This window comes from Ochotona curzoniae, unplaced genomic scaffold (assembly GCF_017591425.1).
Source record: "Ochotona curzoniae isolate NIBS_2020 unplaced genomic scaffold, NIBS_Ocur_1.0 contig_605, whole genome shotgun sequence".
Taxonomy (NCBI): domain Eukaryota; kingdom Metazoa; phylum Chordata; class Mammalia; order Lagomorpha; family Ochotonidae; genus Ochotona; species Ochotona curzoniae.
In genome coordinates, this window is record NW_024466491.1 from 3,025,426 (window position 1) to 3,092,652 (window position 67,227).

The 67,227-nt window shown below is 60.1% G+C and overlaps 4 protein-coding genes across 4 annotated transcripts; 1 reads left to right on the forward strand and 3 right to left on the reverse strand.

Moving 5' to 3' along the window:
- Positions 1-2,663: 2,663 nt before the first annotated feature.
- Positions 2,664-9,404, reverse strand: TICAM1 (toll like receptor adaptor molecule 1). Its single transcript, XM_040990663.1, has 2 exons — positions 9,322-9,404; positions 2,664-5,153 (listed from the first exon to the last, which is right to left on the reverse strand). The coding sequence occupies exon 2, from the start codon at positions 5,010-5,012 to the stop codon at positions 2,883-2,885; it is 2,130 nt and encodes a 709-aa protein (XP_040846597.1). The 5' UTR covers positions 5,013-5,153; positions 9,322-9,404; the 3' UTR covers positions 2,664-2,882.
- Positions 9,405-14,710: 5,306 nt separating this feature from the next.
- Positions 14,711-23,636, reverse strand: PLIN3 (perilipin 3). Its single transcript, XM_040990664.1, has 8 exons — positions 23,582-23,636; positions 21,807-21,895; positions 20,323-20,521; positions 20,100-20,182; positions 18,621-18,873; positions 16,455-16,654; positions 15,718-15,837; positions 14,711-15,519 (listed from the first exon to the last, which is right to left on the reverse strand). Exons 2-8 carry the CDS (start codon positions 21,876-21,878, stop codon positions 15,175-15,177), a joined length of 1,272 nt encoding a protein of 423 aa, XP_040846598.1. The 5' UTR covers positions 21,879-21,895; positions 23,582-23,636; the 3' UTR covers positions 14,711-15,174.
- Positions 23,637-29,110: 5,474 nt separating this feature from the next.
- On the reverse strand, positions 29,111-34,738 carry ARRDC5 (arrestin domain containing 5). Its single transcript, XM_040990220.1, has 3 exons — positions 34,474-34,738; positions 32,691-32,896; positions 29,111-29,653 (listed from the first exon to the last, which is right to left on the reverse strand). The coding sequence occupies exons 1-3, from the start codon at positions 34,724-34,726 to the stop codon at positions 29,111-29,113; spliced, it is 1,002 nt and encodes a 333-aa protein (XP_040846154.1). The 5' UTR covers positions 34,727-34,738.
- A 3,183-nt stretch (positions 34,739-37,921) lies between these two features.
- UHRF1 (ubiquitin like with PHD and ring finger domains 1) lies at positions 37,922-56,409 on the forward strand. Its single transcript, XM_040990332.1, has 17 exons — positions 37,922-37,951; positions 38,681-38,852; positions 45,672-45,926; positions 46,133-46,293; positions 46,630-46,845; positions 49,608-49,708; positions 49,848-50,034; positions 50,591-50,714; positions 50,998-51,105; positions 51,728-51,832; positions 52,401-52,507; positions 52,771-52,933; positions 53,023-53,160; positions 53,933-54,161; positions 54,294-54,442; positions 54,620-54,718; positions 56,263-56,409. Exons 2-17 carry the CDS (start codon positions 38,700-38,702, stop codon positions 56,407-56,409), a joined length of 2,442 nt encoding a protein of 813 aa, XP_040846266.1. The 5' UTR covers positions 37,922-37,951; positions 38,681-38,699.
- The last annotated feature ends 10,818 nt before the right edge of the window (positions 56,410-67,227 follow it).

Consider the following 67,227-nt stretch of genomic DNA (forward strand, 5'->3'; position numbering starts at 1 on the left):
AGCTCCTGGTTCCTGGATGTGGATCAGCTCAACTCCGACTGTTGTGGCCACCTGGGGAATAAATCATTGGACAGAAGATTTTTCTGTCTCTCGTTCTCTCTATATATCTGACTTTCCAATTAAAAAATATATATTTATAAAGCTTCATAAAAGATTCCTGGGGCACCTTACCTCGGCTTCTCTCAGTGGGGTCTGTATTGGTATGTTAATTCTATTTAATACATGTCAGCCTGTCATTTTCCAAGTCTGTTCATCAGGAAACATTGAACACCCCCAGTGGGCTATGGCCCCCGGCTGGGGTGGGGGGACCCGGGTGCCCTGTGCATGGATGGCTTGGGTGGGGGAGGCGAAGGGCTGAGGCCCTTAGGGCAGGCCGAGGACAGCCAGCAGTGGGTCAGGCAGTGAGCGGGCACTCCCCGGAGCTGCTGCCACCCACACGGAGGAGGGTAGGGGCACCTGACCCCGTGGGCGTGGTCGCTGCTGTGGGTGTTGTGTGTGGCTGGTGGGATGGGCATGGCCAGGACCTGGTGGGGATGGGCGGTGCTTGGGGCAGCGTGCTGGGCGCTCTGGATCCCCCAACCTTCTGGAATTCCAGGATTCTGGCACCTCTTGAACTGGACTCCAGTCTCCTGCCTTCCAGAACATTCTTTGTTTCGGACAGACAGAACCTTCCTCGGGGGAGGGAAGGGGTGCGCGCGAGAGAGACAAGCTCCGTTAGCGGCACCTTGGGAATTGGGTTCTCGCTAACCTTCAGGGGTCTTTCTGTGAGGTGGTCGACCACCGCCTGCAAAGCCTGTGTCCCCTAAGCGTGCCAGTTCGTGTCCCGGTTGCTCCACTTGCCATCTAGCTCTCTAATGATCCTGGAAAAGCAGCAGAGGATGGCTCAAGGGCTTGGGGTCCCTGCACCCACGTGGGAGACCCTGATGAAACGCCTGGCTGGCTGTTGATGGTGACTGGGGAGGGAGCTGGCGGCTGGAAGATTTCTCTCTCTGTTGGACAGGGGGTACGGGCGCAGGTATCTGTGGATTTGGCAGTCTGCAGCACGTCTCCTGGCCCACGCCACGGCCATATCTGTGGATTTGGCAGGCACCAGTCTACAGCACGGCTCCTGGCCCACGCCACGGCCACGTGGACCCTCTTCTGTCCTGTGATCTGTGGCCCTGACCATGGCTGCCCCTTTGTCCCTTCCACGTGGGCCCTGCAGCTCCCGCCAGAGGGCGCCGCAGCCGCGGGAATGGGTCCAGCCTGGACGCCTCTCTGAGCTAACCCATCTTTTTGGGGTCCTCTCCCGGCACGTTGACCCCTGGCTCCCGCCTCGTGGCACCTCTTGTATTTCCTCCTTGCTGTTTCAAACAGCTGTATTTTCGTTGTATTTGAAAAGCAGCAGGGAGCAAAAAAAAAAAAAAAACCAAACAAAAAAAGAGAGATCCCTGGGCTCGATTACACCCCCAAATGGCTGCAACCACCAACTGGGACTGGGCTGGGCTGGGCTGGGCCAAAGCTGGGGGAGCCAGGAGCTCTGTGGGGGTCTCCCACGTGGGTGGGTGACGAGGGACCCCGGGACTTGGGCCAACCCCTGCTTAGTCACTTCCCCCCCGGGGTGTCAAGGCAGCGACCATTGGCCCCGGGTGCCTGCCCACAGCAGGGGGTTACTCATGGCATGCGGTTGACCACGCACCACGTGCCCTGCCCCATTTTAAGTCCTGGGGTTCCCGTCCCTTCTAGCCCGGAGCAGCTGCTGGTGGGAATCTCAGATCCGAGTTCCTGCCAAGGTCTCGGGGAAGGTGGGAGCCGCCACCTGGCTTGCTCGCTCTCTCGGCCGCATGGCTGACCTGGGACGGCCAGAGGCTGACGGTCACCTCATGGACCTTCGACCCAGGCACGCTCACTGCTGTCCACTGCATGGCGCCCATGGTCGATGCTCCCCGTGGCCCGAGGAGGCCCTGCGACTCAGCGCTCGCCCTGCTGCCCCAGGGTGTTAGCCATTGCTCTGTAAGCTGAGCTCCACCTTAGCAGCTCTGCCTGCCAGGTCCCGGGCAGCCCTCTCCACCAGCCACCTGCCCTGGTGAGTCAGCACCCGCCCCGGCCAGGCCGGTGCTACGTGACTGCCTGGAGTTAGTCAGCCATAGCCCAGACATGGGCGGGGCGATGGACGTGTCCTCAATTTCCCCCTTCATTCCATCCCTGGGAACGCCAGCTTCCTCACGGGGTCCTGAGTGACCCTGGAAGTCGGAAGTTACATCTCTTGGCCTCAGTTTAACCCCTCTGTGCAATGGGCCCACTATAGCATCTCCCTAGCCCACAGCACCCTTCCATCAGCTGAGGGTGGAAATGCAATGATGACCTTAAAATCTTGAGAATCAGTTCAAGCCGACCCCATAAAACAAGGGCCTTCTTCCCTGCCTCCTGCTCCCGCGTTCTCTACTACTGTTAGAATCGAGACTTAGCTGGCCCAGTGTAGTGGCAGCCCTCAGAAGACTACATTTCCCAGCGGTCCTTGCAGCCAGAGCTGACAGCACGTGTCCCTAGGCCAGCCAATGGGATGAAAGTACATGTGCACTACCTCCGGCTCCTCCCCTTCAATGGGAGACATTCTCTTCCCTCCCCCAGGGCGGTCAGGCCACGTGGTTCTTATGGAATGGCCCGAGATGGACGCTGGAGAATTACATAATAAATATTTATTATCCTTCCAAAGGCCATCACTCCAGGACTCTGGCCCCGGGAGTCCAGTGTGTTCCATCTCCAGAACAATCCATTGCCTAGGCAGTGTCCCTGTGGGAGCACAGGTCCCTAGCTCCAAGCCCCGATCCTCCACTGCCCACCAGACAGGGCAAATCCAAGGCCCCGGGCCCGAGGTCCAGGGGGCGGCCACTGCTGTCCGGTCACTCCATCTGCTGCGTCGTCGTGTCCTCGGGTCCCTGGGCTTCTCGCTGGCCCCACATGTGATTGTTCATTCCCAGCTGGACCATCTGAGCGTGGTGGATGATGAGTGGTTGCAGCCCGAGGCTTGGAGGAGGGGGTGCCGGTGGCGCCGGGGTGGGGGGCGGCGGGAAGCCCACCTGCCCCAGGTACTGGGGCAGCAGGGGTGGAGGTGGTGGTGGTGGCTGCACAAGTGGAGAGAAGGCAGCAGGCCACGTGGGGAAGGGAGGCAGGGGTCCCATGGGTCCCTGAGCCCCGCCGGCAGGTGCACCCGCGCCCAAGGACATGTGACTTGCAAAAGCGGCATGCAGCTTTTCTATTTGTGCCTGCAAGGACATGTAATTCTGGATGTAGGCGGAGTAGCTGCTGGTCATGGCGGCCACGCTCTGCCGCTGGGCCTCCAGCTGCTGGTTCTGCTCCTGCAAGGCCCGGGAGTCTTGGTCTCTTCTCCACAGATCCTTACGCTCCTGGAGCGTCTTGGTGCTGAAGGTGTTGGCCACAATCTTGGCGAAGATCTTGGAGTCCTCCCTTAGCCACACCACACTGGACAGTATGCTGACCGTGTGAGGGGCCAGCTGGGCCTGGGAGATGCCCTGGGGCAGGAAGGGAATGACACAGTTCTCCCAGCCTCGTCGTGTGAAGGAGTTCATGAGGGCCTGGCCCACCTGGTGCAGGCCCTGCTGGCAGTCGAAGTTTGGGGTCAGGAGGAAAATGACGAAGGCAGAGTGGTCGATGGCGTTCTGCACGCAGCTCAGCTCACCGTGCCCGGGCACTTGAAAATTCTCACAGAAGGTGGCACCGTCGGGCACGCCCAGGGACTCCAGCTTGTCCCGGACGCGCACGGCGATGTCTTCGTCGGCTTTGGCGTGCAGCACCACGAAGCTGTAGAATTTCTGCTCTGGTTTACGTGGGGCTGGAGAAGGGGGCGTGGTTGTGGAAGAGGAGGAGGAGGAGGAGGAGGTGGAGGAGGAGGAGGAGGAGGAGGAGGGAGGAGGGAAGGATGTTTCGGGGTTACAGGAAGCAGCTGGGCATGGCTCAGTGTCCTGGGACTTGGAATGTCCCACAGGCTCCTGGAGCGGCCCCTCCTGTTCTCTGGGGGAGCTGATAATTTGGGGGGGCTCCAGGCTTTGCAACGGGATGGAGCATGGAGTTGCAGGTGAGACCTCGGTGCATTCTACAGGGTAACTGGTGCTAGCTTCCGGAGCCGGGGAGGTGTTCGAGGCCGGCTCCAGGGACGGCTCAGAGAGACCCACATCCCGACCCTGTGGTCCCTCCTGGGGGTTGGCGGGCTCCACCGAGGGTGGCCAGCTCATCTCCTCCGGCTCCTGGCGGCCCACGGGTGGTGCCTGATCAGCCAGGGGCTCGGCACCCAGGCTGCCAGGCGGCCCACGGGGCCCACGCCGCAGGCTGGACAGGTGCACGGTGGGTGACCGGCTGATTTCCAAGTGGCTGCCCAAGGAGCTGGGGGTACCAGCGCAGCCGGGAGTGCCCGTGGAACGCAGGGAGCAGCCTCGACTCCAGCCGGATGGGTTCTGGACGGGGCATGGTAGACTCCGGGAGCTGGGAGGGAAGCAGCTACGATCGGAACGCAGGGGAGCAAAGCTACCAGGGTCCTCAAGCATGTCCCACCCACACTGGTGCCTGGCTTCTTCTCGGAGCTGCCCCAGCCGGGGATCGTCCCTGGAGGCCAGAATCTGAAGAGCAGCCTGGTACGCCACATCCCGCGTGGAGCTGGGACACAGCTTCTCCGCAGCCAGCAGGTGGTACAGACGGGCCACTGTCCAGGACACATCCGCCAGCAGCTCTTCCTCCTCCTCCTGCTGCTCATCCCCAGCCTTCACAGCGTCCACCTCCACGCCAGCCCAGCGACGGGCCACTAGCCGGGCCACCACATCGTCCTTGAGGGCGTCCAGGGAGAGCCTGGCCTCTGTCTCCTGACCCAGCTGCAGGAGCACCATGGCGTGCAGGAGGTCAGCCCCCCGACAGCTGGGCCGCAGGATCTTCAATTTGTGCTTCAGGAACAAGAGCTTGTCCTGACCCGCAGCCCGGAGGATGTCGAAGGCCCCAGGGAGCGATGGGACCGAGCAGGCCATGGGCACCGGAGGGCGCGGCCTCGGGCGGCGGGAGAAGCTGGGGATGGGGGAGGCATGATCTATTGTGCCCCCCCGCTGCTCGCCTGGCGATCCCCCCTAAGCATTCATAGTGCCAGCTCCTGGCGGGGAGGCGGGATGGATCTGTGGAGAAAGCATGGGACAGGCGGTGACCTGTCAGACAGATGGACACAGAGAGATGGCGTTTTCCACCCGCTGGTTCTCCTCCATTTTCCACCCGACCGGGCCGGGCTGAAACCAGAAGCTGTCTCGGGGTCTCCCACGTGGGTGACAGGAGCCCAAGGATTTGGGTCACCTGCTGTTTCCCAGGGTGGCCAGGAGCGATGCGGACCAGGATGATGGCAGAGGCCAAGGGCAACATCCAACACGACCTGAATCACGACCCCAGGCGGTCCACAGGCGGGGGCGGGGGTGGAGGGCGAGGGGGGCTCCCTGACCTAAACCAGACACTGACTCATTCGTCGCTCACGTCTGTTCTGACACAGTCCAGATTCTGTGTGCATGATAATTCAGGATTTTCAGAAAATACCAACCCCTTCTGGGTGAGCTCACTGGACCCGGCCAGCTAACCCAGTGAGGCCTGCCTGCAGGGCGGAGGGGGCATGGCCGGAGGTGGCCAGTCAGGAGCTGGGGCGAAGGAGGAGCACCCCGCCAGCCCCGGGGCGGAACGGGCTGAATGCCCAGGAATGAGGTTGATATGTCAGACTAGCTCTGCCTGCTTTTGTTTAAACGCAGCGCTGGGAGTGCGCAGTTTCGATTCTCCGCTCCAACCCATGATTCTAGGCCCCTCCTTGCTGCTCACCCGGGGCAGGCAGTAAGTGTTGGCTCCAGGAGGGTTTGGGCCCCCCAAGTGAGAAAGGCCCGCCCCCCTGTTCCCCCCAGATGAAACTCCCTGCTTGTAGAGTCAGCCTAGCCCAGCCCTGACTGTGGCAGACATTTGGGGAAGTGAACCAGGGTCCTGGGCTCTGTCTGCCTGCCTTGCAAATACATTAAAAATAAACATGATTAGGGGCATGGCTGGGCCTACCAGGAACATGGAGATGGCCCCACCTCCCGGGAGCCACCAGTCTGGAAGCGATGCTAATGAGATGTAGTATGCAAACCGGGACACACCTGCTATAGGCTGTGGTCCTCCCCGGCACAGCCGGGCCTCAGGGCCTTTGCACCTCTCTGTCCCTTCCCCAGAGCACTTCCCCTCAGATATCTCAGTGTCTCCCTCCAGGCATGTGGCCCAGCCCTGTCCCAATCAGCCTAGAACAAAAGCGACCCAACCAAGTTTCTCCACAGGGCTCATTGGTAGATATTATCTGTGGCTTTCTTTTGGACTCTGCCATTGAAAGACAGAGAGAGAGATCTTCCATCTGCTGTTTCATTCCCAGGGCCCATCTCCAACGGCCAGAGCCGCCGGCGGCCAGGCTGAGGCCAGGAGCCAGGAGCTCCACTTGGCTCTCCCCTGTGGGTGAAGTCCACTGCCTGGCACGTGAGCAGGGAGCAGGGCGGGAAGGGCAGCAGCCAGGATGCCACACTTGGATTTAGGTTGTAGGTGACACAAGACGTTGCTTAACCTGCCATGCCATGATAGTAGCCTCTTAGAATCTTTAAAAACAATTTTTTTTTTTCAGGCCTGGCAGGGTAAGCAGAGTGGCTAAAGTCTTTGCTTTGCATGTTGCAGGGTCCTATCTGGGCGCTCCGCTTCCCATCGGCTCCCTGTCTTGGATTTTATTACTCATCGCACACGCCCGCCCGTAGGCAGGTCTTGCACCCTGTCCCTCTGTCCACTGGATCCGCCCTGCCTGGACCTCAAGCCACCCCGTCACCCCACCCTCTCCTTCTCCACGCGTCTGCCCCTTGCACACCTCCAGGACAAGGTCCGCTCCTGGCACTGAGGGACAGGGTGCCCAGTTCTGCTACTTGGTGGCCCAGCTCATGGGGTCCGGCTTGGGCCACCGGGGGGCAAACCAGCAGACGGAAGACAACTCTTTCGCCTTCTCGAAAGAAAGAAAGAAATGTAGGGGGGAAAAAACATAGAAACATGCGCTGAGGGCCCTGTCGCATGATGGCGATTAGACGTAGGGTCCCTGGTGGGGTGTCTAGGTTAGGTCTTGGCGTGCGGGGCTGGGGAGGGCCCCAGTCCTTGGGCTGGGCCTCTGACACCTCAGCCTTCTTTGCGGGCTACTTGGCTCACTTTGAATATTACCTGGTGGCCATGGAAACATGGCTACCACTTAGGGTTCGAGTCCCGGCCACAGCAGTTCCTGGCTTCTACACTGGAAGGGCAGCAGGAGGTGGCCCAAGCCCAGAAGTTCTGGCTACCAATGTAAGGAGACCCGGATGGAGCTCCGGGCTTCCTCCCGGCCTAATCCCAACTCTTTTTCTTTCTTTTTATTCGAAAGGCATAATCATATAGAGAAAAAGTGGTCCACTGGTTGACTCCCTAACTGGTCAAAGCGGCAGGGGCCGAGCCAACCCAAAGCCAGGAACTTCTTCCAGGTCTCCCACGCGGGTGCAGGGTCCCAAGGCTTTGGGCCGTCCTCCACTGCTTTCCCAGGCCACAAGCAGGGAGCTGGATGGAAAGTGGAGAAGTCGGGACACGAACCAGCACTTATAGGGATCCCGGCAGGTGCAAGGTGAGGGTTGAGCCGTCACGCCAGGTCTGCTAATCCAGGTTCTTAGAGTCACGTGGGGAATAAACCAGTGGGTGGGAGATCTTTCCCTCCTTCTGTCACTCTGCCTTTCAAATCCATAAACAGGGCCCTATGCAGTAGCCTAGTGGCTAAAGTCCTTGCTTTGTATGCTCTGGGATCCCATATGGGCACTGGTTCATATCCAGGCTGCTCTACTTCCCATCCAGCTCCCTGCCTGTGGCCTGGGAAAGCAGTGGAGGACGGCCCAAAGCCTTGGGACCCTGCACCCGCGTGGGAGACCAGGAAGAGGCTCCCGGCTCCTGGCTTTGGATCAACTCAGCTACAGCCGTTGTGGCCACTTGGGGAGTGAAGCAGTAGATGGAAGATCTTCCTCTCTGTATATCTTCCTTTCCAATCAAAATAAATAAATCTTTCAAAGGAAAAAAAAAATCCGTGAGTCCTTCAGAACCAATAACACCGTGGGTCAAGCAGACAAGCCCAGGGACGTGCCGAGTCACTGCGGGCAATCAGCAAACACTTAGTCAGCATCTTAGCAGCGAGTCCTCCGCAAGTCTTTCCAGGAAACGGAATGAAATCTGTGTTTATTTGGTGCAAAATAACCTCTCACTCTCTTCCCATGCAGTTTCTTCATACCACATTTGCATAGAGAGACTTTTGAGAGATCACTTCATACACAGGGATTTCCAAAGTCTCAGGCACCACAATCAAAGTGTCTTTCAAAAACAAACAACAGTGGGCCTGGTGCTGTAGTGTAGTGGCTGGAGTCCTCGCCTTGCATCCGCCAGAATCCCATAGGGTCACCGGTTCGTGTCCCGGCTGCTCCACTTCCCATCCAGCTCCCTGCCTGTGGCCTGGGAAAGCAGTGGAGGATGGCCCAGAGCCTTGGGACCCTGCACCTGCGTGGGAGACCTGGAGGAAGCTCCTGGCTCCTAGCTTCGGATTAGCTCAGTTCTGGCCGCTATGGTCACTTGGGGAGTGAACCAGCAGGTAGAAGATCTTTCTCTGTCTCTCCTCCTCTCTGTGTATCTGCCTTTCCAATAAAAATAAATAATCTAATAAAAAAAAAAATTGAAGGCAAAGAGAGAGCTTGCACTGGCCTGGGCTGGGCCAGGAGCCAGGATCTCCTCTGGGTCTCCCACATGGGTGGCTGGCAGGGACCACAGCACTTGAGCAGTCACTGCCACCTGCCCAGACGCCATCCTCTGAGAGCTGGACCAACCGGGGAAGGCCCAGGACACAAAGCAGCACTCGGGACACAGGATGTGGCGTTGTGGTCAGAGACCTCCCAGCTGTCTGTGAGCCCCACATGTGCCGTGCAAGCAACAACCCCGTTTTTGCAGACCCCAGATGCAACGCCTGCTGCCCGTTTGAGTGAGTGAACGGGCCTCTTGAGGCAGGTGGAGGGAAGCTGGCTCCATCCGCCACAGTGTCCCTTAGTCCAACCCCCTTGCTCCCATCCGCCGCGTTAAGGGGGGCTGTTTGCTCTGTCTAGCGGTGGAAACAAACCCTGGGCGGCACTGGACAGGTGGTGGGGATTGGGGAAGGGGGAACCCGACTCTCAGCATGCCACTGCCTGGCCAGCAAGCAGCCCAGGGGGAAGCCAGGACGCGCTGGGAATGAGCACCGGATGTCCCTTCTCCACTTACCCTGGCTGTCCGTCCACCCCGGCGCTGCTCCCCTGAGCTCGGTGTGTCCCTGCTGGGGTCCAAAGGTTCCCGCGCGCGCTGCTGGGCTGCTGGCGCAGACAGGCAGAGGAACGGCGCCTCCTCTTCCGTATCCTGCGGGGCACCTTGCGTGCCCAGGACGGGCGGGTCCACTGGTGAGGTCACCCTCCTTCCGGGGCCTGCCCAGCCCGGCTCAAGGGGAAACTCCCCGACGAGGCCCGAGACACCCCCTGACCCAAGCCCAGGGTCGCCTCCGCATGCTCGGGGTCCGCGCCGCAAGTTGGGGCACGCACTGTTTGCTGCGCGTGGAAGTTAGCAAGAGGAACAAACTTGGCGGGTGGGTGGGGGTGGGGCTACAAGTTCACAATGAGGTTAGGAATTGAAAAGAGAGAGAGAGAAAGCAAGAAAGCAAGCAAGAAAGAGCAAGACAGACCAGGGAAGGTGCTGCGTGGGGTGCCAAGTCCAGCCCATCCTGGGTGGGCGAGAGGGGCTGCAGGGATTAGAAATTTTGGTGATTTTTAAATTTGGGGAGGGAGCCACAAACTATATGAGCTTGCAGCCAGAAGCCAATCCAGACAGCAATAGCAGGTGCATGCAGTCAGATGCAGGGGTGGCTGAGCAACCCCGGATGTGGGACACGCATCTTGCTCTCGCCAAGTCTGCGAATCCATCTTGAAAAACAGGTGTGTGTGTGGGGGGGCGGTTCTGGCACCTGCTATAAGGACGACAACCTGCAGGAGCTGCTTCTAGGAGGTCCTGGCACACAGCATACACTTACACACACATATGTATTTAAGATGTACTTATTTTTATTGGAAAGGCAAATTTACAGAGAGCAAGAGAGACAGAAGGAAATATCTTCCATCTGCTGGTTCATTCCCCAAGTGGCCACAATGTCTGGAGCTGAGTCAATCTGAAACCAGGAGCGTAACCAGGCGCTCCTCTGGGTCTCCCACACAGGTGCAGGGTCCCAAGGCTTTGGGCCGTCCTCCACTGCTTTCCCAGGCCACAGGCAGGGAGCTGGATGGGAAGCAGAGCAGCTAGGATCCAAACCAGTGTTCCTATGGGATACTGGCACATGCAAAGCAAGGACTCTAGCCACTGGATTATCGTGCTGGGCCGTTTTTCCTTCTTTTTTTTCTAATGGCAACTTAAAGCACCCCTATGACAACAACTTGGAAAATACTCCATAGACGCATCTCCCAGGTAGCCATCGGTGGAGATTTTAGAAAATAATGCCAGAATAGTTATCCCGCAGCTGGCCCCGCAGCCCCAGGGTCGGTCCCTGCTCACTAGCAACAGTCTGACTCCAGGTGGCTTGCCCCTGACACCCCTCGCTTAGGACCTGCTAACCCTGGTTGGGGAGGAAGTGCAAGGCACAGACACCTATTCTGGTCCCTCCTCCCTTCCCCCTTTGGAATTCAAGGTCCTGAATTGCCCCCTTTGCATTAAGCCAAGGCTGATGGTCACCCAGCCTCTGCTGGGGCACAGCTGGTTCAGCCACCACCTGTGGCCCCTACGTCCCACCCACTTCAAAGCCTCGGTGTCAGTCCTGGTCGCTCCACTTCGGGTCCAGCTCCCTGCTAATGCTCCTGGGAAGCAGCAGAAGGCAACTCCGGTGCCTGGGCCCAGCCACCCACCGGGGAGAGCCAGATGCCGCTCCCAGAGGGTCTTACTCAAGTGGTTTTGATAATTCAACAGTTCTGAATCACTGCCAATCTCGCCATTCCAAGCACGATGAAGTCGTTGCCGAACCCACTGGTTGGCATGGTCCACCTTAGAGTCTCCGTTTGCCCAGTTTTTCACTGCCAACATATGGCTGGGGTAGTTGATCGATTTGTTCTGGACCAATAGCCGAAATTTATTCGGGGCATCAGACTTTATAGGCTGAGGTCATACGGGATAAGGGAGGAGGTATTGAGCTCATCAACAAAGCCCATCAACCATTTCTATGCTTTTGTTTGGAACTCCTTTTGTCTTGCATATTCCATCAAGTGTTGTCACACACCTGCTTTCCACTCAACTGTTCTTACACAAATAATAGCCCATCAGGTATACAAAAGGCACCCATTCAGTTGTTTCCATACAAATATTGTCCAATGCGTGTGCTCGCTGACCTTCTAGGGTCACAGTGTCCTCCTTCATGTCCTCTGTCGTGGTACCAGGTGTCCTCTGCAGGTTCCGATGGACTGCCCTGTCCTCCATGAGCGCCTGGTTATGCTGTCCACTGCCCCGTCTGAGCCTCTCGGGAGGCTCGGCTCTGGCACTTGCACTCCATGGCAGACCATGGAACCTGCGCTTCTCCTCATGGTTGAGGTTCTGAGTCCGGCAGTTCGACTGGGGAGATCCCCAAAGAAACCTTGAGGTGTTCCCAGACCAGATTCTTGTGTGTACTTGTAAGTACAGGGCCGGGTACAGTCCATCGCCCCAATCAGTTGATGGTTGCCATTGCTGGGTCGGTTCTGTTTCCAGCCCTGTCTTCCACTGGAACCAATGGGTGTTGCAGTCCAGCCTGATTTTGCCCAGCACACACTTGGCCTTCACATAAACCAGTGGGAGCTGCAGCCTAGTCAGAGTGACCCACAATAACCCCCACCAGGCCTGCCCCCTGCCCTGGTTCCCGTGCTTGCCAGTATGTGCAGCAGACTGGTCCAGTCTGTCCCCCATCCCATTCAGCTCTCATACATGTCAATGGGCATTGAAGCCTAGTTCAACCCAACCAGCCCGACTATCCAGCCCACACACATGCCACCATGAGTGCCTGTCTGTCTAGCCACCCCTGCCCCTGTCCTGGTTTTTGTGCTCTCCAGTGGGAGTGGTAACCCAAGAGGCAGGAGCCCACTATTTCCCTCCTAGGACACTCCCACTCCCAGATTATGCACTCTCCAGGTAGCTCTGGAATTTAACTTGACAGATTCAGCCCCCAGTGCCAGCCTCTGCCAGCTGATGCTGCGGCAAAGCCCAACCAACCCTCACCCACTCTAATTTGTGCGTGCACCAGTTGGAACAGTCAGCCCAACCTGGCTTTTCCCTGATCCAGCTCACATGAGGCACACAGGTGTTGTAGCCCTGCCTGGCCTGGTCTGCCCCCATCCCAACCCACACTCTCCAGAGCCCACATTGCCCCTGCCGGCTCCGCCCCCTCCCTCCCTGGTGTGCTGTTCATGGCGGCTGGAATCAGGGCTCTGAGCATGGAGACTAACCTGGCCTTGGACCTGCCAGCAGCCAACCCAAATGATCTTTTGAAACTGAATTCTTGGGTTCAGAGCAATAGTTCAATTGACTAATCCACCCCCTGCAATCATTAGGAACCCATAGGGGCGCTAGTTCATGTCCCAGCTACTCTACTTCCCATCTTGCTTGTGGTCTGGGAAAGCAGAGGAGGACGGCCCAAAGCTTTGGGACCCTGCTCCCTGTGTGGGAGACCCAGAAGAAGCTCCTGGCTCCTGGCTTCGGATCAACTCAGCTCCAGACATTGTAGCCACTTAGGGAGTGAACTAGTAGATGGAAGCTCTTTCTGACTCTCCTTTTTTCTGTAAATCTGCCTTTCCAATGGAAAGAAAAAAGTTCTGGGTCCACATGGTAGCCTAGCAGCTAAAGTCCATGCCTTGCATGTGTTGGGATTCCATAGGGGCGCTGGTTCTAATCCCGGCAGCCCCACTTCCCATCCAGCTCCCTGCCTGTGGCCTGGGAAAGCAGTCAAGGACGGCCCACAGCCTTGGGACCCTGCAGCTGCAGGGGAGACCTGAAAGAGACTCTGGGCTCCTGGTTTTGGATTGGCTCAGCTCCGGCCGTTGTGGTCGCATGTGGAGTGAATCATTGGACAGAAGATCTTTCTGTCTCTCCTTTTCTCTGTATATCTGACTTTCCAATATAAATGAATAAATAATAAAAAAGTCCTTAGGGTTGGGCTAGGTCTGTGCCAAGCACCCCAGTTCTCTTTACTTAGTTCCTCTCCTCTCCCAGGTGCCCACTGTATGCCATGCATATCTGGCGTTCAAGTATTTGTCATCAGGGATGGTGGTTCCTGGCTGCAGGAAGCTTCGGGCTGACACCCGGTGATACCCGGTTTATACATGGGAACTCTGAGGCTCAGCAAAGTCAGCCATCGGCCATACGGGCAGCTGCCACCTCTCTCGTTTGCTGCAAGCAAGCAGCTTTCTAGCTGGGGTCAAATTCCCCACCATCTTCCGTCCTCCACCCCCAGCCCTTCACTCTGGGTTCCGCCCATGTGGTTTTTCCATTTTTGCACCCCAGTGAACCCCTTTCCAAGAAAGACGAGGGTGTTGTGTGCAAAGCAGTCCTGAGATATGTTTCCATGCAACGCTATGCATTTTTTTGTGTTTTGTTTGACAGGGAGAGAGAGGCAGAGATGGACTCAGAAAGAGCTTATATCCACTGGCCTCTCCCCAAATGGCCACTCAGGCCAGACCAAAGCTAGAGGTTCCAACTGGGTCTCCCACGTGGGTCCAGGCACCCCAGTCCTTGGTCCATCCTCCACTGCTTTCCCAGGTGCACGAGCAGAGTCGGGTGGGAAGTAGAGCAGCCAGGATTCGAACCGGCAGCCACCTGGGATGCTTGTGGCACACTTGGTGGCTGTGTCTGCTATGTTCACTGCTGCTGAGCGTCCTGGGAGGGGGAGCTGGGGCTTGTGCCTCAGTTTCCTTCACTGGCACCAGTTTTGTGGTTGGTGAAGGGACTAGGCAGTTGTGCCTGGGGTGCGGAAAGGGGAACTTGGGGGCACTTGTTCCAGGATGTGGGGAAGGCACGCTCTCGGTCTTGCTAAACGTCTCTGGGTTGTTCTCTAAACGCCAACGCCGTGGGTCCTGGGTACCCAAGAAGGTTCATTTCCCCACCAACCACTCCCCCTGCGTGCCACTTTCTTTTTCATGCTCTGTACTCCGAGGTGGGGGTCCATGCCTCCTGGCACACACACAACTGGATTCCTGTGTGCGGCTCTGATCACCAGTTCCCAGATGCATGATGTATCAGGGGAGGCCTGTGCCACCCACTAGGACACCCAGACAGAGCTGCTGGCTCCTGGCTTCTGCCCGACCTGGTTCTGGTCACGCACAGAAGGCCTTATCTGGGGACAAAGTTGTTCCATGCGCTGGTTTAATCCCCAGATAGCCACATCCTGTGGGGCTGAGCCAGGGCAAAGCCAGGAGCTCCATCCGGGTCTCCCACACGGATGGCAGGTGCACGAGCAGGGAGCTGGCTTGCAGGCAGAGCAGCCGGGATTTGAACCAGCGCATATCAGTGCTGCAAACTTGCCCAGTCCGAACGCCAGCCCTCCCTAAAGTGCTTGTGTCATGGCAAACGTGAACACACACACACACACACACACACACACAAACACATGGAGCCCGTAGGCAGCTGCAGATAAAATGTATTAAGGCAGAAATTAGCACCCGGGTCATTCATCTGGGCTCGCCAAGCAGGAGCGAGTTTATCCACTCAAGAAGGCTGATCTCTGCAGGCCTTGATGTTGGAAAAGAAGCGGAATGGGACAAGATACCTGATTTTGTTCTGTTTTGGGAAGGAACATTCCAGAAACTTCCAGAAAAAAAAAATCTGTTCCCAGAAAGTTCCCTCTGCTGGTAGATGGGGTGAGGCCGCACGCAGCACACACCTCTTCCAAACTTGAAAGGGGCGGGGGACTGGCTGTGGGATCCCTCGTTTTCCCAAACCAAGGGTTAGAAAAAGAGGGTTTAGGGAAAAAAAAAATAAAAATAAAAAGCTGGTTTTGAATTCAGCCGCCTGGCTGGGAAATGCAGGGTCCCTGCTGGCTCCTCCAGGGTGGGCAGACAGAAGCCCTGAGCCTTGGCATCCCCACTATGCCTGCTCTTCGGGGCCCTTCTCGGTGACTCCAGGGGCGAAGGGTCCCACGAGCCACATGACAGGCGTGTTGTGGGCCACGTACTCCAGCACGCGGTCCAGGGCCTCGCGGGCTTCGGCCAGGCGCTCGCGGCTCTGGCTCAGCAGGCTGCCGGACAGGTCCTGGAAGGAGTGCACGCTGGCGAAGGCGGCCTGCAGTTCCTCCGCCCGGTGGCGGGCCAGCTGCGCCTGCTCTTTCACGTGGCCCGGCAGCCCCTGGACGCTGCCCGCCACCGAGGTGCAGGTGGCCTGCAGCTGCTGGGCGATGTCGCGAAACATGCCTAGCGCCTGGGACTCCACCTGCTGTGGGGGGAGGGCATGACGTCAAGGAGGAGGACCTGACGTCAGGGCGCAGGGGCTGACGTCATGGTGGGAGGGTGGGGTCTGACAGCAGGAAGGAGGGGCGCTGACGTAGGAGAGGAGGGGGCTGACGTGGGGGAGGCCGGGAGGGTGATGTAGAGAGAAGCAGGGATGAGGTAGGCAGGCTGCCCTTGCAACTACCTCAGGCTTGGCCGGGTCCTTTTCCCCGGGTGGCTTCTGGCTCCACCGCTGGCACATCTGGTGCAGCCGCTCCTGCCCGTCTACCAGCTTCTGGCCCACGCCGAGCTTGACCGACTCCATCTGCAACCCAGGAGGGGAGGTGGCTCCAGGCACTCCTGTGTCTGCGGGTGTCACCCCTGGGAGAGCCGGGTGCAGCTCCTGGCTGCAGCCGCCTTCCACCCTGCCCAGCCCTGGCCAGTGCAGTCGTGGCGAGGGAGGAGTGAGCCAGCAGACGGAAGCCACTCTCTCTCTCTTTGTTCTCTGCTTTTCAAACAGGGGCATAAAATCTTTAAACTGTAGGAGAGGAGACCCAGCGCGGGCCTTGGTGCAAAAATTCTTTTGAAAACCACACCGCCTTTAGGGGGCGTTCTGTAAAAGCCCCATTGTGTGAAACGCACAGGTGCCGACAAAGCTGACCAGGATTTTAAAAGGTTTTGCACTAAAACACACTGACCTTTATATTTGCTTCCCTCCCCCGGGCTTTGGAAATTATCTGCTGGGACTTCGGCTCTGGGGGGTTGGAGGAAAACCTCAGGAGAACCCCAGGAGTGAAGGTGGTCACCCCAGACCCCTGGCCCTCCACACCAGTCCCTGCCCCATGCACAGGCTGCACCCCAACTCCGTAAGCTCCGCCCCTGTGTCACAACCGTGCCCTCAGGCTGCATGACCCACGCCGGGTGCCATCCAGGGGGCCTCACCAGGCTGAGTGCCTGGGCCAGCTGGCCCAGCGCCTCCTGCGCCCGCTGCCGGGTCCCACGCAGCTTGGCCAACGAGTGCTCGTAGGCGTACTGCCGCAGCCTCTCAGACAGCGAGCCCAGCCGCACAAAATAGCTCTGTTCCTGCCGCTGCTGCTGCACTGAGGCCATGTCGAAGTCTTCCAGCGAGGTGGCGAGGCGCGCTGCAGAAGGGAGAGGAGGGAAGGGGCGTCAGGGCCGTGGGGAGCACGCCTTTTGTCTCCCAGGCCCTGGGAAAGCCACACCTTAGAGGACACAGCAGTGGCTCCTGGCCAGGCCCAGCCGCCTCCACGGGCATCACCACGCAGGCCCCTTGCGCGTCGTCCCTCTGTGTGCACCCCAGGGACGTGGGCAAACCACTAGATGCTGCTCCAGCCCCTTGGACCCAAGAGCCCAGACAGAACTGGAATCTGACTGTACTCGCCAGCCACTGTCAAACTACTACTGTTGGTGATGCCCGCATCCCATGGGGCACTGGTTCTAATCCTGGCAGCCCCACTTCCCATCCAGCTCCCTGCCTGTGGCCTGGGAAAGCAGTGGAGGACGGCCCAAAGCCTTGGGACCCTGCACCTGCATGGGAGACCTGGAAGAGGTTCCTGGTCCTTGCTATGGATCAGCTCAGCTCCAGCTGTTGCGGCCACTGGGGGAGTAAACCAGCAGATGAAAAATCTGTCTGTCTCTCCTCTGTGTTAATCTGCCTTCCCTTTTTATTAAAAATAAGTAAATCTTTAAAAAACAAAAAAGCCAAGCCTGTATTTTTCAGAAGTAAAAAAAAAGGCCTCGCTTCCTTTTGCCAGTAGCAGATTTGCATAAATATCCACACAGACACACACCCGCCCCGCCCCCAAGCTCGCAGCCTGTCCTAAGGCCTGAATGAAGCCTTGTTAGACCAGGGTCAGCGGACAGGCAGGGTGTTGGGGAAGGGCAGTGGCCCTGGGCCGGGAGGCTGGACCCTGGCTCAAGGCAGTGAGCGGGCTGCTCGGCCACCGCAGCTGGGAGGTGCCAGCAGCTACAGCATGCATGCCCAGCTCGTCCTTGCCCACGTGCCTCACTGCCGGATACCATGAGATCATCTTTCTTTAAAAAAAAAAAAAAAAAAAAATATATATATATATATATATATATATATATATTTATGCCTGGCGTGGTAGCCTAGTGGTTAAAGTCCTTGCCTTTCACGTGCCAGGATCCCATATGGGCACTGATTTGTTTCTCGGTGGCCCCATTTCCCATCCAGCAGTCTGTGAAAGCAGTGGAGGACGGCCCAAAGCCTTGGGACCCTGCACCTGCGTGGGAGACCCAGAAGCTCCTGGCTCCTGGCTTTGGATCAGCTCAGCTCTGGCCATTGCAGCCACTTGAAGAATAAATCAGTGAACAGAAGATCTTTCTCTCTGTCTCTCCTTTTCTCTGTATATCTGATTTTCCAATGAAAATAAACAAATCTTTTAAAAAAAATCATCTGACTTTCCAATAACAAAAAGACCTCTTAAAAACATGTATATATTAAATTTTTAAATATATATATATATTTGAAAGAGTTACAGAGAAAAGGAGAGAGATCTTCCATCTGCTGGGTCACTGCCCCAGGTGGCCGCAACAGCCAGGGCTGAGCCAAGTTAGAGCCAGGAGCCAAGAGCTTCTTCTGGGGCTCCCATGTGGATGTGGGGCTCCCATTTGGCCATCCTCTGCTGCTTTTCCAGGTGTATAAGCAGGTACAAACAGGGTGCTCCATGGGAAGCGGGGCTTCCAGGACAACAGAAAGAGAATGCAGCCTGGACCCAGCAGCCCTCCTCAAGCTCCCATGTCCCTTCTATGCTGGCTGACCGCTAGGCACCCTCCTAGGTTTCAGGGGTACGCCCAGGTCCACGCCCCTGCAGGCACAGAGCCCCTGAAGAATGCACAGAACGGACCGGTGGGTCACCACAGGCGCCCTCTGCTGGAGGCCACGTGGAGGGCTGGTGGTGGTGTGGATGCCAAGTGCAGCCAGGGCATAGGGGGCTATAGCCCTGTGGATGGGGTGGTGGTGCTGTGGTAGGGAACTGAAGTCAGGGCATACAGGGGTACCCTGCTGGGGTTTTGGGCACAGGTGGGTCTGCGGGGGTAGGAGGAGGGTCCCAGGGCCACACTCACCCAGCTCGGCGTTTGTCATGGGCAGGTGGTTGTCTGCCCAGGCCTCCGACTTGCCCAGCAGAGTGTCCACCCCGCTCAGCACCATCTGGCCCACGCGGGAGCCCGTGACCGAGTGCACGCCGCTGGCCACAGCTGACTTGGTGGCATCCACTGCCCCGGCCACCCGGGTGGCCACAGAGTCCTTGGCGCCAGTCACCATTTCCCGGGCCCCGGACACCTTGCATGACACGAGTTCCTTGGTGTCTGCCAGCACCTACGAGAGGGGATGTGTTGGTATTTCTGTCCCTGCCCCACCCACGGACGTGGCACTGCCTTGACACCATGCATGCTTAGTGGCAATTTGTGGCCAGTTTCACCTCTGCTCCTCCATGATGAGGCAGGAAGGGGTTGTTACAGACTTCTGGCTCTGCCCCCTTGCTCATTGGCACCCTTGGGAGACATGAGCAGGGCTGTAGAAGTTGGCAGGATGGGGCTTGGTGTGGGGTGGCCCTGCCGGCCAGTTGACGCCCACGCACTTGGGTCCTGGCCACCCACGTGGGAGACCTGGAAGGAGCTCCTGGCTCCTGGCTTGGGTCTACTACAACCCCAGCTCTGCTGGTATTTGGAGAGAGAACCTGCCCATGGGAGATCGCGCTCTCTCTGTCTCTCTCTCTCTTGTTCTCCCTTTCAAATGAATCAACCAGTGATGGTTTTGATCGAAACAGGTCAACTCCAGCCACAGCTGCACGGCCACGACGTATCTCTCCGTAACAGTGGCCAAAAGGCAACACCAGGCCCTGGCACAGTCACTCAGCAGTTAAAGTCCTCGCCTTGCATGTGCTGGCATCCCATATGGGCACCGGTTTGTATCCTGGCTGCGTCACTTCCCATCCAGCTCCCTGCTGTGGCCTGGGAAAGCAGCAGAGGACGGCCCAAAGCCTTGGGACCCTGCACCCGTGTGGGAGACCCGGAAAGAAATTCCTGGCTCCTGGCTTTGGATTGGCTCAGCTCTGGCCGTTGCAACTACTTGGGGAGTGAACCAGAGGATGGAAGATCTTGCTCTCTGTCTTTCCTTCTCTGTGTAAATCTGTGTCTCTCACAAAAATAAATAAATCTAAGAAAAAAAAAAAAAAAAGCTAATGCAGCCACTAGGGCTCCTGGAGAGCTGAGAGGACCTTCTCCTGGCAGCTGGTGGTTGGTTCACAAACCGGGAACCACCTGTGCAAAAGTCCTGGGGCTTCACTGAGCTGGGTGCACATTCGCTGCATTTTGGCGTCCAGGACCCAAGCTTTTACTTCTTGTACCACGTCCTGCCAAACCTCAGCAAGGCCAGGGATGCCCTGGGGACGCACAGGAGGGAGACGTTTGTGTCTGGGTCAGCCCCAGGCCAGCCCTGGGAATTCTCTCAGTGACCATGGACTCCAGGTTGGGGGAGAGACCCCCACAATCAGACGGTCCCCCTGGGCAGCTGACGCAGTCCCCCCCCACCCAACCCCTTACCTTCTCTGTGGGCTGCTGCAGAATGGGCAGGCTCCCCTCCAGCCTGTCCAGCCCCCGGTGGGCGTACTCGCTGGCCGACACGACTACGGGATACAAAGGTACAGCAAGCATGCTCACCCATCTTAGCAGGTACCCTCCCCGCACACACCGTCTGCAGGGTGCAAGGGGTGGGCAAGGGGCCAGATCCCCGAAGGCTGGGCAAGGGGTGGGGGCGTGCACCTACTCTGAGGTTCCAGCTTGGCCAAGATGGGTTGGGCCCCGCTGGCGGCCGCTGTGGTAAGCGTCCTCACGCCTCTCTCGGCTGCGTCGCACACAGTCCTCACGCAGGGATGGCTCTCCTTGGTGGAGGTGTAGGCGGCGGACACCATGTCGCACGTGGAGCTGATGAGGGGCAGGCTGACCACGCGGTCCACCACGCTGGGCTGTGGGAGCCAGGGGGTCGCTCAGAGCGGGGCTTGGGCTCTCAGGAGACCCGGCTCGGACACGTGCTCCCAAACTCGCTCTACTATCTTGTTCTGGAACATTCTCACCACCCTTGAAGGAGACTCTGACCCACTGAGACCCAGGGTCTGGCAGACGGCACTTTATTTCCTGTCTCTGACTTGGCTTGCCCGCACGGCTCATGTCAAGGAAATGACATTCATAGCCATCTGTTTCCGGCACATTGCTGGGTCCCCCATGCCTCAGCGTGTGCCAGAAGTCCATTGCTTTTATTATTATTATTATTAAATGTATATTTCAAAGGCAACGTTAAGACATTTGAGAGAGCCATCTGCTGGCTCACCCCACAATGCCACCACAGCCAAAGTAAATAAAGCCAGGAGCCTCTTCCGGGTCTCCCACGTGGGTGCAGGGTCCCAAGGCTCTGGGCCGTCCTCCACTGCTTTCCCAGGCCACAGGCAGGGAGCTGGATGGGAAGTGGGGCAGCTGGGACTTGAACCGGGGTCCCTGTGGGATGCTGGTGCCACAGGGAGAGGATTAACTTACATGCCATGGTGCTGGCCCCAGGACTTCATTCTTACAATAGTTGTTACTGCGTAGAACATGGCGCAGGTGAAACAGCAGCCCAGCACATGGTAGCGCTGTCTCTCTCTTTCTCTCTCTCTCTCTGCTTTATTCTAACAGTACCAATAATTACCTCGCAGCGGCACAGTTTACAACGCTGCAAATTATGGGTCTGAATTTGCACCCTCAAGTCAGTCATTCCAACACAACCTGCACTGAAACCCCTGGACGAGTTCCAGACAGGAGGTACCCTCGGCTATGGGGGGCAGCGGCGGGGGAGCGGGGCAGAGGTGGGCGGGGCTCCAGGCAGAGGGAGCCTGGGAGGGGTCTCCCCTCACTCAGCCACCCACTTGCCCTCCTCCCCCACCAGCACTCAGCCATGCCTACATCCCTGCACCTCTCCGCTTATGTGAGCTAGCTCTGGCAGGCAGCAGGGGATGACTGTGGGGCTTGTGGACCCCCTGCCACCCACCTGGGTGGGACAGACCTGGGTGCAGCTCCTGGCAGCAGCCTGGCCCAGAGCCCCAGATGGCAGGCATCTGGGAAAAGGGGGTGAAGCAGCCGAGGGGAGCTCTCTCTCAAATACACAAAACATTAGAAAGACCCCTCGCCCCAGCAGGTGCAGCTGGCAGAGCCCTGGTTCCCAGGAGGCGTCCCTGGAGGTGGAGGGAATAGGGGCAACGTCCCATCGCAGCCACTCACCTGTGTCATCGGCTCCTCCGCGGCCACCTGGGCGCCGGCCTCGGCCCCTGCCCCGGCCCCGTCGGCAGACATGGCAGCTGTGACAGACACTAGAGACGGACCGAGAGAAGACCGGATGTGTTCAGCCCGCCCCATTCACTTCTCCCCTTCTCCAGCCAGAGGGGAAAGTTCACTCCCACGCTGGAACCCAAGGGGGCAGAGGGCTCCCTGCCCCGGGGGCCCCTCTGTCCAGAGCAGGTGCTGACTCAACACACAGGAGACCGGGCCACCTCCACCATCACCTGCTGGGCAGATGTCTACGGCTGGCTGCCTTGGGACCCGGGGGTGGCGCCACCCCTGACCTGCTAGCCTGGCTTAAGGTGTGTGCACTTGTATAAACCACAGTGTGGACTGAGACACCTGCTGGAGAATAAGAGGAGGGGGCAGGCGCTTCAATGCACATCACACAGGGGTCTGTTCACGGACCGGGTGGGACAGGCAGCTCCCCCTTGAGAAGGTTAGGATGGCATGACAGGGGGTGCGCCCCCAACTGCTGAGCCTGCTACAGGAAGCCGGAGATTCTGTTTCTATAACTGCTTCAGGTCCTGGTTGCATCTCAATAAGGTCAGACCCTGGGCTGAGGAGGGGGGTGGCAGGTGTGTGGGGATCCACAGGCGTGCCCCCCCCAACACGCCCCGTAAACATGGGTGTCAGCCCGAGCCTTGCCGACCTCCGGCCAGGCCCCTCTGCAACCCCTGCCTCAGTCTTGCCACCTGGAAAATGGAGCTAAAGGTAGCGACCGCCCAGCCGACCGGTTCTCCCGGACACTGCCCACGGCCGGCGGTGTGATCAATGTGGATCTGCTGCCGAGCGTCCCAGCCGGTTCTTGCCACACCATCTGATCCTCTGTAGCTGCGGGTGTGGCCTCGTGGGTGTGTCAGCCCGCAGCCCTCCACCCCCACACTCAGACACCCCCTGCTCCCAAGGGGGAGCGAGGCAGAGGCGGGCAGTATCAGGCGAGTTCCCTGCTGGTGACAAAAGTCCAGCCAGCAGGGACAACGGGGCCTCTTCCTGGGGGCGGGGGTGGGGGGTGGGGACAGCTTCCTCCTTCCTTCCATTTTCCCTCCTGGGGCAGCCTTAATGACAACCTTCCAGTCCTGCCTGTTAGCTGGTGTCCAGCAGCCCCTGGGGGGACAGGGGAGGACCCCCTTACCCAAGCAGACACTGCCCGAGCAGCAAAGCCAGCCAGGGGAAGGGGCGCTACTCGTCTGCCCCCACCAAGGTCCTGCGGAGTAACCCACCGTGCTGGAGCTGGGGTGTCCCCCCCTGCTCAGCCCCGGGGCCCAAGGCTCCACCCTCCCAGCCTTTTACAACCCCACAGTGGCCACACCTTCCAAGGCAAGGCGCCCGGACGCACCAGGAGGGGTCGGGGAGTGGGAGGGAGGGGAGCCAGGGGCTGCAGGGAACTTGGTTGAGAACTGGCTTTGTACAAAGAGCCCCATGCTGGTGTGGGGGTGGGGGCTTGGAGGTCAGGCCCACCCCCTGGTTGCTAAGGAGCTCCTGGGGCCCCTCGGAAGGCCTGCAGGGGAATGGGTTTCAAGCCCGAGCTTGTAAAACACGGGTTGGATTTCCTTGGAGTTGGTGTGTGTGTGTGTGTGTGCGTGGTGTAGGGGGTTGCTCAGCTGGGGTGCAGCCCAGCAGGGTCCCCCACCTCCTCCTTCCCCTGACCGCCTGAGCCTCGGCAGGCACGCCTCCCTCCCCCAGCGATCTCGGGGTCCCCCCACCCCACTTCTCACCGCGGCCAGCGGGCACGTCCAGGCGGCCAGGAGCCTCCAACTTGTGCTGGGCCAGGGCGGGGCGTCCGGGCGCGCTTTGATTCTGCGGGAGGTGTGGCGCCCGGGAGTGACGGGGCGGGGGGCCCAATCACACGGAGAGGACTCTGCTTCTTCCTCCTCTTCCTCCTCCTCCTCCTCCTCCCCGTGCCAGGCTCCGCCCCTCGCACGTGGGTCCCGCGCGAGTTCGCCCCCTCCAAGTGGTGTCCATTACGCGCGGACGCACAGGGAGGGGAAGGCTGGGGGCGCGCCCTTCCCACCTGGGTTCTGGGGCTCCCCTAGTCTCTCCTCCCACTTCTCCACATTGAACCAGAAAGACCCCAGCCGGAGGGCACCAAGGCTTCACAGCCACCGCCTGCACACCCCACACGCACTCCTACCCCGAGGTAAGCGACGTGGACCCCAACGGGCAACACAGATGCAACCCCTCATGACTATCTGCGTTTTGGGGGAAGGGGCGGGTCCCGACACCCAAAAGCTGTGTAGTGCCCCCCATTTCACGGTGACAGCCAAACCCTTGGATCCACCCCCTAGCGGAAGCTCCTCCCACTTAGGTTTTTGTAATAAAAAAATAATAATAACTAACAGCAAATAGAAATTAGCAACTCCTAGTTTACCCCCCCCACACATGCTGGTCACAGCCAGGAGCCAGGAGCTCTATCCGGGTTCCCCATGTAGGTGGCAGGAATGCCGCCCAGGGTGGCCGTGGTGGAAAGGCCAGATTGGACTTGAATTCTGGCATTCAGGCATGGGTGTCCCAAGTGGCCACAGGCGCCTGCCCCCTTTCCCAGCTTGTCACTCTGTCACGCTCCCTGAGCGCCCCCGTGCTGGGCAGGGGTGTGTGTTGGGGGGGTGTGTGCGGCATGGCCCATGCAAAGGTCCTGGGGCAGGACCAAGCCCGGTGTGCCAGAGGAGGAAGTTGGGGCAGGGCTGGCTGGCTCAAAGACTTACCTAAGGTCACACAGCTCACAGGTTGGTGGGAGACAGGCCCGGTTGCCCGCACGGCCCAAGTGCCTCTCTCTAAGTCACGCGTGGGGTGATTTGCCAAAGTCCTGATGGTTCAGGAAGCCGAGTCAGACCTCAGCTGACGGGAAAGGGGCCAGGAGTGGATGGGGGGAGTGCCGGGTGGGCCGAGGCAGGGACAGAAGCTGACTGGCTGGCCCACTCTCTAGGCGAAGTCCATGCCCCCACCACCTCCAGTCCCAAGGGACCCTGACCCGGGGGGGCTTGCCAGCTCTGCAGGTGCCTGCCCAGAGAGGTAGAGGAACTTGCTCTGCCTCACACAGCCCGAGTACCAGCCAGAAGGCGGAGATGTGCCATCTTCCCCATGTTTTTGTTCCCACCACCACCACCTCCTCCTCCTCCTCCTATTCTTCCTCCCCACCTGACACCCCCTCCCCAAGGTCTCTCACCCCTCTTCCAGCCAGGGCAGAGGAAGGCAAGGAGAGTGGTGGCCATGCCACAAGGTGGCGCTGCCCGCTCCCAGGTGGGTCCCAGCCTGACCCCAGTGTCCTGTGGTGGGCCATCCCAGCCCTCTGCTACCTGGAGGGATGTGTGGCCATCCAGGGAGCAATCATTATTATGATTATTTTAGATTGTTTCTATTGGAAAGGAAGGTTTACAGAGAGAAGAAAAGACAGAGAGGAAAAATCTTCCATCCTCTGGTTTGCTCCCCAAGTAACCGCAACAGCCGGAGCTGTGCTGATCCAAAACCAGGAGCCAGGAGCTTCTTCCGGGTCTCCCACACAGATGCAGGGTCCCGAGGCTTTGAGCCGTCCTCTGCTGCTTTCCCAGCTCACAAGCAGGGAGCTGGATGGGAAGTGAAGCAGCTAGGATTAGAACCGGTGCCCGTATGGGATTCTGGTGCATGTAAGGCGAGGACTTTGGCCACTAGGCTACTGTGCCGAGCCCAGTGAACAATCATTAAGCCCTGGTCGTGTACCAGGCCCATGCTGGGCAGCCTCAGGGACCCAGTGGTGACCCTGACTTTGGTAGTAGTCCTGGTTGTGGTGCAATTTGCATTAAAGTTTGGGGGGGGACAAGCCACTTTTTCTTTACAAGACTTGGGGGTTTTTTGTTTGTTTGTTTGGTATTGCATATTGAGTGCAAAAGCTAAATTGGCGTCATGCTGCGTGGGTGCTATTACCACGCTGTTTTCTTCCCTGGTCTGAAGAGAAATTGAAAAGAAAACCCTTGGGGGTGAGGGAAACGCCTGGCTTCACGGCTAAGATGCCATGAAGATGCCATGAAGATGGCCCCTGGCACTTCCCTGAGGGCATGGGTTTGAATCCCGGCTGCTCCACTTCCTGTCCAGCTCCCTGCTCATGCCCTGGGGAACAGCAGGGCACAGCTCAAGTCTTTGGGTCTCTGCTAAGCCACGTGGGAGGCCCAGAGGGAGCTCCTGGCCCCTGGCCCCGCTCTCGCCCAGCCCTGGCTGTTGTGGGCATTTGGACAGGGAACCAGCGGATAGAAGTTGTCTCTCTCTCTGTTGTTGTTGTGCCTCCACATGAGTCAATATAGTTTAAAAAAAAAAAGTTTGAAAGCAGCGTGCAGAACATGCAGTTCAGCTACTCAGGGAGTGAGTTTTAGCCCGAGGCCGACATGTTGTGGAGCTGAAGTCTTGCCAGCGGGTCCCGTGCTGTAGGCAGCGGACAGCCGTTGCTTGGCCACCACGGGGCCTCAGCCCGGCTCCCAGATCTGTTTAAGACTCGCTGCGGGAAGCCGAGGGACTTTCAGATGCAGGCCCCGGCTGGCCCGCCTTCATGGCGCCACCTGCCCGTTGCCCCCTGCCAGGCCGTGGTAGGGGGAGGGGAGTCCCTTCAGAGGGGCCGCCATTCTCCCCTCCCACCGGACTGTCCCGTCCTGGGGTGTCCCCCCCCCCCGCATCACCCTAGCTTCCTAAATGCCCAGTACTATCTACCCCAATACTGGGCTTGCACGTTCCCTTTCCTTCTTTATCCATCCCTGCACTGGGGTCCCCCCACAAATCCTGAGACAGATGGTCTCTTGGGTCTGCCACGTGGACCTATGGGGGGATGCAGCCGGGGAGCATGTGCTGGTGGGACAGTTACGAGGTGGGGAAGCTTCCTGGCCAATGCTCGGCTGAGCAGGAAGCCATTCCCACCTGGTTCTTTAAGTGCCAAGCCACTGCCACTCCACACAGCCCGCCCCCAGCAGGAGCCTCATCCAGGGTGACTGGGCCGGCCGGGCCCATGCCAAGCTGCCAGGGTGTGCCAGTCACGCTGGTGGCCAGAGAACGGCCCGTCCCTGGCTCTCTCTGGCTGCCTTTTTGTTCCGGAACGGAGGTGGGGTGGGGGGGGCTGTTGTCCTAACAGTCAGGCTCTGGACTTGCCTGGGGGTTCCCTCGCCACAACAAGATGCTTGGCTGTAGTGGTGGTGGGGGGGCCATGAGCCGCCCCCAGTTCCTGCTTTCTGAACATGGGAGGGAGTGGGGGAGTGGGCCGGGTCACCCCCACCCCCATGGCCCTGGAATGCTAGGAGGACATGCCCAGGGGAGTGTGTGCGCGGCACTGCACGCTGGCTGGCAGCTGCCGCCTCCTCCCACCCCCAACTTCACCCCTGTGGCGGCAGCTGCCCTGGGTGGCTGAAGTGGGTTTATTTTGGGGGTGGAGGACCAGGGAGGTGGTGAGGCCTCTCCACCGGGGGCAGGAAATAGAGCAACCCCAGCTGTTTTCTCCTATTGATGCACCTGGTCCCCTCGCCACCGCACAGGAAGTGTCCCCAACGCCCGCCCGCCTGCCCGCACGCCTGTGGAGGCTATGGAATCTTAAGGCCTACAAAGGAGCAGCCAGAGATGGGGGTGGGGTGGGGAGGAGCCCCCTGTAGGGGGCTGCTGCAGCGCCTGAAAGAATCTTCTAGAAACTTAGAGCAGGAGAGGGGCTGGGGGACAACCAAGGTGAGGCCCCCTTTTCGCAGTCTTGTGTAATTCCAGCCTCTGCAGGAGGGGGCGCTGTGGGTGATGGGGCAACCCGGACAGCAAATGACATGCCAGACCCCAGGGCTGATTCTATGCGGTGTGTGGACTTCATTAACTTGGAAGGCAGAGCAAGCGATGAGAAAGAGAGAGAGAGAGAGAGAGAGAGAGAGAGAGAGAGAGAGAATTCACCCCCCAAATGGCCACACCAGCCAGCCAGTGGCTGAACCAGGCGGAAGCCAGGAGCCAGGAGTTCCATCCTGGACCCCCATGTGTGTGGCCAGGACGCCCCGTGGATCCCATGGGATGCCACCATTGCAGCTGGCTGATTCACCCACAACACTGGCTGTGAATGTCCTATATTTTCAAAGAGACTCGGAGTGGGCCTTGTGGTGTCGCGGGTTAAGCCGTTGACGGTGGTGTCAGGGTGCCTCCTCTCTGCGTTCCGCTCCTTGCTCGTGCGCCTGGGGAAGGCGTCGGAAGATGGCCCACGTGCTTAGGTCCCAAGAAGCTCTTGTTTTTCAGCCCTGGTTCTGTGGGCATTTAGGGAGTGAACCAGTGGACGGGAGCTCTCTCATGGCCTCTGTCTTTCTCCTCTGTGCAAGTAAAATCACCCAATAAAAAAGAAACGAACGTCCACGTGGCATCCCTGGGGGAGCTCGCACTCACTCGTGTTCAGAGCTAAGTGACGGTCATACACCAAGGCCACGGCTCCCGGGCGTGGAGGACCGGAGGACAAGCAGATACCTTGGCCAGCCATCTGGCAGGGAGCTGGAATTGAGGATGTGGTCGGAATGTGGAACCCCTGGGCTCCCTGTAAGGGGCTGGGCTGTCCCTGGAGCTGATTTGGACAACCCCAGGTGTCTGGCACTTCTGTTTTTTTTTTTTTTTTTTTTTTTCTTAAAAACCGTTTTTGGAGTTCTTAGAACTTGCTATGCATTTGGGAGTGTGACCAGATCCACACAGCGTGTGTGTGTGTGTGTGTGTGTGTGTGTGTGTGTGCGCGTGTTGCTTTGTTCTGTTTGCTTCGAATTGTCCTCAATCAGTTCTGTTGGATGCAGTTTCTTCAGGGTTTCTCTCTTAGGATAAAACTCTCTGACGGATCAAGCAGAAATTGCAGGGACCACTGGCTGCAGGGACCCCTGCCTGGGAAGCCCCTGGGGTTCTATGACACAGGGTGCCTCCCGGGCCTGGGTAAGAGGGTTTGGGGTTGTGTTTCCTGGGGACAGAGCTTCAGTCTGGGGAGAGGAGAATGTTCTGGAAGTGGGCGAGGTTAAGGTTACAGAGGTTTGTGTTTCCACCTGAAACCCGGCAGTTCCCCGGGTCTCATTTGGGGGGAGCGAACCAGTGGACGGAAGATTTCTCTGTCTCTGTGTTTCTCTTCCTCTCTCTGTAACTCTGCCTTGCAAATAAAGGGGAAAAAAATGGGACATGCAGGGGTCCCAAGGCACCTAAGGGCCCAAGCCACAGCATCCTCAAGGCACAACACAGGGTTTCTGGGGGCCAAGGGGGCAAGCATAGAGTGCGATAGAATTTTTACTATTTAGACATTTGGACACTTAATTCTGGCAGCTGGGGTCGGCGGACAGCCTGTCCCCCTCCGGCTCGTGGCAGGTGGCCTCGTCGGCCGGCGGCGTCCGGACAATGATGATGGGGACCTGGGCCTTGATGTTGCTAAGCGACCAGGGAAGGTGCATGGTGATGACCAGTTCGTAGTGTGTCTGGAGGAGGTCCTCATGCAGGGCGCCATTGCTGCCGCCACCGCTCACCGACAGCACGGGCGGCAGGTGGAAGGTACTGACGATCTTGGTGGTGTCGAAGGGGACGATGTGGGTGTTGGCCTCCTGTCGCAGCAACTCGCTGCTGTCCAGTCGCTGCCGCCGCTCGGCGTTGGGTGTGAAGCCCTGGTAACAGGCTCGGACATAGAGCGCGAAGACCACCGTCTTAATACATTTGCTGGTCTGATTGTTGATCTCGGTGGTGAATACCACCTTCTCCCCCGGTGTGAAGATGTTCTTGTCCAGGTGTACACGCAGGCAGATGGTACCCTGGTGGCAGCAGTTGTAGGGCACGCGTTTCTCTACCTCCACCAACAGCGGGTTCTGGAAGATGGGCAGGTGTGGGGGGGGATACACAGCGAGTTAAACATCTGCCTCTGATGGCAGCATCCCATACTGCAGTGCCCGGTTCAAGTCCCCAGCACTCAGCTTGCCATCCCACTTCCTGCCAGCATGCTGGGAAGGCAACAGCTGGTGGCACGAGTGTTGGGGTTCCTGCACCCATATGGGAGACCTGGATGAAGCTTCTAGCTCCCGGCTTGGGTCTGACCTAGCCCTGGTCCTTTGTCACTGACTGGGAAGTGAACCATTGACTGGAAGATCTGTCTTTCCTCTTCGACCACTATGCCTTTCAAATAAATGATTAAGCTGATTTGGATTCATTTCTTGGAAAGTCAGAGCATGTGAAACAGAGAGAGGAGAGGGCAGAATTTCTATCCAGAGGTACCCAAATGACCACAAGAGCCAGGGCTGGGCCAGGCTGAAGCCAGGAGCTACATCCGGGTCTCCTGTGGTGGGCATCAGGGGCCCAAAGACTAGAACCCTCTTTGCTGCCTCCCAGGTGCCTTAGCAGGAAGCCAGATGGGAAGCGGAACAGGAAGCCAGGACTAGCGCAGTGATCCTGGACACCAGCTTTGTAAGTAATGCCTTAACCCACTGCCCACTACTCCACTCGCTGATGCCCGAGGCGGGAAGTGGGTTATGGGCCGCTGCTATGATGTCACACACACTCTTCTTTCCTATTGAGACAGCTGATTGCCACACACCTGTTTCTTCTCTGGCAGCAGCTCGCTCTGCGTATCTTATCCTCTGTCCTTTTGTGTTAAAAAAAAAAAAATGCATGGAGTGCCTGGTGCTATGGCTCAATTGGCTAATCCTCCACCTGCAAGCATCCCAGATGGGTACCAGTTTGTATCCAGGCAGCCCCGTTTCCCATCCGGCTCCCTGCTGTGGCCTGGGAAAGCAGTGGAGGATGGCCCAAAGCCTTGGGACCCTGCACCTGCGTGGGAGTCCTGGAAGAAGCTCCAGGATCCTGGCTTCAGATCAGCTCAGCTCAGTTCTAATCCCAAGGGATCCCAGTGCATGCAAGGCGAGGACATTAGCCACTAGACTACCACATAGGGCCCAATAAAAATAAATCTTAAAAAAAAAAAAAGAACCTGGTGGAACCCACCAACTTCTCTATTCTGAACGTGTGCACATCTAGTCTTGCCAATTCCCCCTTCCTATGTTCAAATAGCCCCCTGCAACTCGAGGGAGGGGTTTTGTAGGCAGGGGTCTCACTGCTTGGTGGCTGAGGCACACACATCCTGTTTCGGACCACGCGGATTCAAGTCCACAGGGCCTCTGTGCTCCATCCCAGCTCCCTGCCAATGCACCCTGGGGGACAGCAGGTGGTGGCCCAAGTTCTTGTGCCCCTGCACCCACACAGGGAGTCCCAAGGCTTTGGGCCGTCCTCCACTGCTTTCTCAGGCCACAGGCAGGGAGCTGGATGGGAAGTGGAGTAGCCGGGATACAAACCGGTACCCCTAGGAGATCCTGGCACACGCAAGACAAGGGCTTTAGCCACTAGGCTGCCATGCCAGGCCCTCCAAGGCCCTGGAAGATTTCTTTGTTAGTCTCTGAGTTTGAAATACAATGGAGAACAACCACACAGAGAGAGAGAAAGTGACTTTTGGGGACCCATTCATTGGGTGTGAGTCACGGTTGAAAATAGAGCCTGGGGCCACCTGTCCTTTCTCTCTCTGGGACCTCAGCCACCCCTCCCCCACGCCACAACCTGCTTTCCCACACTTCACGCCCTGCGTCCTGTAGTTTCCTGCTGAGTGACCTCAGGTCTCGAAAATTCGAAAATTCGGAAATTCGAGGCCGTTGCTTAGGATCCCAGGGGCTGACTATGCTAACTCCAGAGAAAGCCAGAGGCCCTACTGTGTCCTGAATGAGGTGGCTGTGGAGGCCCCATAGAGGCCCCTACTCCCGGCCACGGGACCCCACAAAGTGCCCCCCCACCCCCACGGCCACTGCCCTCTTTGCGGGACATGGGATATGCTAAATTTCCTGGGCTTGGGGTATACTGAATCCTATTTTTTTTTCAACATCTCGGAACTCCAGCATGGGGAGCCCGAGGGGGGGACGCCTTCATCCAAACATTGTTGTCATTGTACCCACTTGAGGGGCAAGTTGAAATTCAAGGTCAGTCATGCCCTGGTGGGTCTCCAGTGACAGGCTGGCTGGATTGGAAAAGGAGACCCAACATGAGACTGGGGGCCGGTGTGGTGGGGCAGTGGGTTGAGCCACGACCACACACAACCCCAGCACCCAAACACCCCAAGTCCAAGGGCTCCGGCACCCACATGGGAGATGTGAAAGAAGCTCCTGGCTTTGGATTAGCCCAGAACTGGGCATTGTCAGTGTCTGGAGAATAACCTAGCCGGTGGAACATCTCTCTCTCTCTAGAACTCTCTCAAATATATACATAGGTTCACTTCCCAAATGTCCAAGGATCTGGGGCTGGCTGGCCCAGACCAAAGCCAGGAGCCAGGAGCTCCGTCCACGTCTCCCCTGTGGGTGGGAGGGACCCAAGCACTGGGACCCTCACTTGCTGCCCTCCAGGGTGGGCATCTCAGGGAAGCCAGCCCGCCCCAGCTAAGCCTCGCCCATCATGCCCCCACTCCGTCGCCCACAGCACCTGTTGAGGTACCTCCACTGTGTAAAATGCTGGCCTTGTTTTGTTTTGTTCATTCATTGTGCTTTCCAGAAGTTATTCATGGCAGATTTATTTATATGTTTGAAAGACAGAGCCACACACTCCAGTCAGGAGGGAAGGACCCTGGACTGTGTGCCGCCATGTACCTGACTTTTTCCGCCTTGGAGAGGAACCACCCCGTGCCGTCCCCTCTCCCCGCCTCCCTGAGGTTCCCTCCTGTCACTTCTTTGAGGACATGGTGTCCACTGTCCGAGTGCTCCCAGACCTGGGAGAGTCACCCGAGCGTCACCGTGGACCTTCCAGGGGTTGGCTGTGGAATTTCTAGAAAGATGCCTCCCCCTCCGGCCCCTCCCTCCGCCCCTCCCCAGCATGTACCTGGAACAGATTTTGCTTGTGGAAGTCAGAAAGCCCCTGAACCATGAAGCACACCCTCCTTCTGGCCAGGATGTGTTCCCGGCCCATGCAGGAGGCCTGCATGTAGTATGAGATGTGGCCGAGCTTGCTGACGAAGCTGGACGGGAGCCTGGGAGGTAAGTTGAAATGGAAGTCAAAGATGTGGCTGCCTGCACTTAACCAATTATCTGAAAGCAAAGCACACCGATGCCGTCAGAAGATTCTAGAACGTTTCATTCCTCCCTTCCTCACTATTACTATGAAAGATTTCTTTATGTTTATGGGGAAGGCAGATTTACAGAGAGAAGGAGACACAAAGAGAAAGATCTTCCATCTGCTGATTCACTCCTCAAGTGGCCTCAATGGCCAGAGTTGAGCCGATCCGAAGCCAGGAGCCAGGAGCTTTTTCTGGGTCTCCCACGCGGGTGCAGGGTCCCAAGGTTCTGGGCCGTCCTCGACTGCTCTTTCCTGCCACAAGCAGGGAGCTGGATGGGAAGTGGAGCAGCCAGGACTTGAACCGATGCCCATGTAGGATGCTGGTGCTTGCAGGGTACAAATTTAGCCACTGAGCCATTGTGCCAGGTTTATTATTATTATTATTATTATTATTATTATTATATAAAAAGATCTGTTTATGAATGTGGAAGGCAGAGTTACAGAGAAAGAGATCTTCCATCTGTTGGTTCACTCCCCAGATGGCCACAGTGGCCAGGGCTAGGCCGTGCTAAACCTGCCACGGGTATTTGGGGAATAAACCAGGGGATGGAAGACCCTTTCTCTGTCTGTTATTCTGCCTTTCAAATAAGTCTTGGGGGAAAAAATTGTATCAGGGCTCAGCATGATGGCTCAATCAGTTAACCTTCCCCCCTGTAAGCTCCGGGATCCCATAGGGGCGCTAGTTCATGTACCATCTGCTCCATTTCCCATCCAGCTCCCTGCTTGTGGCCTAGGAAAGTAGTGGAAGACGACCCAACCGTCTGGGCCCCTGTATCCGTACAGGAGACCTGGATGGAGCTCCTGGCTCCTGGCTTTAGGCTGGCCAAGCTCTGGCTGTGGTAGCTATTTTGGGGGAGTGAGACAGGGGATGGAATGACCCTTGTGTTACCCTGCCTTTCAATCTTGTAAAAGAACTGCTTCCGTTGAAACTTTCCCAAAGAGTCCTGCTTCTGAGGGAGCGAGTCTGTTGCAAGGAGGCATCCCTGTTCATGTTCTGCCCTAGTCCTCCGAGGTTCCTGGCTGCCGTGTCGTCCCCAGCAGGAGGCTCGAGGAGGGCACATCAAATCTACTGTGGCGTTCCATGGTGGAACCCAGGTAAGCACACCCACGTGGAGCCCCAGGATGAGAAAGGAAGAGAGGGAGGGACCGCGTCGCGTTCCACGTCCCAGATAGGAGAGCCTGGACCCTCATCGCCGGGCTAGGTGGCATCGTGGCCAAGGAGACAACTCCATCTTCTGGTTTCTCAGGGTTTTGTAGCTAGACGGAAGGGGTGACGACACACGCTCGCTGTGTGGGCCCTTTTCTGTGAAATGTCTGGACTCTGGTGGGCTCCTGTGTCTTGTGATTTTCGTGTTTGGCGTAGCTGATGGTCATCGTTCCATGTGCGATGCTTCTGTCGTCTTCTGAGATCCTGTGTGTGTGTGTGTGTGTGTGTGTGTGTGTGTGTGTGTGCGTGCGCGCACAGGCTGACGAGGTGCCAGGCGCGTCTCCCTTCCAGACCCAGGGTCCCTGTCCGGGGACGGGTGACCGCCAGCCGCCGCGTCCTTACCCTCCACGGGGAACGTCTTTGTCTTATGCACGTAGTCAGCTTTGTTGTTGCAAAGAACATCTCTGCTGTAATCACGGGTCTCCCCGACTTCTTCATTCCACTCGACGTAGCCCTTCCCCACGAGCTCCACTCTCACCACGGGGTCCACCAAGGTGCTGTTCAAGGTTAAAATCACCTGTCCTGACACGCTGGAACCGGCCAGGTAGACCTCATCCTTGGGCAAGACAAGTTCGATCGACTTCACCACCGACATGGGGGGCAGGGGGGAGGAGGGAGACGCATCCTCCCCCCTCCCCCCACCCAGGCCACTAGATTTCCAAATCCTTGACTGTGACCTCACTCTGCCCAGAGTTCCAGGAAGGGGCACCCACAATAGACAGAGGTGGTTTCCATCACCGCCGGGGACCCGTTCTTGGAATGGCATTTTAACCCCTATACCCCAGACTCAAAAGTCTGACTTCCTTGTCTCAGAGAGAGCAGGGGCTCGGTGGTGGGTGGAGGGCTCGGGTGGTGGGTGGAGGGCTCGGGTGGTGGGTGGAGGGCTCGGGTGGTGGGTGGAGGGCTCTGGCTGGGAGGGATAAGAGGCCCCAAGTGCTTGAGCTCATGTCTATTTTTTCTGCCTATCCCAATGGCCTCCAAATGTGGCAAGCGCAGCTGTTATATCCCACAGATGGAGACCACCGTCCTCACATTGGCGATTCTTATCCCACTCGTGTGGAAGAAAGGGGCTGGGTCATGAAGGTGCTCAGATGGAATTGCCCCCCAACACTGCCAAATACCACGTGCCTGAACGTTTGAACTTGCTTCTTTATGCCCGAGCCTCCTATGTGGGCTGAGAAAAATGAGAGATTGTGTCTTGGCGTCCTCCTTTGGCTGCCCGACCCAGGGACTGTCTGGCTCATGTTGGGGAGTTCTGATTAATAAAACATTTGCTGGACGATCTTCTGAGCTCCAAAAACTTGTCTTTCTCTCTTTGTTTTTTTCCCCCAAAGGGACGTTGGGGTTCTTGGTACCCAGTGGTTAGTTCTGAAATCTCCAGAAAGTACACCTTCAGCAGTCTGCAGACCCGGGGACACGCACACGTGCGTGGCACCACCATCAGCGGGTCCAGCCACTTGGGTGGACTCGCAGTGGATCTACTCCTTGCTGGGACAAAATGGTGGATGACAACACGCTGGGATCACCTTGGCGGGGGTCACGGGGCCAAAATCGAGGTGCTGGCCAAAGTATATGCTTCTCCACAGGGGGTAGCTTCCTGCCTCTTCCGGACAGGGGCGGGTAGGGGGGGTGTGTGGGGACACGGCACCAGCATTCCTTGCCTCTCCCCCTTTCTAGCCTTGCTGCCTCCCTCCCCCTCACCACAGAACCTTCTAGATGACTCCTGGGGCAGTACTGAACTCCCTCTCTCAAAATCTTGCAGCGTACGTGGTGCCCCGGCCCCCATTCTTGGAAATGAGAACGCGGAGGCCATCTTTGGGGATCGCGCCTCTGTTTTACCACATGAAAAGCTGCAGAAGCACGGCGCCAACCCCCTCAAATGAAAACTCCAAGACATTCAACTGGGGGGTGGGGGGATTTGGCCCAGGATGCTTTAAGAAAAAAAAAAAAAAGATGGGCGAGACACAGCTGTCCCCCTCTGCCTGGCAGGACACAGCACCGGCCTGGTGGTCACCCTGCTGGCCTCGCCTCCCCTCCCCCCACAGGCTGCTCCCTGGCGGCCTTCCGGCTTCTCCGACAGTCCAGGCTTTTCCGGCGCCCTCCAAGCACGCCCTGCCCTCCTCCGCCTGCCCTCCTGCTTCGCCTTGGACTACACACCTCAGCTGGTGGAGGCCCACCGCCTCCGCCTCCGCCTCCTTCTGCGGGCTGCACCCGCTCGCTTGCTTTCTTCCTGTCTCATCTCCCCAGACCTCAATCCAACCTGCTCGCCTCCCCGCCCCGCGCCATCCCACCCCCCTTGAACAACCAGAGACCACCAACGCCAGGCTTGCCAGCTGTCGTCCCACCCATCTCATCAGTAAGCATCCCATCCACTGACTTGGTGTGTGTGTGTGTGTATGTGTGTGTGTCCCCTGCGAACCCACAACACTGGCCCTGAGTGAAGCAGGCAGGCAGGGTGAAGGGGGCAGGGCTGGACAGCCGGACATGGCGGGAAATCGGGGCCAGCGAGCCCTTGCGGAGTGGGGGGTGGGGAGGCCCCCAGGTGAGGGGCTTCGCCTGGGAGGGGGGCGGTTCATGGGGGTGCAATCAGCCTCCTGGGGGGACCCCTGATGTTCTCCCCACGTGGGTAAGGCCTTCTCAGCGCTATTTGGTTATTGCATGGACGTGGGAGGAGAAGGTGGGAGGGTGTGCATGTGAGGGGGGGGGTCCGTTCTCCAGAGAAAGCAGGCAAGGTCTTGACCTTGTGGGGAGCAGAGGAAACCCCCCTAAGGCACGTGTGGAATGGGGAGCCCGCGATCGGGACCCCACAGAGCTACCCGTGCATGCCGAGAGAGGCGGGCTGTGTGTGTGTGTGTGTGTGTGTGTGTGTGTGCAGGGGGGAAGTGGACAGAGGCGGAGGACGGGGACGCCCCCACCCCCTGTCCCGTTTCCCGCCACTGTCCGTGGCCAATCAGGAGACAGGCGTCCGCCCCCATCACGGATCTCTCTCTCGCGCCGCCCTGCCACTCCCCAGACTTTTTTCGCGGGAAAAAAAAAAAATCGGAGCGTCTGGCCACGCGCACACACACACACACGCGCGGACGGAGGAGCCGCCGGCGGCCGAGTGGACACTCTCGTTCGCTTGGTGGGGTTCGCCACTTGCAAGCCGGGGTCCCCCGGGAGCATCGCGGAGGGCCGGGAAGGTGAGCCAGCCACCGAGGACGGAGGAGAAGCGGGGGGTCTTCACCCCCTGCACCCCGGCGGGCGCCCACTCTGACAGAGGGACTTGGCCGCCCCCCTCGCCTCAGGGAGTTCTAGAAGCTTTTGCCTCGCTGCCCGGCCGGTCCTCCTCTAAAAGTCGCCCCGGGCCGAGCGTGGGGGGGAATTGTGGGGTGTCGGGGCGCGCCGAGTTCCTGGGTGGGTGGGTGGGTGGGCGCGACGGGGGTCGCCACATGGAGAGGCTGGGTGGGTGAGTGGGTGGGTGAGTGGGTGGGTGGGGGGAGGGCCCGGCGAGGCCGCGTGGGGGGGGGAGAGGAGGATGTCAGGCTCCGCGCCTGCGCGCGGGGAGCCCCGCGATTCAATTGTCGCGCCCGAGCCTGATTTCGCGCGCCCTGAGTTCCCCGGGCATCTCGCAGCCAATGAGGAGTGAGCGGGGCGGGGCGGTTAAGCCCGGCGTAGCCAATAAGAAAGGCGGCTGGAGGGAGAGGGGGGCGGGACTGGGCGAGCGAGAGAGCGAGAGAGAGAGGGGCCCCCTTGATCCGTCCCGGCGGCGGCGGCGGCGGCGCGGGCCGAGGCCGGGGGCGTGTGGGCGTGGGGGGCTGCTGCGACCCTCGCGGGACCGGTGAGCGTGCAGGAAAGCTCGTCGGCGGCGGCCAGAGAGGACATTTTAGGGCCAGGGGTCCTGCCGGGGGTGGGGGGTCGAGGTGAGTGGGCAGTTGCCATGACCACCGCCACGGGGGTCAGCCCGCGTCGCGCACGCGCCCGGGTGGGGTGGGAATGGGGTTGGCGGGGTGACGGGGTTCGCGAAGGTGGGGTGCGGTGGGGGGCTCGTGTGTGTGTGTGTGAGAGAGAGAGTCCCACGAGGCACTTCTTGTGGAAGTTCCGGCTGGCGCGCCCGGAGCACTTGGGTATGTATGGGATTCCAGAATGAATGAATGAATGAGTGAATGAATGAGTGAAGGCAGGCAGGCAGGAAGGAACGAAGCCCATTGGTTGAGGTGTTCTCCTTTACCAAGAACGGGGCCCTGGATGGGGTGGGCTGAGACCACCCTTTTTCCCGCCCCCTCTCTCTCTCTCTCTCTCTGGCATGCCTTCAATCAGTCGTCCACACTTGCTGGTCATTGAGCCATCAACTCGCTCATTGATCGGACCTGGTGCTGCTTGGGGTCGGTTGGCGCGTTCCTAGGTGTGGCCTTTCCCGCTCCGCAGGAGCCTGCCAGGGCTCACACCCCCCTCCCTCCCTCCCTCAGCACCCCCAGAGCATATGGTGGCCACCGGATACTGACCTGCAGGGGCCTGCGCCCTCTCTCTCTCTCTCTCCTCTCCTTTTCCCGCCCCGCCTGCTTTGCAGCTGCACCAGCACCGGCACCATGTGGGTACAGGTGCGTATGATGGACGGCAAGGAGAGCTTCACGGTGGACTCGCTGTCCAGGCTGACCAAGGTGGAAGAACTGAGACGCAGGGTCCAGGAGCTGTTTCACGTGGAGCCCAGCCTGCAGCGGCTCTTCTACCGGGGCAAGCAGGTAGGCGTCCGACCAGGCAGGCTGCCCGCCCGCCCGTCCGTCCGGCCTGCTCCGCCCCGCCCCGCCACCTTTGTTCTTGCTTGGGTCCAGGCTCCCCGCCCCACCACAACCCCTCGTCCGGCCCTGGCTCTGCAAAGTAGAGATCTTACAGACACCACCTACCACCCCCACCATGCCTGCGAGAACAAAGGGCAGGGCAAACTGGCAGAGTGACACCCCCGGGCCCGGGAATGGGCTGGGTTGTCTGGGACACCTCCCCTCCTCTTTCCGCCCCACTGTCTCTCCCAACAGTAGAGGGACCCCCTTGGACGCCAGACCCTGTCGTTGTTGAGGAGTGTCTGTGCTGGGAAATGGAGGGGAGAGGGTTTGAGTCTGTGAGCGCCCTAATGGAGTTACTGGTTCGCCCACCAGCACCCCTTGGGGTGGTCCTGCCTCAGCCCACCCCACCTAGGGAGTGTTGAAAATGTCTGTTTGTCCACTCAGCTGCCTGCACATCTTTGCAGGAGTGGGGTGCACTGACCCTCTTGGCGAGGGCCGTGCTGTTTGTGTGGGGTTGAACGGACAAGGCAGGTGTGGGGGTCCCCCGAAGGACCTGGCGTCCCTTGGGCAGCGTGCATGGCTTGGTCGGTCCCGCTCTTGGGCAGCGTGCACCGGATGACTTCGTTGTGGAGTTTGGAACCGTTTGCTGCTGCCATCTGCTGTCTCGCTGGGAAATGTGCCGTATGTGTGTGTGGTGTGAGCTGGCGCGCTGGGCACCCACAAGGTTCCTGTGTGCTCGCTTGCTTGGCCGCCACAGCATCCACCAGCCACAGTTGCACGTTTCCTTGAGGCCCGGGAACCCCAGAGCGGCCTCCTAGCCGGCCGGCTTGAACCATTCACGTTTTCCCGCCCTGCAGGGGCCTGGATCAAGCAGCCAGCAGCCTGCCGTGCTGTGCGTCTGCGCCAGGCTGTGCGCAGGCGGTAGGGTCAAAGTGGGCCGGCGCTGGCCGGCCCAGTGGCGCCCCCCCCCCCTCCTGTGGCGTGTCTTTGTGTCACCAAGACCGGTTCTCGCCGCCCAGGGTCCTGCTTTCCATGGAGTTCCGCATTGCCCGCCCGCCCGCCCGCCCCCTCCACCCCCTGGGGCCACACGCTGAGCGGTGTTCACGTTTCCGGCACTTGGGAATGTGCCCGGAGCCCGGGACTCGTCTGGCAGGTGACTGTCATTTTGACTGTCTCCTTGCTGGCGGGCCCTGCTTGCCTCCTGATGACCCCTTCTCTCTTGTTGCATATCTTTTGGGGGGCACGTGTTGCAGGACGAGTGTACCCCTCAATGGTTGAGCACTTCCCCCTATGGTTAGCTAGAATCAATACTTGGTTCTGATCTGGTTTTGGATAAAACTAGCAAATAGTAGCAAACCCGCGAGCCTGCCATGGAACCCCCAGATGCCCACAGGGGCTGGGACGACCAGGCCTGAGCCAGGAACTCCGTCCAGGCCTCCTGGGCTGGGCTGATATAAGCAGAAAGCTGGGATGAATGGAGCAAGGAGTGGAACCCAGGCGCTGTGGCCATGTGGGCCACTGGGGTCCTAACTGGCTCAGTGCCCACCCCTGGGGGCTGTGGGCAGGTGTGTCGGGCACACACATGCAGTTAGCTGTTGTTGCGCACAGTGGGTCAGACACATACTTAGCCCCTTGTGCGTAAGTGGTTGGGCTCGGTTCTGAGCGTGCAACAGCAAGCTGGAAGACGTTTGTCACGGGCGGGTGTGGGGAGACCTGACACCCCTCCAGCCCCGAGGCACAGCCTGCCACTGAGGGGAGCTGGGATTTTGGAATCCCCACAGCCCCCAGCGCCATCTTCTCCCAGCACAGCTCCTGTGCTTTGGGGAGGATTCCTGGTCCCAGGTGCGCCCCGCACCACTACCCAGCCCGGCGGCAGCTGGATGTGCTCTGTGTGTGGCTGGCTGTGTCCCGCCCAGGGCTGTGGGCCTTGCGGTGGGAGGCAGGAGACGATGGAGCTCGCTCACAGTAGCACAATGCCCAGAGGGCACAAACAACAGGCTGTTTGCACGGAATGTTCTGGAGACTTGCTTGCTCCTTGTTTAAGGAACAGTGACCTTGAGGCTGGGTGTGGGACAGAGGGGGTGGTGGTGTTCTCCCACGGGTTAATGGGCAGGAATGCAGGCGCTGGCTCGGCCTGGAATGGGGCTTTGAGTAGGCCTGGCTGCGCCCAGGACCAGCAGCCAAATGGCGGCTTTTTTTTTTTTTTCCCCTTCCTTCTTTGGCTACCCAGAAAGTAACAATGGCTGTCATTTGTGGCACCATTGGACCACACTGAGTGTAATATCCTGGGCTTTCTGGAATCTTCCCTAGTCCCCCCGCCAAGCTTCTCTACTTATGAGATGCTGGTAGCTGACCGCGGGCAGCCGGGGCCCAGCTCCTAGAGGACGCAGCCACAGCATCTCCTTTGGGGCTCTGGAAACTGCAGGGTGTGGGGTGGCCTTCCCAGCCCGGCCCACACCTTGCATTCACACTCCCCACATAACCCCAGCTGAAGCCGGTTGGGTGCGTCAGGCTGGTGGAGTGGAGGTCATCAGGCTGAGAGGAGGCAGTTGAAGTCCAGGCCTGCTGTGGCCTGGGGAGGGATTGCTGGGCCCAGTGCTGCCTCCTGCTCCCAGGAGTCCCTGCCGCTTTCACGGCTCCGGCAGCTGAGCTGTGGTCTCCCCACACACGGCACGGCCTTGCCTCGAGGCTGCCTAAGCAGGGGTCCCTGCCACTGCCACCGCCCCTCACTGCTGGGCTGGGTTGGGCTGTGCTCGCACGGGCCTCTCCCGGGACAGTGGAGGCAGCTGGATGGAGGGGCATCTTGTCCCTGACTGGGCATGGTCCTCTCTACGGTCAGGTGCCAGCCAGAGCCCCACATTCCCGCCCAGCCTGGGGCTGGTGATCCGGCTGCCCTGTGAAGACCGCTCTGCTCAGGAATGTGCTAGAACAAGTCCCCGGGTGCGCTGTTCCCGGCTCTGCTGGTTCACAGTGTCCACAAACACGCAGCTTAGGGCAGGAAGCTTCCAGTGTTGGCCAGCCCAGGGAGGGGTAACATGCCGGTCCCATTGCGCCTCATCTCACTCCTGTCCGTGATGACGTGTGCTGGGCCGTGGAGGAGAAGCATCGGGGCCGTCCCCTCTTGCTCCAGTCTGCTCACGTGCCTCTGGGGCCCCAGTGCGTCCAGTCGGCGCCCCCGTCAAGCGGTCACCTTGGATTTAGCCTTTGCACTATGTGCTTGCCACCAAGTCCCCGTCATTGTCTGGAGCCTGGCCGCCTTCTGCTTCCTACCCTGGCTTCCGTCACCCTGGCCGTGGGCAGTAGCCATGACGTGGCTGTGGGCAGTTGTCTCCTCCTTTGTCCTCCACTCTGTGAGGCGAGTGTAGCGTGTGGTTCGCTCTGGGCAACTCCGTGACGGCCTCATCGGCTGGAGTGTTGGCTGCTTTGTTTGAGTGGTTCTCATGCATATCCTTCTACGTCTGGGGTGTCTGAAAGGGTGTGTGGAGCAACACAACAAAGAAGGGGTGACTGGACGGAGGACTAGCTCAGTCGGATGTGGGGTCAGAACCCCCCTTGTGGTCCCGGCCACCTTAAGGGAACCTGGCCTGACAACAGGAAGTGGAAGATTTTAGGAACAAGAAGCCTCACGTTGGTGACATTCATCTTGTCCTAGTTTATGCATCAGTTGTGTTAACCTCTTACTGTCCTTATAGTGCCAGTCAAACTGGGGCGTAGCCTGGTGGTTGGAGGAAGGGTTGTGTGTGGAGGGGTGGGGTGGGGCCCGAGACCCTCTGTGGCTCCTGGCATCCCCTGGGTGGGCTGAGGTCCCTCTGTGGCTCCTGGCATCCCTTGGGGGGCGCTGAGGCCCCTCTGTGGCTCCTGGCATCCCCTGGGTGGGCTGAGGTCCCTCTGTGGCTCCTGGCATCCCTTGGGGATGCTGAGGTCCCTCTGTGGCTCCTGGCATCCCTTGGGGGGGACCCGAGACCCCTCTGTGGCTCCTGGCATCCCCTGGGTGGGCTGAGGTCCCTCTGTGGCTCCTGGCATCCCTTGGGGGGGCTGAGGTCCCTCTGTGGCTCCTGGCATCCCTTGGGGGGGGCCTGGGATGTGGCCCCTCCCATGGGGACTACACAACTTCCAGATGAAACGATCTTTTCCCACTGCATCGGCAGACTTCCAAGTTAGAGCGGCTGTTTTTTTGTTAAGGATTCATTTGAGTGGGAAACTTAGGGTGTGACAGGATAAGAACATCCAGGGCCACGAGGTCCATCCGGGTCTCCCGCGTGGATGCAGGTCCCCCAGCGCTGGGGCCATTCTTCACAGCTTTTCCAGCCACATGATTAGGGAGCTGGATGGGGAAGTGGAACAGCCGGGATGCGAACGGGCGCCCATGTGGGATGTAGCTTAGCTGACCGTGCCACATGGCTTCTCCCCAAGTTTGTTGCTGCTGTCACAAGCCTGCCCTTCAGCTGTGGTAGCTTCTGCTAATGTTTGAATGTTTGCGCCCCTCTACCACCTAGCCTCGCACGACCCCGGTGTGGCCCTGGACCTAGAACGCTCCTCCAACACCTCTTGGAGATGTGGCTGTTGGGAGGCCCGGGGCCTGGTCCCTCTCCCTCCTGCTGCCTGAGACGCAGCGGCTGAGGAAGGCTCTCCAGCCAGCAGCTGTGCAGGCTTCTTCCTGTCACTTGCACGGACCCTTCTGGAAAGTTCCAGAAGCAGCGCCAGGAAGCGGCCTGACCAGCCTGGCCACTTCCTGCCCCACCTGAGCAGGACTCACGCTGTCGCTTCACGTGGCTGGGCTCACAGCTCTCTTCCGGGTATCCCCTCCCAGCCGGCCACCTTCCGGGGCTCAGCTTGGGAATCGGACTGTGGACTCTGGGCCCTTGTTGCTTATCGTGGTGTTGTACCTGTTTCTCTGTCACCTGCTGGCTGCTTACCCACTGCCTGCCCCCGACTGTGCTCCCCAAATGAGTGGGCTTGGGGCCCTGTGCCCTCCTGGGGCGCCCGCTCTGCTGCCTGCGGCTGTGTGACAACCCTTGTTGTGAGTGGTGCCCGTGTGTGTCCCTGCATGGCTGGCCCTCACTCACTGCTATCTGCTAACCCCTGCCGAGAGCGAGCATGCTGGGGTGACATGCCGCGACTGGGGGCCCCCTGAGTTTGGGGACCTCAGGTTGGCATAGCCATGGTTTGCAGTTCTCAGTACGGTCCCCCCCGGGGTGTCCTGCCCCTTCCTAATGGCTGCCTAATGTGTCCCTGTCACTGTTAGGCTGGGGTCACTGGCGTTCACAGCCCCAGGGAGCTCCCTGCCCCGGCCCCTGGTGCCCATGGAGAGGCACGTGGTGCTGGGCTTCCGTGGGTGTGGCGATGTGTGGCCAGTGGTGGTGTCCCACTGCGTCCCAGTCGCTGTCCTAGTCCCCTCGTCTTATGTGGCTCTTCCCCTTCCAATCCCATGGGGCAGCAGGTGTGTGGGAGGGCGCTTTGTGGTTTGGCTTCTGGTCTTTTCTAGAAACAGTGTACCCACATGGCCCAGCCACGAAGGGTGTGACTCCGTGGTTCTGTGTGTCTTCAGGCTAGCACAGGAGTCCACAGTCCCCCTGCAGGAGAGCCGAGCCTGTGCTGTCAGCCACTGTTGGTGCCCCGGGTAGTCCCCCGTTTGTGGCCACCTAGTGTCCACCGTACGGAGGCGGCATGCTGGGCAGCGGACACCAGGTGGTCTGTGCCCCACAGCTGCAGGGACATGTGTGTACAAGCAGGCTGGTTCTCCTCATGCCATGCTCCGCCTCCCGGCAGGCCATGCCCTCCTGAGGGCTGGTGGGAACAACCCCAGAGGCCCCCAGCCCGCAGGTCCAGCGCGGGAAAGTGGATGAGTTCAAGTGCACTTTCCCCTGCCCCCTGCAGGCTCAGCCTCCCACGCCTCCCAGGTCTCTCTCACCCCCAGGCCGTGACCCCAGGTGCTATTTGCATGTTAATAGGGACTGGGCCAGCCTGGGGGAATGGCAGCTAGCCCGAGGGAAGCTGCACTGTGTGTGTGTGTGTGTGTGTGTGTGTGTGTCCCTCTTCCTCTTTCCTTTCCTCCTTGGACCAGGCAGACCACACCACGTGTGGGGACATGTGTGGTTGATATGGCCATGCATCTCCTGATACACGCGGGGGACCCACCTCCTGGGCAAGCATCAGTGACATAAGAGACGCTTGCTTGCTGTGGACTGAGCTCCAAGCTTGCACAGGTAGCAGCATCCCCCGCCCCAGGGCCTTGGCGGAGGCTGGGCTGCCACACTTCGCGCCCAGCTCCCTGCTCACGTGCCCAAAAGGCGCAGAGGCTGGCCCGGGCGGGGGCTTGGGCCCCTGTCACCTGTGTGTGGGAGACCCGCATGGAGCTCCTGGCTGTTGCTGAGCTGCAGGGAGGGGGTGAACTAGAGAATGGATAATCCCTTTCTTTTTTTTCTTTTCCCTCCTGGCTACTTCGCTTCTCAAATTTTTTTTTTTCCCCGCCCTTAAATCCCTTAAACATCAAAGCCTGGTGGGTGCCTGCAGCAGCCCAGGATTGTATGCGGGCGCCAGAAGCCCTTATCAGTCAGGGAGCCAGGGACGTGTTTTCACTGCAGCAAAAATGAGCAGCTCCCCGGGCCCCACTTCCTAAGCATCCCCCCCAACTCCCCTTTAGTCTGACTGAACCCTGCCAGGCTGCCGGGCGAGAGGCAGCCCCCTTAGGAGTGGGGGTGGGCAGGCAGCACCTTGCTCCTGGTGCCCGCATGGCGCACAGAGGGACCCACCGCAGCCTGTGTCATGGCCTACCTGCAGATGGAGGACGGCCACACCCTGTTTGACTACGACGTGCGTCTCAACGACACGATCCAGCTGTTGGTCCGCCAGAGCCTCGTGCTGCCCCCTAGTGCCAAGGAGCGGGATTCGGAGCTGTCGGACACTGACTCGGGGTGCTGCCTGGCCCAGAGCGAGTCCGCCTCCACTCAGGGCGAAGCCGCCCCCGAGGCGGACAGCCAGGCCCGCCTTGCCGACGAGGACGTCTGGGACGAGACGGAGCTGGGGCTGTACAAGGTGAGGTTAGGGCACTGTCGCCCAGAGGGACGGCTGTGGTGGTCAACAGCTGGGGTGCTCCCCGCGTGCAGTGAGGAGGCTGGGACCCCAGAGTAGGATCTGGCCCTTGAATGTCACCAGAGCCGTGGCTGAGGTTGCTGCACTGGTCGTGTCCAGGCCCGAGGCATCCCTGCGGGGCCCTGATGACAGCTCCCTGTCTCTCGCAGGTCAATGAGTACGTGGATGCCCGCGACACGAACATGGGGGCCTGGTTTGAGGCGCAGGTGGTCCGGGTGACACGGCGGGTCTCATCCCGGGACGCGCCCAGCAGCTCCACGGCCAGCCCGGACCTGGAGGAGGACATCATCTATCACGTGAAATACGACGAGTGAGTTGGAGCTGGGATGTTGTGCGCCGCGTGAAATACGACAGACAAAGAGACCCTCCATCCACTGGTTCACTGCCCAAGGGCGGCACGGCCAAAGCCACGCCCGTGGAGCTCTATCCGGGTCTCCCTCCTGGGTGGTAAGGGCCCGCGCATTCGGGCCATCTTCCGCTGCTTTCCCAGCTGTGCTGGTGCTGGATCAGAAGTGAAGCAGCCAGGACTTGAACCTGTGCTGCTGGGCGGATGGTGGCATGGCAGGGCATCCCGCATTCCCCGGGACGTTGTGTTCCCTGCGGAGAGCATGGCCGCAGGGTTCTGACAAGGGCCCTTCCCCACCAGCTACCCGGAGAACGGCGTGGTCCAGATGAATTCCCGGGACGTGCGGGCACGCGCCCGCACCATCATCAAGTGGGAGGATCTGGCCGTGGGCCAGCTGGTCATGCTCAACTACAACACCGACCAGCCGAAGGAACGCGGCTTCTGGTACGACGCTGAGGTGTGCCGGAAGCGGGAGACCAGGACGGCGCGGGAGCTCTACGCCAACGTGATGCTCGGGTGAGCCCTGCGGGCCCGCTGCCTGGGGACCTGCCCCGAGGGACAGCGCTGCTCTCTGTTGTGTCACGGGCGGTCGGTGGGTGGTGTGATGAGCCAGGCCAAGCTTGGGGGCACCGGAGCCCACCACTGGTGGGCTCACCCCGCTCCTTTCCTCCTTGTCCTCCAGAGCTTTCTCCCTGTCCCACTCAGAGGCTCCGGCCCGCACCTGCCCCTGGCCCTGCCACTCCGCTGCCCTTCTGCGGGTCTGAGGGCTCTGGGACCCCCCCCCCAGGAGTGCATCCTGTGAGGTTGTGTTTAGTGTGATGTCAGAGTCGCTGCACAGGGCGATGTGGGTCGCTGTAGCAGGCCGCCCGGCAGGGGTGCAGGGGCAGGGCCAGGGTGAGAGAGTCTGTGCAGCACTCCCCGCACTTGGGGCGTGGGCCTTCAGGGGTGTCTGGGGTGGAGGAAGCTGGTGAGCAGACTCTGGGGGTCTGCCCCGGTGGGCCTCGCTGTAGAGTGGGCTGTGGCAGGCAGGAACAGCAGGAAAGCCCAGAGGAAGGCGCAGTGGCCGCTGGGGGCCGCTGATCGCTGGCATCCCTGGGCCCTCTAAGGCGTGGTCACCTGCTCCAGTGCCTGTCCGTGTGACGTTGGGTAGGCCCCTGTGAGCCCCGTACGGCCAGGCTGGGGTCAGGGACGGTCGGAGGGCCGTCCCCCCTCCACCCCCGAGTGGCTGGAGTTTTCTGAGCAGCAGGCGGGTGTTTGCTGGTGGGAGGTGAGTGTGTGTGGGTGTGCTTCGGTTCTCGCAGATAGACGGATCTCGCGCATGCGCGCAGCGTGTGGGGTCCGAGCCACGACACGCGTGTCTGTTGAGACATTTCTCGTTTCCGCGTAGCGAACACATTTCAGAATCCTTCGGTTTGTGTTCTCCTTTGCAAAAGGATTTTATTTCTCTGAAAGAGAGTCAGGGAGAGGTGTAGTTCCCTCCCCGTGAAGCTGTGGTGGCTGTGGCCTGGTGGGAGCCAGGAGCCAGGAGCTCCATCCAGGTCTCCCCCATGGGCAGTGCGGTCCGTAGCCCTTGGGCCATGCTGTACTGCCTTCCCAGACTCTGGGTCGGAAGTGGGGCGGCTGTGGTTCCAGCCAGCGCTCCCATCGCACGTGTGGGTGTCCCAAACAGGAGAGGCCACACAAGCTGAGCAGCCGGGACTTGAACTGGCGTCCACAGGGGTTGCTGGCACCACAGGTGGAGACTTAACCCACTGTGCTGTGCGGCACTGGCCTCTGCAAGTGGCAGCAGTCCAGTGCTTCGCCCCCTGGCGTTCACTTCCCTTTTTGTTTGTTAGAGGGAGAGACAGAGATGAGCTCTTACCTGTTGGTTCATTCCCTGGATGGCTGGCAATGGCTGATTCCGGGCTGGGCTGGAACCAGGAGCTTCATCAGGGTCTCCTCCGGGGAGGGCAGGCAGGAGCCGAGCGTAGGCGGTAAGGGCACCGAGCGGGGCTTTGCCGCTCCTCTGGCCGGCAGGTGCAGTGTGCGTGGCATGCATGGTTCTGGGCCAACCCGCCCTGCCATCTTGGGTTTTGGCCCTGCGTCTCTGCACACCTCAGGCGGTGGCGATGTGGGCTTGCCCCGTGCAGAGCAGAGGTGCACGCGTGCGGAGGCGGGTCCCACCTTGTCCCCCGTGGGCGGCTCTTCACCCTCCTCGTGGCCTTTGTGCCACAGTTGGTCCCTCGCACTGGGGTCTCTGAAGGCAGAGTGGCGCAGAGGGAGCAGGAGATCTTTTGCCACTGTCCCTCTCCCCAAATGAGAGGTGGGGCCGGGCTAGGGCCGGCTCGGGAGCCGGAGCAAACCAGGAGCTGGCGGGACTCCAGCCAGCACTCCCAATGTGGGGTGCTGGCGTGGAAGCTGCTGCGTGACCTGCCATGCCACAGCGCCAGCCCCTCCAGTGCAGGCCCTCTCGTGGCGTCCCTGTGTGCCAGCCTGTGGACCGGTGGGGAAGGCCCTCCCCGGGCGGTCTGGGCTCCCAACGGGATCCACTCCTTGATGCATGCCTTCGAGTTCTTGACTTCTGCTCAGGCAGGATGCTGTGAACGCTTCACGCAAAAGGATTACGACCTTGCTCGCCGGTATCCTGCAGCCATCTTGTGTTCTCTAGGTTAAGCGACAGGCCCCCTTGTGGAGGTGCCTCACGTGGCCAGTGGCACTCTTGTGTTAACTCGCCTGAGAATTCTGGGGCGGCGCAGGACAGGGGCCAGTGCACCCCTGGGGACCCTGAGGGCCTGGGTGGGAGTTCTCTCTCCTGATACCCACTGGCAGACGGCAGATAGGGCCCGCCCCCCACGCGGGGGACACACAGCCTGTGGCCGTGGCAGGCGTTTGGGGAGCGAGCCAGCTGGCAGGTGGGTGCTGTACCTGTCAGATGTCAGGATGCCCCTGCCCCCGGGAGTGCTGGCAGAGGGGTCGGGGTGAGGGGGCCACGGCAGGGGGCGCGTCTCAGCATGCTTCTTGCTGCCCAGGTCTTGGTAACTTCGTGTTTTCAATCCCACGGGCCAGGCCCCCATCTCTCACATGCCAAGTGGGAAAGGTGTGGTCTCTTGGAGGGTATTCTGGAGTGTTCCTAGGACATGGAACTAAAAGACTAGGGGGTCTTGGTGTCTGGCTGCTTTCGAGATCCACACACATTTGGTGTTGAATACATCTTTTCTGTGGGTGTTTGGGGGACCCTCGTGGGGTTTGGGGGATTGCGCAGGCAGCATGGCTGAATGTCCACGGCCCGTCTCTTACAGGGACGGCTCCCTCAACAACTGTCGCATCCTCTTTGTGGACGAGGTCTTCAAGATCGAGCGCCCGGGCGAGGGGCCTCCCATGGTTGACAACCCCTTGAGACGTGAGTGCTGGCCAGTCTTCCTCGTCCCTGCCGTCCCCGGGATCCCTGGGGCACGTGGGTAGTGGCAGGGCTTCCCCGCCACCCCCGGGGTTGGCTATGGGGGGGCCCCTGGCTTTCCCTGACGCCATTCCGTGTGCAGGAAAGAGCGGCCCCTCGTGCAAGTACTGCAAAGACGACCTGTCCAAGCTGTGCCGTGTCTGCGCCTGCCACAAGTGCGGCGGCCGCGAGGAGCCGGACAAGCAGCTGCTGTGTGACGAGTGCGACATGGCCTTCCACATCTACTGCCTGGACCCCCCACTCCCCGCCGTCCCCAGCGACCCCGAGTGGTGAGAGTGACAGTGGTGGAGCGCAGCGCTGGGCGGGTGTGGGGTCGGCGGGTGGGGCGCCCTGCGGGAAGGGGTCCTGGGCCTGTGGGGTCGGCGGGTGGGGCGCCCTGCGGGAAGGGGTCCCTGTGGGGTCGGCGGGTGGGGCGCCCTGTGGGAAGGGGTCCTGGACCTGGGGTCGGCGGGTGGGGCGCCCTGCGGGAAGGGGTCCTGGGCCTGTGGGGTCGGCGGGTGGGGCGCCCTGCGGGAAGGGGTCCCTGTGGGGTCGGCGGGTGGGGCGCCCTGCGGGAAGGGGTCCTGGGCCTGTGGGGTCGGCGGGTGGGGCGCCCTGCGGGAAGGGGTCCTGGGCCTGTGGGGCTGGATGAATAGAGAGTACCCTGTGGAAAGAGGGTCCTGGCTGCTGCTTGCCAGGATGGGGACCTGCCGTCCCACAGGGTGCCCTGGGCAGCGCTCTGACACGCTTGGGGCTCCCTGCTGAGGACCACCCAGCCCCGGGCCACAGCCTGCCCAGCGTGCAGGGCCACAGCCAGCCCGCGAGCTTCCCCGCCTGTCCCCACAGGTACTGTCCCGACTGCCGGATCGACGCCTCCGAGGTGGTGCGGGCCGGAGAGCGGCTGCGGCAGAGCAAGAAGAAAGCCAAGATGGCATCGGCCACTTCGTCCTCTCAGCGGGACTGGGGCAAAGTGAGACTGCAGGGATGCTCTTCCCGGCCACGCCCACACCGCCCGCCCATCACAGCATGACCACGCCCACCCAAAAGCCCCGCCCACCAATTCCATGGCCATGCCCACACAGACCGCCCACTGCCACCTGGCTATGCCCATCCAAGCCCCGCCCACCACAAGCTCTGATCACGCCCATCCTGGCCTTGCCCTGCCCCTTCCCTCGGCCACGCCCCCTGCTCCCTGTCCGGCCTGCCCTCCCCGAGCCCTCACACGCCATCCCCCCTGTTTCCACGGCGGACAGGGCATGGCCTGTGTGGGGCGCACGAAGGAATGCACCATCGTCCCCTCCAACCACTATGGACCCATCCCAGGCATCCCCGTGGGCACCATGTGGCGCTTCCGAGTCCAGGTACCTGCACGCCGCCGGCCATGTCCCGTAGCCTGTTTGGCCGTCTGTCCTGGCACCAGCCTCCCAGGATGGCCCGGAGAGGATGACCCCTCCTGGGTGCAGGACCCCTCCACGCCCTGTGCCCCTGGGACGTGGCTCTGGGGTGCTGTGGACACGGGGACCGGGTCTTGCTCTGGGGTGGGGCTGTCCTGGGCACTACAGACTGTATTCTCTGGCCCCCCCAAGATGTCCTTAGGTAATGCTGGGTGTCCCCCTTTAAAAAATATCAGATTTTGGTTTTTTATTTGAAAGAGATTCCTCTCCCCTCTGACTGCCCCAAATGCCTTCAGCAGCCGGGGCTGGGCCAGGCCGAGGCCAGGGTCTTCAGTCCAGGGTTCCCACGCGGGTGGCAGGGGCCCATGCGCCTGAGTTGTCATAGCTGTTTCCCAGGAGCATCTGCAGGAGGCTGGATACCAAGTGGGAGGGCCGGGGCTCCAGCCAGGCATCCCCCAGTGAGGGAACAGGGTACCCTACGCCACAGCTGAAGTGGTGCCCGCGCGGTCAGCTGTGTTGGGGTGTGGGGTGGGCGGGGAGGCAGGCCGCCCAGCCCTGAGGTGCCATTCGCTGCTCCGCAATGCCACAGGTGAGCGAGGCGGGCGTCCACCGGCCTCACGTGGCGGGCATCCATGGCCGGAGCAATGATGGAGCCTACTCGCTGGTCCTGGCGGGCGGCTACGAGGATGACGTGGTAAGTCTGTAGCAGGGGACCTCGTCTTCCCGACTGAACCCCGCGCTGACCACGCTCTCTGCCGCCTCGTGCGTTCCCAGGACTGGACGGCCCTCCTCACCCCGTCTCTAGAACTTTCTGCTCTCCCCAGTGCCCAACCTCTCCGCCACCCCCTCTTTGCCCGACTGTGGGCCTCCTGGAAGTGGCATCCTCCTTGTAGGGTCAGTCCTTCAGCACCTGACGTCCTTAAGGGGCCCTCCCTCCGCGTGGGGTCGGGTGGCAGTGTTATTGTCCCTTTCACGGGCTTTTCCCCCCCCCGTGTCACGTGGCGGGGTGATGCCCCGAGCCGTGCTCAGGCACATGGCTGCTCCCACGTGCGGGTTGCTCCGAGCCCTCGCTCTGGGGGGCCCCCACAGGAGCCCCATCTTATTCCTCGGGGCACACTCCTTGCCGCCATGGCCAGGCGGGTATCCGCAGTGTCTGCCCCCGCCCCCCCCCCCCCCCCGGCCTCACACAGGACTGCAGGTTCCTGGGGGTGTCGGGGTGCCTCCCTGCTCACCCGGCCCCTCGCCCCTCCCGTCTGCTTCAGGATCACGGGAACTTTTTCACGTACACGGGCAGTGGTGGGCGAGATCTTTCTGGCAACAAGCGGACGGCCGAGCAGTCGTGTGATCAGAAGCTCACCAACACCAACAGGTGCGTACCAGGGGGCCTCCTCGGTCTGTACTTAGGTTATTTTTGAAAATTTCATCACTTGTTTAAAGTCAGACAGAAAAGGGAAGGGAGCTCCCATCCTCTGGTTTACACCCTGAGTGTCTGCGACCACGGCCAGGCCAGGTTGAAGGCGGGAGCCAAGGACTGGAGGTCTGGGCTGCCCGAGCGCTTGGCCTGGCCCGGCCGTGTCCCGGCCATCTTCCCTCCGGTCCTGTGAACATGTGACCTCCTGGCTGTCCCCACAGGGCGCTGGCCCTCAACTGCTGTGCCCCCATCAACGACCGGCGGGGGGCCGAGGCCAAGGACTGGAGGTCCGGGAAGCCGGTGCGAGTGGTACGGAACATGAAGGGCGGCAAGCACAGCAAGTACGCCCCGGCCGAGGGCAACCGCTACGATGGCATCTACAAGGTGAGCCGGCCGGCCAGCTGTGCCCACCGGTCTGCGCGGCCCTGAGGGAGCCGCACGGTGGCGCTGAAGGCCCGGCCTCGCCCCTGCAGGTGGTGAAGTACTGGCCGGAGAAGGGCAAGTCCGGCTTCCTCGTGTGGCGCTACCTGCTACGGCGGGATGACGAGGAGCCAGGCCCGTGGACCAAGGAGGGGAAGGACCGGATGAAGAAGCTGGGCCTCACCATGCAGGTGAGTCCTGGGGCGCAGGGGTGGGGCTTCACAGTCTGGCTGGTTCCCTGTCAGACGCCGTGGGATGCTTGGCCTGGCAGGGCAGAGGCTGGTGGGGGTGTCCCACCTCAGGGTGCTGCCAGCCTGCAGAGCAGAGAGGAGCAGAGAGCAGAGGGGACAGGAGGGGAGGCTGAGCGCCCCTCTCTCCCTCCCAGTGCCAGAATCTCCCTTGCACTGCAATTCTGGCTCGTTACCTGGCGAGCTTCCCGACAGCAGTGCTGTCATGGCCAGGGAGTGTGGCTCGACAGGAGGCTATTGAAGGAATCCTGGTTGCTGCCACTTGGAGACTGGCAGGCCCTGGCCCCCAGGGGTCACCTGGGGTGGTCCCTGGAGCGCTGCACCCCGTGGGAGGCAGGCAGCAGGGTGGGGGCAGAGGTCCCGAGGGTGCCAGCTGTCCTCCTGTCCTCGTGACTTGAGCTTATTACAGAAGGGCCAGGGTTTCTTGAAGCACAGGTGGGATGGTGTTGCCTTAGAGACGGGCCATCTTCCAGTGATGCCTGTGGGGAGGTCAGGGAGCCCTGGGGTTGGGGAGTATCCGCCCAGAGGCTGAGCTGGTGCCTGCCTACCTGGGACTCAGCAGCCGGGGGGCCTAAGGTGTCACAGGGACCCTTGAGTGCACAGGAGGTTCTCCTGGGGGGGGGGGACCGGGGTCAGGGCCCTGGAGATGGAGCAGGGCGGGCAGCGAGCAGCCCCCGGCCTTGGCTCTCACCACATCCTTGCTCCCTGCTTGCAGTACCCAGAGGGCTACCTGAAAGCCCGGGAGCGGGAGCGGGAGAACAGGAAGAAGATGATGGCAGCCAAGAAGGCGGCCAGGAAGCAGTCAGACGAGGAGGAGGAGGAGGAGTTGGAGCCGGCGGCCAAGAAGGCGGCCAGGAAGCAGTCGGACGAGGAGGAGCCGGCGGCCAAGAAGGCCAGTGGCAAGGGCAAAGCCCTGTGCAAGCGGAGGGGCGCCGCAGGGACAGGTGGGAGTCCCCTGGCCCATTCACCCACTGCAGGGTCACGCCCACCCCACCACCTGCTCACCCATGGCCCCGCCCACCCCACCCATGGCCCCGCCCCCCTCACCATCACTGTCACCCTGCGCCTCCTTCCAGACCAGGACAGTCCTAGCTCCTCAGGCCGGGCCAAGAAGACCAAAGTGGAATCATACAGCCTCACGGCCCAGCAGACCAGCCTCATCCGCGAGGACAAGAGCAACGCCAAGCTATGGAGCGAGGTGATGCAGTCGCTCAAGGACGGCCCGGTGAGTGGTCCCTGAGCGGGCTCCCCTGTCGTCACCCCCTCCAGGCTTGGGGCTCGGCACCCTGAGCCTCCCCTGAGCCCTGCCCCCAGCACCTTCCACCTGGCAGCCGGGGCTGGCGTGGCCTGTGCGGGCTCGGGGCCTGCTGCTCCCCCTGACGGCCCAGTCCCTCAGTTACAGGTGTTCCTCAGCAAAGTGGAGGAGACCTTCCAGTGCATCTGCTGCCAGGAGCTGGTGTTCCGGCCCGTCACGACCGCGTGCAAGCACAACGTGTGCAAGGTGGGCTGCCGCCGCGGTCCCCAACTCCACCTCGAGCTCCTGCTTTCGGGGGCACAGAGAGGTGGAGCTCCCCTAACAGCCAGGCAGGAGCCAGGGCTCTGAGCCACATCCCCCTTCTGGGTATAATGGAAGTGGGTAGAGCAGCTGGAACCAGTGCCCTTATATGGGGTGTCCACTCCACAGGCAGTGGCTTAGTCCTCTGTGCCACGGCACTGGCCCCTACTGGGATTTGGTTGCTCCCGAACGCTCTGCAGCTGTTTGCTGGACCGAGGGTCCTGACACTGCCTGCTTGCAGCCCTGCTTAGTGCGTGGCTCTCAGCCGCCTGCCTTCCTCTGCCTGGCTCGCCCTCCAGCAGCCGCGTGCCTGATGGAGAGATGGAGCATGCCCGTTCCCTGGTGCTCCCTGTCTGAGCCCGGGAGCTGCATCCGGGCCTGCCGTGTAGGTGGCAGGGACCCAGGGATTTCCCTTAGGTGGCTGAGGGTCCAGGGTGGGAAGGGGCGGGCTGGATAAGAACTTTTGAGGGGCGTGTCCCCAGGAGGGGCAGGATGGGGCGACTTCCTGGAGGAGGTGGCGTTAGTTCCATCCTGGAAAGGATGGGTCAGAGCACAACACGTGTGGGAGCTGCCACGTTGGGCAGGGGAACCACAAGGCGGCCCCGTGGCAAGCCTCACTTGCAGCCCATTTGATCCCACTGGGGGAATCTGAAGAGGCTGGGGAGGGGGACACTGCATCCCCAGGACCACCACGCAGAGCTCTCATCCCCCAGCCAGCCCTGCCTCGTCCTGCTTCCTGTCTGGGGGTCCAGGCGACTCCAGGGCCCTCCTGGGAGTGGCTCCTTGTGTCCTTGTGTCTTGAGCAAGCCATCTTCCAGGTCCCTCCATGTTGGGGAGGGTTGGGACTTGCGTCCTGTTCAGGGCTGGGTCATTCTGCAGTGCAGCCGTGTTCTGCGTTCACCCGTGGGCCTGGAGCCGCCGGAGCCCCTCTTTGGCCTCAGCCCTGGCCTCAACTATGTCACCCAGAAAGACGTCACATCTAGGTGGTGGTGTCACTGGCGCAGGCTCACTCTGACAAAGCCAGGTTCTGGAGTTTGTGAGTGTAGAAAGTGAGAGCGCGGAGTAGGGTGGGCAGTGCCAGGACAGTGCCCGGCGCGTGCCCCACGTGGCCCTTGCCTCACCCACCTGAGCGGAGCACACCTGGGCAGGTGCCCACACCCACCCCTGGCATGGCAGATGATATAATTAGAAGTCAGTCAGGGCTTGCCAAGGCCTGTCAGACCCCAGCAGCCCTGCGCTGCGTCCCCTGTCTCCAGCAGGCACGAGGCAGTCGGTGGGGGGCTGACTTGGAGCCTGCCTTGGTGTCTGACTGCCCCCTGCCAACCACCACCACGTCCTCCTCTTCTCCCTGGGTGACCTGCGTCCTGAAGCACCTGCTCCGTGGTGGGCGGCCAGGTGGCGGGCCTCTGTCCCTCCCTGGCTGAGGGGCGGGGTGACACAGCCAGCAGCCCCCAATGTGTCTCACCTACCCGCCCTTTCCGTTCTTACAGGACTGCCTGGACAGGTCCTTCCGGGCCCAGGTGTTCAGCTGCCCGGCCTGCCGCCACGACCTGGGCCGGAGCTATGCCATGCAGGTGAACCAGGCGCTGCAGAGCGTACTCAACCACCTCTTCCCTGGCTACGGCAGTGGCCGATGATGGCGACGGCCCGTGCCGCCCCAAGCACCTGCTGCAGGGTCCCACCCAGGTCCCCTTCGTAGAGGGTTTTAATTTAAACTTGTAGCGAGTGGGCCCTCCAATTCCCCAAACACGCAAAATGCTTGTCTTCCTTCTCCCTTCCGCACCCCACATCTGTTGCCACGTTCAGGAATCCGTATTGCTGACCGGAAGTTGGATTTTTCCGTGTTAAGATTCTCTTGTTTTTTTTTTTGTTTGTTTGTTTTGTTTTGTTTTTAAAAACATAAAGCCTGCCACGTACCCAAAAGCCACCTGCACCACACTAAAACACAGCATTTTTGGAGGCGGAATTTGCAACGTCCTGGCCTGAAGTCACCTTTGCTCCCCGGCCCCTTATAGCTGGCGAGATCTAGAAGCCTGGGGGCCCCTCGGCCGGTGCAGGCCAGAGGGAAGAGGCAGCCAGGAGGGTCCTGGTGCTAGCCGCCGGCCCGGCGAGGCCCCGGCCATCTGCCATGAAATTGTCGCAAGGAAGAGAGGAAATGGGCCCTGGGCCACATGCCGCCCCCCCGACCCCACCCCTGCCGCCGCTGCTGCCTCTGATGCACCCCTGCCTTGGGTGTCCCCAAGCCACGGGGTGGGTACAGCGCTGGGCCCGGGCGGGGGGCGCCCTGGGCTCCACATAGAACACGAGCTGTCCACGCACATGAGCACGTGCGAGTGCCTTCGCTGGCTGCCTTCTTCGTCAAGATGGGGCTCTGGTTGTTTGTTTTTTTTTTTTTTTTGAAGCACTGAATATTTTGAAACTTGCCAGCCAGGTGCTTGGGCGCGCTGCCACTTTCAGCGACCGCTTCACTTTTTTTTTTTTTTTTTAACTCAGTGACTGAAAAATCTAAAGTTTTTTTTTGTTTGTTTGTTTGTTTGGTTTTTTGTAGTTACTGTGTATGTATCCAGAAAGAGAAAACTTTGCTTCTGTATTTTGTCTTTTTTTTTTTTTGAGTGGTTTCGTTCATTTTTTTTCTAACTTTACCAAAGTTTGCAGCCTATACCTCAACAGAACAGGGATATTTTTAAATCACAAAACTGCAGACAAACTGGAGCAATAGTACTTTTAAAGGTTTTTTTTGTTTGTTTGTTTGTTTCTGGCTGCCTTCTGATTAGCTTGTTAATATATCAGTGAAGAAGCAATAAGAGTGTGTGTGGGCTTTTTCTAAAGTTCCATTTTCCATGTCAAGATTTTAGATTTCTCAAAATAAATGTTTTTTCAGAAATGCATCAGATGGCGTGACACCGTGGCTCACTGAGGTGTTTCTGCAAGTGCTTGGCGTACTTCTCTGCCTCATCCTGTCTTTACAAAGGAAAAAGCAACTGGTTCCTTTATTCCCCAGGAACCCTGAGTCCCAAATAGGTTATATATGTATATATATATATATAGTTTTGGTTAGAAAGGCAGACTTACGGAGAGGAGGGGAGACAGAAAGATCTTCTTTCTGCTGGTTCACTCCCCAAGTGGCCGAAATGTCTGGAGTTGAGCTGACATTTGAAGCCAGGAGCCAGAAGTTTCTTCGGGGTTGTCTCTCATGCAGGCGCAGAGTCCCAAGGCTGCTTTCCCAGGCCACAAGCAGGGAGCTGGATGGGAAATGGAGCAGCCGAGACATGAACCTATGGGGTGCCGGCACGTGCAAGGTGGAAGATTAGCCAACTGAGCCATTGCACTGGCCTCGGGTTCACCAGTTTTTAGCATGTTTGGGGTTGGGCACGCCCTCCTCACGCATTACAAAACTCCTCCCCCCCCCCAAGAAACTTAACACGGAATCCCACTGTGTACGGGAAATGAGGGCTCCCCACTTTGTGGTGCATGTCGGCGCCTTGTTCCTGTTCGTGGCTGCGTGGCGCTCCTTGATGCCGCTGGACCCATGTCTGTTACCCTGTTGGCTGGTTACTTATTTAGAAGGCCGAGGGAAGGGAGCATGGTTTGTGCCTGCCTCTCCCCCAGGGCTGGGCCTGGTCATGCCTGGAGCTGAGAACTCCTTCTGACTTTCCCCTGTGGGTCAAAATATCCAAGCCTGTGAACATTATGATTCCATGTCCTGGGGTCAGCATGCTGGCTCTGTGGCTAATCTTGCACTTGCAAACACCGCCCTGGTCTGAGGAAAAAGCAGAAGCCAGTCCAAGGGCTTGGGACCCTTTGCCTTCCATGGGGAAGACCCAGAGGAAGAGGCTCCTGGCTCCTGGTTTCAGATTGGCGCAGCTCCGGCCATTGTAACCACTTGGGTAATGAACTAACGGAAGATCTTCCTCTCTTTCTTCTCTGTATATCTGAGCTGGATGGGAAGTGGGGCCGCTAGGAAGTGGGACTACCATGCTGGGCCCAAAAATAAATCTTAAAATGTCCCGATTGATACATGGCACTGGAAAAAAAAAAATCTCTAACAAGTGAGTTGCCAACCTGTTCGGCTCTCCCACCTCGTGCCTGACTGCGCCCCGTACCTGCAGCTGTGTAACAAACTCCACCAGCAACAGGTACCCACGCAGGGGTCCCCAAAGAACCTGGGTGGCCCAGAACACATTCAAGTTCACTTAGGAGCCTTCCTCCAGCAGCCAGGCTCTCTGCTGGGGAAGGTGGCACTTGAGTGGGACTGACATTGAACCTGTGCCCCCCCCCCGGGTGGGAGTAGGCACAGATCACCCCTGGACGTAGAGGTCACCACTGGGCACAGCAGGGTGGAGCCGGTGGGGGTGTGGCGAGCACAGGCTGGGTCGCCAGCAGGTGCGAGGTGCAGGGTCGGCAGGGCAGGGTCGGGGTGGGGGGCGGCATGTGCAGAGCCCTGGTTCTCCTGGGTCACAGTGAGGATGAGGAGGGGGGAGGCAGACCTGCCCGAATGGTTTGCAACGGGGGAGGGTGGGGGGAACCCAAACCCTGCCTTGTGCCTCGTCCCACGTAATTCTGGCAACCGCTCCGGGAGTGGGGGTGGGAGGGCAGGCAGCAGATCCCACGTCCTAAGGGAAGCAGAATTCTCTCGCAAACTCCACAGGGAACTCGGGGGATGGGGCAGGGGCAGCTCAGTTCATTCCGCAGCGTCCCCCACCCCGTCCACCCTGCTCCTCCCGGCCAAGGATTTTCTGTTTGTGTGTTGGAATCACTGCTCCTGGAGCTTACATGCTTCCAGTTTTCCAATCCTCTTTAGCAAAAAACGGGTTGCTTTCGGTGCTAAGTTCCCTAAACTCCCCTGCAACTCGGCTACTTCAGAAACGGCGCCCCCAATTCCGGCTCCGGGGCTCGAACTCTGATCCCCTACACGATGCCCGCGGCCGACGCTGTGCTGGGCCTCACGTACTCAGCCGCCGCCTGATAAGTGGGGCGGGGCCTGGGAGGGGGCCATTGATAGACATCCTTTTCAGCCAGTCAGCGCCTCGGGCTGAGGCCGTCCACCAATCCTCGCTTCCCTTTGTGCCGCCGTGGGGCGGGCCTCGCGGGGGCTCTCCTTGTCCATCCGGGGCCCACCCTCCGTCGGATTGGCCTTGCCCTTCTAGACTGGCAGCTGGTACGTCCAATGAGAAAAGAGCCGGTCAGCAGGCACGTGAGTGGGCGCCGGCGTGTCTTCCCCCCCCCCGCCACACCTCCCGTTGTGGTCGTGTAGCCAATGAGAAGCCGAGGATGGCTCCGGTGGGCGGGGGAGGGAAGGGAGGGCCGTGCCGTGTGGATGGGCCTGGCGGAGGGGAGGGGCGGAACTGTCAGTACGGACCAATAGCAGCGCGGGCGTGCATGCGCTGGGCCAATGGCAGCCGGGGCGGAGCAGCCGCGCGGCCCGTTGAGCCCCGCCCGCGTGTGTGTGTGTGTGTGTGTGTGTGTGTGTGTGTGTGTGTGTGTCGGTGCTGGCGGAAGGCGGGCAGCCGCCGAGGAGGAGGAGGAGGAGCGGCAGGAGCGGCCGCAGGGGGCGACGCCGAGGGCGGGGACGCGGTGCTGGGGCTGCCGGGGGGCTGGGGGAGCGCGCGCTGCAGCTCCGGGACCCGGGCCGTGCGCGCGCCGTGTGCGTGTGCGCCGCCTCAGGTGAGAGCTTCGCCGGGGTCGCGTCCCCGGGCCTTGCCTGGTCAGGCTCGGCCTGCCTGCCTGCCTGCCTGCCTGCCTGCCTGCCGTCTGCCGTGCGTCCCCGGGGGAGGCCTGGGCCTGGAGACCTGCCTGCCGCTGCCGCTGCTGCTGCTGCTGCTGCTGCTGCTGCTGCTGCCGCCGCTGCCAGGACACTCGAGGCCCAGGCCTCGGGCGCGGCCTGCTCGGGCCCGGCCGCCTCCACCGCCACCGCCACCACCGCCGCCGCCGCCGCTGCTGCTGCTGCTGTGGCTGCTGCGCTTTTGTCCAGAGGCCGGTGAGGCGGTTGTGGGGTGGGGGGCGGGGGCGTTAACCGTCCCGGAGCGGGAGGGTGGCGGGTGGCAGGGAGGAGGAAGAGGAGGGTGCTGCTGCTTGCTGCTGGTGATGATGATGATGATGATGATGATGTGTGGGGTGCGGAGACACACACACCGGACAATGGCGAGGCGCGCCCGATGGGGCGGCGGGGAGGGGGGCGCCCCTCTGCTCCAAGGCCGTGTGGGGAGATCCGTGTGCACGCGCATGGGGGACGTGGGGGGCTGGGCCCAGACACGGAGTGTGTGTGTGTGTGTGTGGGGGGGGGTCCTTCCCTTCCACCCTACACAAAAGATGACAGCATGGAAGGACTCCCCCACACACACCGCCCCCCGACCCCCGGCCTAACCCTAACCCTGCTGTGCGTGTGTGTGTCGGGGGTGGGGGGAGGGTGCGTCTCTTTTTTTGATGAAACAATCGCTAAAGGTGAAAAATTGCAAATGAAGAAGGAAAAAAAAAATATATATATATATATATAAAGAGGACCCTAAGCGCTCGGCGGCGGGCCTCCCCATGCGTTCCCCAGCACCACCACCACCATCACCCTGCGCCCTGGGCCCTTTTGGGGACACCCGTGGGGCGCCGACCCCTGCACGGCTCCTCCTGCTTGCTGGGCCGTGGCAGCGTGCAGGGCAGCCATGGTGGCCGTGCCGCTCCCTCCAGGGGCGACCCCCCACACACGCACCAGGAAAACAGCGCCTTCCTTGCGAGCCCCGTAACCCGCACGCACCCTGAAAGATGTGTGTGTTGGGGGAGAGGTGCGCGCGGCCCCGCCCCACACCCACCCGCCCGCGACCCCTGCACGTCGTGGCACAGGTCCCTTGTTTGTGGTGTTGCTGGCTGGGATCTTGTGTGGGGCCGCGGGGTGTTTTGGGGAGGCAGGGGTACACCCCTGAAAGGGGATGTTTCCGCCCCGCCCCCGGCCCTCCCCCTGGGCGGAGTGTGGTCCCATCTGTCCAGCCGTGTGAGTTGCACCTGATGATGGTGGCAGGGATAGGGGCAGTCGCTTCCGCCTTGGCAAAGTTGTGGCTGGCGGTGGTGGTGGTGGTGGTGGTGGTGGTGCTGGCCTTCTGGCGCGTGTCTGGGGTCAGCTGAGTTTGTGGGGGGGCGCCGCTTGGCGAGAGTTGGAATCGGAGGATGCGGTGGGACTGGGGTGGCCCGTGATGTCCCTGTGGGCTGTGCAAATAGGGCTCCTGACAAGGCTGCAAGCCCCCAAATGGGCTCATTAGGGGGCTCCGCTGGGGTGAGGCAAGACGTAATGACGTCCCTAATTCTTGCCTAATGGGTTCCTCCAGGGCGCTGTGAGGAAGGCTGTGTTAACAGGCTGGGGTGCTCCCCCACACACCTTCCCTGCTTGATGCCACCCTGGGCAACTTCCCGTCCTCCTCCCCACTGGTCAGATTTGGGGGCTCCCCCGTTGGTGCTCAGGAAGGGGTGGCGGGGGTTGGAAGAGCATCCTGGAGGTTCCCCATCCCCAACAGCTGAGATGGTGTCTGCGGGAAGCAGCAGGTTGTTGGGGTGCGTGGGGCAAAGTGTGAGCGTGGCTGCGGGCCTGGGCGCGGTGCTGTGAGGTCCCAGGCCGCCTGGTTTTTCTGCCTTCCCTCGTGTTGTCCTCTGGCTACTAAACCCCACCGAGCTTTGCCTCCCAACCAGCTTTGTTGGACCCACAGGGCTCCCCTCCCAGCCCTTCCACCGGCTCCCGTGCGAGCTCCGCCCCCTGCCCAGCTGGCCTGGGCTCCGGTTTCCCTGCACCTGCCAGTCCCCCCCCACCCCCGCCCCCCTGGGACCCTTGGGATTAGAGTGCCAGGCAGGTGCCGCCATGAGGAAAGGTTTGAGAGTTGGCGGGGCAGGTTGCATCTTCTTAGGATCTGGGAGTTAGGCGCCCAGGGAGGTTCCAGGGCAGGAGGAAGGGTCGCCGCGAGGTTCCCACTGTCCTGGTCTGACTTGAGTGGACAGCCTAGTCCGGCCACCCCCCTCCCCATCCACGACTCCCCTTGGCTTCCCACGCAGGATGTTGGGCCGTGCAGGGAGGTGCTGAAGTCAGGCTGACCCCCACGGCCCTTGCCCTGGGCTGCTGTTCTCCTTGGTGGAGGGGATGGAAGATCTTCCTCTCTGTCTCTTCTTTCTGTATATCTGACTTTCCAATAAAAATAAATAAATCTTAAAAAAAAAAAAACTTTATCCATGAAAAAAAAACTGTCCACGGACACAGAAATGCATCCAATCTTCGCTCTGCCTTTTTTTTTTTTTTCCTTTTTGCGATTTCTTTATCTGTTTAATTTGCTCAACCAGTGGGCACTGACAAGCCTGCCTGGGGACTGTACCCATGGGTCATAGTTTCCTGCCGTCTCTACAAGGTTTGTGAGGACCATGTGACACCAAAGATAGCAGCTTTAAATTTGTTTTTTAAGATTTTTTTTTTTAATTGTAAAGTCAGATTTACAAAGAGAAGGAGACAGAGAAAGATCTTCCATCTGTTGGTTCACTCCCCAAGTGGCCGCAGTGGCCGGAGCTGAGCTGATCTGAAGCCAGGAGCCAGGAGCTTCTTCCGTGTCTCCCATGCGGGTGCAGGGTCCCAAGGCTTTGGGCTGTCCTTGACTTCTTCCCCAGGCCACAAGCAGGGAGCTGGATGGGAAGTAGAGCTGCCGGGATTAGAACCGGTGCCCATGTGGGATGCTGGAACATGCAAGGCAAGGACTGCAGCCACTAGGCTACTGTGCCGAGTCCTGCTTTTAATTTTTTTTTTTTTTAATTTTTTATTTGAAAGGCAGAGAGTCTGAGAAAGATCTTTCATCTGCTGGCTTGCTCCTCTAATGCCTGGAACAGCGTGGGGCTGGTCCAGGAGCTGCATCTGGGTGTGGGTGGGTGGCAGGGTCCCTGAGTGCTTGTATCACTCACTGGCTACCTCCCACGGCGTGTGTGAGCAGGGAGCTGGGATGGGGACAGCTCCGGGACTCGAACCCAGGTCTCCTGATACAGGATGTGGGCAACCTAATGGCCACACCAGATGTGCATGCCCCAGGTGTCTGTCTTGGTCAAGGCTGGCATCCCGGCATCGAGGATGGTTCAGGGAGTCCTGTGGGGGCTTGGGAGGCATTCGCTTGTGGAACTCGCTGACTCTGAGTCCTGTGTGAAATGAGAGGGCTGGCATCGTGGTTTGCCATTATAGCTGCTGCCTGCCGCCAGTTCGATTCCCCACCGCTCTGCCTGGGAGCCGGCCTCCTGCCGAGGATGGGTCAGGTGCTCGGGCCTCAGCCATCCGCATGGAGTCTCCCCGACTCCAGCCTGCCCCATTTCCGCCATTTGAGGCAGTGAACCAGTGAGTGCAATGTCTCACCGGCTCAGTCTGACGTTGTCCTGCTAGGCTTTGAAACTGACTGGCTGACCTGATGGGTTTGAAAGAGGGGAGGAGGGGGCAAGAGACAGATCTAACACCCCCTGGGTCACTTTCACAGGGTCTCAGTGGCCAGGAGCCAGATGTGTCTCCCACCTGGGTAGCAGGGGTCCAAACATTTGGCCTGTCTTTCTGCTGCTTTCCTGGGTACCTTAGCAGGCAGCTGGGGGCAGAAAGACGTAACCATGAATTAGCTCCCTGTTGCTTTTGAAATAACACCTTTGAAAAAAAAATTAGAGGGCCCAGTGTCATAGTCTAGTGGCTGAAGTCCTTGCCTTGTACGCGCTGGGATCCCATAGGGGCACCGGTTCATGTCCCAGCTGCTCCACTTCCCGTCCAGCTCCCTGCCTGTGGCCTGGGAAAGCAGTGGAGGACGGCCCAAAGCCTTGGGACCCTGCACCCGCGTGGGAGACCTGAAGGAGACTCCGGGACACTGGCTTCACATTGGCGTAGCTCTGGCCATTGCAGCCGCTTGGGGAGTGAGCCATTGGAAGGAAAATCTTCCTCTCTGTCTCTCCTCCTCCCTGTATATCTACCTTTCCAATGAAAAATGGATACATCTTAAAAAAAAAAAAGCAACCAAACCAGAGTCCTACATGGGTCGTTTTGAGGATCTGCAGGGAAGGGACGCGGTGGTGAAGGGTTGGGGATTGTGGACTTGTGTTCTGTGCCTCCCCGTTCCCACCACACAACTCTCCCCAGCTCCAGCCCCCAGTGCCTCCACCTGGAGCCACAGTCCCCGTCCCCAGCAGCAGCTACGTCAGAAGGAAGCCGCGTTTCTCAACCTTTGGTTTTGTAAGCGCCCAGCCTGCTTCCCGGCCACTGCCACGGTCAGAAAGCGCTGGCGGAGGGTTCCTCCAAGCAGGGGAGAGGCCACTGCATTCCGACGAGGGCCCCGGCTGGCCCGGGGACAGGGGTCGCGCGTTGGGGGTGGTGCCACCCAAGTCCCTTCCCCACCCTCCGTCCCGACTTTAGGGACCAAGATGATAGCTAGGAGTTTCCCTGGGACTTGTTTTTTTTTTTTTTTTTTTTTAAATTTTTGAAGATTTTCTTTTTTTTAAATGGTAAGGCAGATTATCAGAGAGGAGAGACAAAGATCTTCCATCTACTGGTTCACCCCCCAAGCGGCCGCAATGGCCGGAGCTGAGCCCATCTGAAGCCAGGAGCCTCTTTTGAGTCTCCCACGCGGGTGCAGGGTCCCAAGGCTTTGGGCCGTCCTCCACTGCTTTCCCAGGCCACAGGCAGGGAGCTGGGTGGGAAGTGGAGCAGCTGGGATGCGAACCAGTGTCCATTGTGATCCTGGGGCTTGCAGATGGAGGATTTGGCCATTGAGCCATCGCGCCGGGCCCAGGGTCACGCTTCCTTTGTTTCTTAGATGATGACGCACTTCTCTCAGGCCCCCACTGGGGAGGTTGAGCTGCAAGTTTTGTACCTGTTAGGTGGCTGGTGTTGTGGGTGGCCTGGGGAGCCAGGGGTTCCCTGGGGGCGGGGGGAATATTTGTCTCTTCTAGAATTGCCTATCCCTATGTGAGCTGGATGCGGGGCAGGTTCGGCGTTCACACTTACCCCCTCCATACTTGCTACCCTGGGATCAAGCGATGCCTGGGGGTTGGTTATGTTGTTTTCTCCTGACAGCCCCCTGTAAGATTCCCGTAAGTTAAGTCTGCAGGCAACTCAGAGTCTAGCTTTGCTTGGGGCTGAGTCTTGAGGTGATGACGGCCCCCCCCCCCAGTCATGTGGTGGATGGTAGGGGCAGCTTAGGTTCCCAGCATGTGCAAGGCAGCACCCCTTTTTCCCAGGGTGGCCGGGGTCATCCCACAAGCGCAGGGGAGGTTCCTGGGTCCCCGGGGTGAGCCAGGCTGTTCGTTGGTTGGCTGTGTGTGTCCGTCACGGCTGGAGGGTGGGCTCTTACAGGGCAGCTTCCTGTGGGAGTCCCTCCCCGCCGCTGCCTGGATCTGATTATGGGGTCGGGCAGGGAAAGACACAGTATGAGTAAAGGCCCTGGAATCCCAGCTCTCCATGCCCGCAGCTTCCCCTGAGGAGGAGCAGGAGCTGGCGGCGGCGTGCGCGCCGCTGCTTCCCACCTGCTTTAGGACCCTGCTCAGGGACCCCCCGCCTGTACCCCTCTGGTCCAGTCCCAGCCCTGGGACCGCGCTCCCGGGCGCCGCCCCGCGCCCGCAGCGGGGAGGAGGGTTCCAGCGCCGCCGGCCCGAGCTGCCCGGAGCTGCCCGGAGTGGGTGGGAGCCGGTTGAGGCCGCTCGCGTCTCCAGGCAGCCCGGGACACGTGGTCACCCGGGGGGTGCTCCGGCAGAGCGGCCGCCCGGGTGAGGCGTGGGACTCGGATTCTGCCTGCCGGGGTTGAAGTCATCCAGCTCATGACGCCTGTTAGTGGGACGCAGGGCGCAGGGACCTGGCTCAGGGCGGGCACCGTGATGGCTGGCCAGGTAGCCAGGTGGCCGGGGACGCAGGGCGCAGGGAGCCATGGAGAGTAGGCCACATGGGGTGGAAGACCTTCCGTGTGCTGCCGGGAAGGCTAGGGGTGAGCCAGGCCTAGCCTTGGGGGCTGGGTGCTGGGAGCCGGGACTAGAAGCTGGGAACTCAGCCCAGGGTCTTTCCTGGGCCTCCCATGAGGTGCCAAAGTAAGAAGCTGGTGTCAGACGTGGGGCTGCAGGCACAGCGTGGTAGCCTAGTGGTTGAATCCTCATCTTGCATGTGCTGAGAGGGGTCCAGGTTCATGTCCCGGCTGCTTTGCTTCCCACCCAGGTCTCAGCTTGGCGGCCTGGGAAAGCAGTGGAGGACGGCCCAGAGCCTTGGGACGTCTGTAAATGTGGCTCTCTAGTAAAAAATAAATCTTAAGAAACAAAAACAAGAACAAAAGAGGCATGGGGCTGCAACACAGGCCACAGGCGCTGTGATGTGGGGTGCTGGCAGCATAAGCACCTTAGCCACGGAGTCAACCTCCAGGGCTCTACTTTCTTTCTTTAAAGATTTATCTAAGTTTCATTGGAAAAGTAGATTTACAGAAAGAAGGAGAGACAGAGAGGAA

Excerpts from the sequence above, each read along its gene's own strand:
- TICAM1 (XM_040990663.1), bottom strand. The coding sequence starts at position 5,012 with ATGGCCTGCTCGGTCCCATCGCTCCCTGGGGCCTTCGACATCCTCCGG.
- PLIN3 (XM_040990664.1), bottom strand. The coding sequence starts at position 21,878 with ATGTCTGCCGACGGGGCCGGGGCAGGGGCCGAGGCCGGCGCCCAGGTG. Across the intron at positions 20,183-20,322 it reads GGCCAAGCTGGAACCTCAGA|TCGTGTCGGCCAGCGAGTAC; the intron begins GTAGGTGCACGC and ends TGTATCCCGTAG. Across the intron at positions 18,874-20,099 it reads TGCAGCAGCCCACAGAGAAG|GTGCTGGCAGACACCAAGGA; the intron begins GTAAGGGGTTGG and ends CCCCTCTCGTAG.
- ARRDC5 (XM_040990220.1), bottom strand. The coding sequence starts at position 34,726 with ATGTCGGTGGTGAAGTCGATCGAACTTGTCTTGCCCAAGGATGAGGTC. Across the intron at positions 32,897-34,473 it reads AAAGACGTTCCCCGTGGAGG|ATAATTGGTTAAGTGCAGGC; the intron begins GTAAGGACGCGG and ends CTTTGCTTTCAG. Across the intron at positions 29,654-32,690 it reads ACAAGCAAAATCTGTTCCAG|AACCCGCTGTTGGTGGAGGT; the intron begins GTACATGCTGGG and ends CCCATCTTCCAG.
- UHRF1 (XM_040990332.1), top strand. The coding sequence starts at position 38,700 with ATGTGGGTACAGGTGCGTATGATGGACGGCAAGGAGAGCTTCACGGTG. Across the intron at positions 51,106-51,727 it reads TGTGGCGCTTCCGAGTCCAG|GTGAGCGAGGCGGGCGTCCA; the intron begins GTACCTGCACGC and ends GCAATGCCACAG. Across the intron at positions 53,161-53,932 it reads AGCTGGGCCTCACCATGCAG|TACCCAGAGGGCTACCTGAA; the intron begins GTGAGTCCTGGG and ends CCCTGCTTGCAG.